General features: G+C 40.6%; 2 pseudogenes; one reads left to right on the top strand and one right to left on the bottom strand.

Annotated features, from left to right (window-relative positions):
* Gm28934 (predicted gene 28934) lies at nucleotides 9,847–10,542 on the bottom strand (annotated as a pseudogene).
* Nucleotides 18,900–19,522, top strand: Gm5370 (annotated as a pseudogene).
* Nucleotides 19,523–64,596: the final 45,074 nt, after the last annotated feature.

The following is a 64,596-nucleotide window of genomic DNA, read 5'->3' as shown; positions in this document are numbered from 1 at the left end:
TCCCTGACTCTTTTTCTTTATCCTTTTCTTATGATAGAAGTTTACTAATTTAATCAAGATGCAACCCTTCCCTGACCAAGACCTAACAGGGTAAGGCACTGTACGGCTGCGGCTGTGACTCATAGTGCGTCACTATTTAGCTGTAATTTAACTGTCTTTGGAGTCTACCAAAAGGGTAATGTTCATAGGATGGCGGGGTTTGGGATATATAGACAGTGGGCTTATATGGGAGGAATTCACACGGTGTTTATCCATTTTAGACCTAGCATAGTAGCTAATCAAGCTGAGTCCTTATGCATATGTGGACATCCTTTGCTTATTTATGAAGAAAAATGTGCAGTGGAAAGGATAGCCGATGGATTTTCTTTTTAAATCTTAAAAACTTTCTTATTAAAAACTATAACCTTTCAACTGAATAAAAAACACCACACACTAAATTAAGTAGACTCAAAGTCTAAATAGCAAACTTCTGATACAGTTACAATTGGTGTTAGGAACAGAAAACGCAGGTGCTTTGTGTTAAATTTTACACTTCCCTCTAGAATCTTAGACTGTCTCAAATACTTATTCTTTTCAAATGTTTATAAAACCCCAAAGTCTGTAAAACATGTTTTGAAAAAAAAATAACAAGCAACCTCATATTTATGTTGAGATAGCTGTAAAACTATCCATGATACAGTCAACCCTCGCATAACCTCTGACTTAGAATGAACTAGCTACATCCAAAATCATGTATATAACCTTCTGTAATGGATGATCCCTAAGGAACACAGAGGCCAGGAATAGTCAGAAGGAGTTACAAGCTAGCCAGGGATGGACCGGAAACACCAACTGGGAGTTCTGACTTCAGTATTCTTTTTAGAGCTGTTCCATCCCAGAAGACAGGATTTGAGTGTTGTGGCAGTGTGATAGGCCCATTTAACAGAAAAATTCACGTGATTTGGAAAAGGGTGAAGCTCTGACGTGTGTAGAGTTAATAATACTGTCTTAGAGTTAGGAGAGATACACAAAGGACTCCAGTCTGGCCTCTCTCAAATGCCCAGCTGCCACTCGTCACTCGTTATCTACCTAATGAGGCTCAGTTTCACGCACAGAATCTCCTGTGTCTTTAAGTGTGACAGGAAGATGAAATTGCCAAGGTCTCGGGAGCTTATCTTTCAGCACTGGCTTCTAACTGGCCTCCCATCCACACTGGTATGGAGGAGTGGTTATAAACACTACCAGGAATGTTTGTTTCCTAAGAAAAGTAACATCAGTTTTGTGAAAATTTCAGTTTAAAGATCAAAGTAGCCTTGTTAATATGTTATTTCTGGAGGTGCAGATACAAAGCTCTTTCACTAATGAAGAGGTGTAAGGACAATTTATTTTAGAGATATTTAAATGTGTGTGTGTGTGTGTGTGTGAGAGAGAGAGACAGAGAGAGAGAGAGAGACAGAGAGACAGAGACAGAGAGACAGAGAGACAGACAGAGACAGAGAGAGACAGAGAGAGACAGAGACAGAGACAGAGAGACAGAGACAATATGAATCTTGGGAAGAGGGGTGTCATAGACTAATTTAGGTCTGAATCTCAAATTGAAAGAACAAGTTTCAATATCAAAGAGTGGCATTTTGTCTTACTTAAAAATAATGCTTAATGTTTAAAATTATCATGGAAAAGTGAGAAGTTTTGCTTACCATTGAATCATAGAATTAAAAATAGCCACGAAGTAAAGCCTAGTGGAGAGAGAATGCTGGAATCAGCCATTGTTAGGCACCTGGCTCTGGAGCCTGTGTCATCTTTGGGAAACAACCCTGGTCATGTCTGCTGCTCTCCTGGTTTTCTGCTTTCTTTACCTGTGAAGAGAAGAGAATGGTAACAACAAGGTTAGGCTGTGTTAAACGTGAACTACATCGTCTGAACATGCCTGCCCACTGCCTACCACATCCCAGAAAAGGCAAGGAGAGATATTCGTGATCTTCTTTTGTAATAAGACATCTTAATGGTTAAGCATACATCCTAAGAGTAGATATTGTCTCCCAAGGATTAAAATTCCATTCAAGCCCTTCAATTATCTATGAGTGATTTCCACATTGCCTTAAGGTATTAGCTGTGTTTGATCATGATATGATTTTCATATATTCCATCAAGAAGAACACAAAGACTCTGGCACCATTGTGATAACATGTATCATCATCATATTATGGATTAAAATGAGTTGAGAGATTAATAAAACAAGAAGAGGTAAAGGCAAGCCACAGCATGAAAAGAAACTAATTGTGCAACAATCTCACCTTCAATAGGGGGCCCTGAGAGGCTCATGTTTTCTAAGAACTCTCTGACAAGCAAGGCTGAACGGCATGCCCACTAATGTGCCACACGATAAATTATTTAGGCAGGGCAAAGATGAGGAAGGATCTTTAGAGACTCCCAGATCATACTGTATAGATTGGGTAATTGTGGAACAATGGTAGTTAATTGAGCAAAATAGCAGCAGATGAGATTCATCATAGGCCAGTGGGGCACACTGAAGGCTTTCATGTGACTTACTTGTACACGTTGTACATTCTTAATTGAGTGTGATTCCCCAAAGAGAAATGAACCAACATAAATTATGGGCGCAGTGAAAGCAGCAGCCTGCCTGGCACATGAAACTCTTCAGAGCATTCTTTTCCTAACATCGATTTAGTGTGTGTGTGTGTGTGTGTGTGTGTGTGTGTGTGTGTGTGTGCCACAGTGCACATATATTATGTGGAGGTCAGAAGACAACTTTAGGAGATCACTTTTCTCTTGCTGTCACGTGAGTCATGGGAATCAAACTCAGGTTATTAGGCTTGGCAGCAAGCACCTTTTACCCAGTGAGCCAGTTCACTTGTCCTCATTTTTTTTTTATTAAAAGCATTACCTTAATTATATATTAAAATGTATTTGTGCTCAGAAAGAGCATTGCAGATATGAGTAGAACAATTCTTGGTTAAGGATAAGGTTATTCAAGAAGGGGCAAAGAATACCCAAGCAGACTCTCTTGCTCATGTAGCCTGTGTGGGGTATTGTGTTAGTATGTAAATTTTATCACTGTTCCTTAGTTTTCTATTTTTGCATCTGAGTCTTTGGCTTTGTGACTTAGTGGTTTCTCCTGCTAAACCTCGGTATGCAAATATCGGGCTAGCCACACGCCTTGTTTTATCTAATAGAATGTTACCTGTCATGACCTAAGTAGACACTCCTATGAACCTGGGTAATTTGGCTTATTATCTGTGCCATTGTCTTGAGCCTATATCTCATCTAGTAACAAGAACAGCCTGGTGGTTTGGATGAGCTTGTCCCCCATAAGTTCCGATGTTTAGATACTTCCTACTTGATAGAGTGGTTTGGGGAAGATTAGGAGGTATAGCCTTTTAGGAAGAAGGGTGTCTCTCCGGAGTGGTCTTTGAATTTTCAAAAGTCTCATGCCATTCCTAGTGTGCTCTCTGCTTGCCTTTTGTGATGTTATCTCTTAGCTGTCAAACCTTTGCTCTATGCCATGGTCTCTAACTCTTGGAAAATATATGTCCAATTAAACACTTTATTTTATAAGCTGCCTTGATTATGGTGTTTTATCACAGCAATAGAAGAGTAACTAAGACATGCAAGGAGGGTAATAAATATTCCCTGAACCCATGATCTGAGACTTGGTAGTTGGAATGACTGTTTTTTTTTTTTTTTCTTTTCATGTCAATATTTTTGAGCCACAGGGATCCCATTTGTTCAGCCAGGCATTATTCTCAATATGCCTGAGTTTGTGATATATTAACTTTTAATTGATACATTGAATAAAGCAGTTTGTCCCCCTAATGTAAATGGGACTCACCCCCAAACAGCTGAAGACCCAGCTAGAACCAAAAAGGTAGACCTCTCTACAAGTAAAAAGGGATTCCTACCTTGCTTCATAAGTGGGTGTATTGATTCTTTTCCAGTCTTTGTCCTTGAGCCTTTGTCTTTGTTGTTTTGTCTTTGTCTTTGACCTTGAGTCTTGTCTTTGGGTCTTGGAAACATACATTACCTTCTCTCTTGGGGCTCCAATATGGTGAATGGATATCTGAGTACTTCTCAGTCTTAATGATTATGTAAGCTGATCTCTCTCTCCCTCTCTCCCTCTCCCTCTCCCCCCTCTCCTCCATCTCTCTATCCCTCCATCTTTCCTACTAATACAGTGAATTTTTGTTATATAGTAATTTGCTTCTTTTAGCATTGGGGCTATATAGTTACAATATTTTTATGTTGTTCTTATACCACTTAACCCTTACAACTATTACTTGAGTTGGGATATGTCCATCTGTGTGTGTGTGTGTGTGTGTGTGTGTGTGTGTGTGTGTGTGTGTAGTGTGCACAGGGGAATACACATCTTTGTGTATGTCTGAATAGGTCAGAGAAAAATACATCAAGTATCCAGTCATTTTCCACTTATTTCCTTGAGGCATAGCCATTCACTGCATCTAAAGCTCAGCTTCCCAACCCCCAACTAAGCTGTCAGTTTCCTTCTCTCCCTTCCCCCTAGTGCCAGGGCTACAGGTTCATGAGGACATGACTAGCTTTTTATGTGTGTGCTGTGTATCTGAACTCAGATACTTATGTTCACGGGATAAGTGTTCTTAACCTGAACCATCTTCCACCCCCCAGATTGCTGTTCGTTTAGTTTTTGAGACAGGGCATTATGTAGCTCAGGCTGGCTCCAAACTCACTGTGTTGCTAAGTATCATAGTTAGCTGTCAACTTGAAGGAAATGTAGACCAGGTTGGGAAGACGGAGTACCAGCTGAAGATTTGCCTTCCTTGTATTGACCCAGAACATGTGGTGAGGATTTCCTTGTGGGGCGGATTTTCTTATTGAGGAGTATTTCTTCAAAGTCAGCACACAGAAACTGTGACGAGGAGGGGGCAAGGGTATATTCCAAGCTGACAACTACACTTTCCAATGTGCAGGAGTCACCCACACGACATTTGTTTTGAGGAGATGAACTACCCACAGAGAGCAACTTAGTCTTGACACTAGGAGAGGCTTTTGGTGAGGATGCAGCCTTGATTATAGGAGAGAGCCCAAGATTTAAGGGGTCATAGAGAAAAGCTGAGTGTGATCTTTTCTCAGAGACAAGGAAAGGCTATTGGTAAAGGTGAATCCTCAGTTGCAAGGGGAGCTCTAACATACCAGAGATGCCAGGTCTATGGGACTTCTGCCTATGACAGAAGAAGGTATGGAATAGAGCCATCCAGGGCCTATAAGCTATGCTTGCATGTGACAGAGATGGTGGAACCTGAAAAGTACAACTGATCAAGTCCTTTAGAGTCTATAGGATAATGAGTATGAGTGAGTCCCAGACACCAAGCATTGAATTATTTAACACTGTTGGCTTTGGTTTTGTTTTCCCTTAATTGTAATTATTCCCTGGGTCTCTCTTTTGTTATAGGAAGGCATATAACTTATTTCAGGGGTTTCGGGAGTCCACTGTTAAAACAACTTTGATGTTTGAAGCAACATTGAACTTTTAAAGCATTGGATTTTAAAAAGATTTTTTTTTAAATTTTAAAGTTGTTCTGTGTTTTATATTATGATATTAGCATGAGATCTTAGGGTCATACAAGAAAGGAAAGTTTATCAATTTAAAGGGATGTGTTGATGTGCCAAAATTGTTAAGAGATGGAATGTCATATTGATTTTAACTGTCAACTTGATATATGCCTAGATGGACTGGGAAGTTGGAATCTCAGTTGAGGAATTGCCTCCATCAGATAGACATGTAGGCATGTGTATAGAAGATTTACTTGATTGTTGATTAATGTAAGAGAGCCCAGCTTACTGTAAGTATATTCATGGACAGGTAGGACTGAGCTGTGTAAAAAAGGAAAACAAAAACAAAAACACTGTAGCTGAACAAGACATGGGAAGTGAGCCAATAAGAAAAACTCTTCCACGTTTCTTGCCCGTGGTCTTGCTTGAGCTCCTGCCCTGACTTCTGTGGTGATGGATTGTCACCTGGAAGACGAAGTGGTAATAATCCCTTTCTTCCTTCAAGTTAGTTTTTGTCAGAACAAGAAAAAGACATCTAGGACAACCAGATTGATCTGGAAGCCCTGTTTTTACCTGTTACGTACTAGGACTGTTGGTGTGAGCCATCACACCAGCTGGGTATGTTCCCTTTCCTATAGATGTGAAACCTTGTCTGTGAGTGCATGGTGGTGGCAAACATTAGCTATAGGATTTAAACCTTGTCCTTGTAGTTCCAAAACCCGTATTCTTTGGGTGTAAGATCACAGTTGGAAATTATAAAGTTGCCTGAGGCACAGTGGAATTGCTTTGGACCGGTATCCTATGGAGCTGAACATCATTTCTGGTGCTTCAGACACTGGCCAGCCATCTAGGTGAACAAGTGTGTCTTTCCATTGGGCTATGAGATTATAGAGATTATAGATGGGCATTCAGGGTTAATTCTCTCTTTTGTTTTTGCACTGTACATTGCTTCTCTTTGTCCATAAAATCATGTGAGTGATCAGGCAAGAAACATGGAAGAGTTTTGCTTCTATCTACAGCCAGGTGGCTGTTAGAGAGTTCCCATCAGGAGACAACGGGTGTCTGAGGTTACTCGGTGTAATCTAGTCAACTTACATTCAGCGCCAAGAAGGAAAATACTAAGCAATTACAAAGCAATCCTGGGATCTTGCTTCTGCCGGGTTAGCACTGTATTTTACTCCAGTCTAATTACAGTTAGTGTCTGCATAAGTATATGGCTCTCAGAGCATGAAACAGCCAATTTGCTTACTTTGTCGATGTACTTTGATTACATTTGACCTAACAAATTAGGTTACCTAATTCTAGACCTAATAAGTCCTCCTCTGTCTCAGCTCAAGACTATTCTATTTGGTAGAAACTTTTTTGTAATAGTTGAGGGCTACAATGCTGCCAGCAACTTGTGTCAAAGCATAAAATTAAGCCTAAAGTCACAGTTCAGGCATTTGATGATGAAACTGATTAAAGGCCAGTCCTGGGCTGTAGCTGGCCAGGATATCTCTCCTGACACTTGCCTTTTCTCCTATTGGATTTCCCCCTGACCAGGTATAATTTTCTATCAAGTTTAAGTATGAAAAGACCTAGAAGAAGAAGGAGAACAGACCACCTTCTATAGGTGCATACCTGTGAATGTCTCCTCATCATTTATAACTCAAGCAGGTTGCTTTTTTTGGGGTGGGGTCCTGGGCATGGAATGGGTCCTGCTATGCAGCCCAGGCTGTCTCTGACTTAATGTTTTTCCTTGTCTTAGGTCTTAGCCACCTCAATGCTGAAATTAGTGGTGTGCACTGTGGAATTTTTTTGTTTGTTTTGTTTTGTTTTGTTTTGTTCATTTTATTCTCCTGAGACAGCATCTTGCTGTATCATGCAGACTAACCTCACACTTTCAGTCCTCCTGCCTTATGCTTTTTAGTGCTGGGAGTACAACCACAAGCCACCATGCCCAACTTTAAACATGCAAACCCTTACTAGTGACTCAAATTCCTGAGCAACTTTACTCTTCTCTGTGTCTCATGCTTTTCTTCCCTGGCCCACTGAATGCTCCTCAATGTTTTTCTTGCATTAACTCCAGCAATTATTCTCAGTCTGTAGCCCTTCTGCTTCAACCTCCCTGCACACATTCACTTATCACATGAGAAACTTCTCATGGATCAGAGCTGAGCTATAGCCCAACCTCTTCAGTTTAGCCCTTCTGACGTGTCCTGCTCAGATGGCCTTTGTTTTTACCCCCAAAGTTGAAAGCACTTGAATGTCCTGTAGTCCTTCTTTCAGATGATACACTTCTCAGAATACCTACTAGGTTCCATGTCCCTTGGGGCAAGAACAAGTTCCTCTCATCACATTAGAAGTATGCAGAACACAGCCTTCTCTGCATTTTGAGATCATGAAGTACTTTTTGTATGCCATGTGTTTAGATGAAGACTTCAAATATAATTCTTCTCAAAACAGGAAGTCTGATGGTGTGGAAATTATGAGAAAGAATAAGAATTCATGCTTTCTATCTTAAGTCATGTACAGCATAGGGCGTGCATGAGATGCAGTGTGGCAAGTATGGATTAGAGCTGTTATTTATTTTTAGCTTTCCTTTGATCTTTAAAAACAACTGCTTCTTATATACTCTTTACAATACTCATAATTTTCTGACAAGCAAGAACATGCAGAGTTAGTGTGACCATAAATAACTAGCCATGTAGAGGGGACATAAAGCCAACAATCATACCCTAAGACTGGGGTGCAATTGGAAATCCGTGAAGAGGTATTCTGTTTCTAGAGGTACCCAAGTAGACTCTTCTATAATACCCTCCCTCCACACACACACACACACACACACACACACACACACACACACACACGCGCACGCACGCAAGCACGCACACACACACACACATACATACACACACACACACACACACACACATGCACACACGCTCGCACGCACACACACACACATACATACACACACACACACACACACACATGCACACACGCTCGCACGCACACACACACACATACATACACACACACACACACACGCACACACGCACGTGCACACGCACACACACACTTTGCTACAGATGCTCTTCCAAATGGATTGCTTTCCTTAAAAGGAAATGTGTGGTTCCGTGTTCACAGTATTATGTGCATTTGTCTCACCCATGATTTGCTTCTTTAAGGACAACCAGTCTCCAGGGTGAGATGAAGTCTCCAGCCAAGCTTATCATGAGTCTAGTTATGTTTCCTGCTCTGTGGTGGATGGAGCAGAGAAGCAGGAGGTTGATTTTCTGTTTGCAGGAATGGACTCTGCAGTTGCTTCAGCAGACACAGTCTTAATTCCTGTGTTAGTTAATGTTATGTTAACTTATCACAAGGTAGGGTCATTTCCGAAGAGGGACTTTTACTTGAGAAAAATGCTTCCTGTAGATTGACTTATAGGCAAACCTGTCAGACATGTTCTTGATTCATGATTTTTATGGGAGGGTCAAGCTCACTGTGGGTTGTGCCATGCCTAGGAAAGTGGTCCTGAGATGTGTAAGAAACCAGGTTGAGCAAGCCATGGGAGCAAGCTAGTACTCTACATGTCCTCTGCTTCAGTTCCTGCTTCCAGGTTCCTATCTTGAATTCCTGCCCTGACTTTCTTTGAAGATGGACTGTAAAGTGGAATTGTAAGCTAAAATAAACCCTTTCCCCCTCAAACTGCTTTTGATAACGGTGTTTTATCTACGACATCTCCCCAAAATCTGGACCTTGTGTTTAACCAAGGCAATTCAAGTTCCAGACTCATGACCAACATTAGCCATCTCATGTGTACCATTCACAGGAACAGTAAATAATTACATAGTAAAATACAAGGATTTTATCTTTTGAGACAAGATTTCTCTGAGCAGCCCTGGATATCCTGGAACTCTATAGACCAGGGTGGCTTCCAACTCAGAGATCCACCTATATCTGCCTTCCAAATGCTGGGATTCAAGGTATGTACCACACCACCTGGCTGCAGAATACAGTTTTAAGATGAGAAATACAGTTACATGTATTCAAAAAATTTGCTGCTGGATAGAAAGGTAAAAATATGTTTTTAAATAATAATTGTGATGTTTTGGAGACATGTTGAAACAAAATCTTTAATTTTATAAGGCATTTATTATTAACATTGAAGTTGTGATTAACTATTAATGATCAATGCATTCCTGTAAGTAAGCACTCAGGATATCTTTTTTTCAACAGTACAGTGATAAAATGCCCCTCTCATGTTTTTCCCAATTATCTAACCCCTTCCCCCCAATGAGAATATAATATTTTCTATGATGTTTTATGAGATATTTATCCTTTTTTAAAGGGTGAAAACACACAATTTATTTTAGAAATGGTATTTTTACATCTTATAAGGAACAATGAATAGAAAATACACCCAAGTATCTATCATCTGAAATATTAAAATAAAAATTTCCTTCCATTTTCTTTGTATTTTCCAAATGTAGAAATGGCACAGATAATATAATAAAATCAAACCATTTAAACATATACAACTTAACAGATTTTAGGTACTGAAATGCCAACTTATTTTTATTTGGTCAGGAAATTTACCTACATAAAAAAGGTAAGGTTTCCTTGACGTCATAGTTACTTTCCAAAGATTCGATAGTAGAAGCAACAAAACGCTGCCACAGCACAGAATAAGCTGCCGTTTATGCAAACATTGTGAATGTAGTTGTTGGTGTCTGCATCCCAGAAACAGTGAGCAGTCGTGCTTTTAGCTTATCTCTAATCATTTCTGATAGATGTTTTGTGAGTTGAATCATTTTATCTGAAGAATATTCAGTGCTTGCCAATTCTTCCTTGAGCACAGCATGGATGCAGTCTTTAACCACAGAGAGTTTAAACTTTTGCTGGACAATGAGCCTCAGAATATAGGTGTTCTCAGGCTCCTCTGAGTTCTTGTCCACCTCGCACAAGCCCTAAGGTCTGGCCACGGAAGGACACAGCCATATCCCTGCATCTGGATCCAGCAGATCTCTAGAAGGAGGGATATTTATCTTATTTTAGCAAGCAAATGTTAGTATATATTTTCTACTTCTGTTGGGTAAATAGTATCATAGTATGTGCTTTATTTTTTACTAAGCTGTGGGGTACTTTCAAAATGGCATGACATCAGCGTCTCAGTCTTTGTTACATCTTTATTTATTTTTGCATGCTTTTGTATATGGGTACGTGCCATAGTAAATGTGAGGAGGTCAAAGGACATCTGACAGGAGTTGATTCTCTTCTACCATATGAGTTCCAGAAACTGAACTTTGTTCTTCAGTACCTTACCTACTGAGTTAACCTGCTGGCTCTCAGTCTTTATATTGGCTTCTCTCAGATTTATATGATACTTCTGAACATAGCTTGTCTGTATATTTCTCTCTTTTTGCCTGAGGCTAAATCATTTTCACACATTTCAGAATTATTCCTACTTCTTCCTCCAGGATTTGTAGTTTCATTAAGTTTGTCTAATATAAAATTTTTATGTGTAGTTCTGTAATGTATGTTAGGATGGTATTGATGCATGTGTACATATGTGTTTACAATTATGTGGATACACATGTATGTACAGGTGTGTGTGTGTGTGTGTGTGTGTGTGTGTGTGTGTGTGTGTGTGTGTGTAGTTGACCTTGGATGTCTTCTTCAGTTGCTTTCTACCTTCTACATTGAGGCAGGGTCTCTCATTCTTGGGATTTTCTATCTGTCTTCCACATGCTAAGATTATACGCTGTTTTATAGCATTTTCATAGGGCTAACAGTAGCAATGAAGTTTGCCCATAAGACAAAAATACTTTAAATAAATATAATGGATGTAGTACAACATTTTTCTTATAAAAACCCAATTTTATGGTTTATTTCACATGCCTGTATCAACTCAAGTAGCCATCTATAAATCCTGAGTAGAAAGACCCTGTGTTAACCACACTGCACAATTTCTCACAACAGAAAGGATTTCCATAGCATTAGATAGTGTTCAATGGTTTATAGGTATGGCTTCCATCTTTGCCAGCCAGCGCAGCTAGTAGGTAAAGTTAGATTTTTTTTTTCTGAGTCACTCTCTTGCATTTGTCCCATTTTTCCCAATAGTATATTATAGGAGAATAAGATGACTATAAGGAATCTAGTCAATAATCCATCCATGAATATATCCAATTATCTATTACAGAACTCTGTTATCTAATTTTGAAGGGGAGGGGAGATCAGTGTTATTGCTTAGCAATGTGCTTTTAAAATGCACATATATTCATAGTATAATTAATTAATTATAGGTCACATCATCTTGCCACTCCCTCATGTGAAGGAGGAACATAGTCAGGGAAAACTTCCAGCTCATCCAACAGAAAAAGTGATGTCACGTGAGCATGGGCAAAGGAATTAAACAAAAAGAACCTTAGTCTGTAGTGAAGCTCAGAGAAAGAACCTTTTCCTCTGCAGGGTTGGCCAAAGATGATGCCTGTGGTATGTGGAGAGGGCCTCTACATCCTCCTGTGCTCAGCCATTGGCCTAAATCTTGTGGTAGATCAGAGGGTGTCTCTTGCTGTCAACTACCTACACTTCTTGCTATAACTTCTCTTGTAAAGAGAAAGCTTTACCCTGTGTTGACCATAGCAATTGTGATATAACAAATGTACTCATAGAGAATGGAGCCTTTGAAATGAGAGTAGCTATGCTATATGCATACTGGGTTCCTCAGCCATAAGTATAAATATGAACCTATCATTTTTAGCAAAGTAGATGGAACCAGAGAGCACCTATTAAGTGAAATAAGCCAGACACAGGAAGATAAACACAAAACTTCTCATATGTAAAAGGTAGATGGACTTGAGTGTAGCATATTGTACTAGAGCAGTGGTTCTCGACCTTCCTAATGCTGAGACCCTTTAATACAGCTCCTCATGTTGCAGTGACTCTCAACTATTCATTTTTTTGTTACTGCTTCATAACTGTAATTTTGCTACTGTTATGGATTATATTGTAAATATTCGATATGCAGGATACATGATTTGCTACTCCTGTGAAGAGGTCCTTTGACTCCCAAAGTGTTGCTGCCTGAAGCTTGGGAACCATTGTATGAGACGCTGGGAGGACTAGAGGGGGACTGAGCAAGGGCATAAGGGCAGTTAGATAATGAATACCAAAGTGACCACACAGAAGCAACAACCTCTGGTGTTTTCATAGCAAATTCCCAATAATTTATTCTTAAGGAAGTCCTGCAAGAGAGGAGCTGAAACTGAACATAAAGGACAGAGAGGGCCAACTGCAAACTAGCCTGATATGATCAGTGCATCTGATTTATATGTGTAGTTACTATGGCCATAAAAAAATTGAAGACGACAAATACTTTAAAACGTCAACTTTTCTTCAGTTTTTTTTTTTTTTTTGAGACAATATTTCTCTGTGTAGCCTTGCTGTCCTAGAACTTGCTCTGTAGATCAGGCTGGTCTTGAACTTAGAGATCCATCTGCTTCTGCCTCCCAAGTAGTGGGATTAAATTCTTCAGTATTTTTTTATTGATGTTTCAGCTCTACTCCATTTACTGATGACCATATGTCTTGGTGAATTGAAGAAACTTCCTCTATTCCTGGTACTATGACAAAGTATCACAGACTGTGTAATTTATAAAGAACAGAAATTTCTTTCACACAGTTCTGGCTCTGCTAGTTCTCAGTTGAGTCTACCCACAGATTTGGTGTCTTGTGTGCCATGGATGGTGTTTTCCTCATATGCCCAAAAGGATTGCAGCTTGGTGGGTAGCTCTCTGAGCCTCATTCAGTTGTAATTGTACAGCTCTCCTCATTTGAATTCTTCTCAGTTAGCCCATTGCCCTGAGTCTAAGTTTTGACACTGATGTTGGAGGGACACATACATTCAAATCATAGCAGCATTGCTCAAAATCAGGAAACAAGCATGAGCTACAACTCCGCATATCCCCCAGTATTCCAAGTGCTATGAAGTTTGCTTGCAAACGTTGACTATGAATGAGTTAATAACTTTTTTCATATGGGTGTATGACTGGGACCTCTGATTCAAGATAACACACTCTGTGATCCCAAAGCTATTAATAACAGCTCTTTTTGCTGTCGAGTACTGTGCAACCTCTGTTTACACTGGGCACAGAAGCGTCATCTAGCTCTTACCCTATAAAGCAGTGTGGTTCTCTAGATCTTCGCAGCCAATGAGCTAAATCCCAGTAGGAGGAAAACTCATGTCAGGTCGTACATGGAGCATGTTACAGGACTTATAATGGCACCTAGGTCCTTGTACTCCATCCTGTGATTCCAACATTGGTGAGAGAAGACATAATATTTCCCACAGCACTGTGTGTGTGTGCGCGTGCGCGAGTGTTCGAGCATGTGTGTGCATACAGAAAGTGAATATACCTTAAGTTGTAGCACCTACATATATTTATATAGTATAAAGGCCTGAAATTGGGTGGTAGGGAGGTGGTGGTGAGTCTTGAAGAAGTTGGGTGGTAGGGGAATGACTATGATTAAAATACATTGTATGGAATTCTTTAAGAATAAATACAGCATTTCTTTAAGGAAAATAAAGGAGAGGATGAGACAGCTTAATTTTATTTGGACCTTTTCATCAACATATCATTTTAAATATTCTAAAGTTGAAAGTGTCAGGGTTTTAAATTTGTAGCACACCTACCTAGAGGACATTAGCAAGCTTTTATTACATATCATGCTAATTAGATAATGAACATACAAAGAAAATGAGTGCATACTATAAAGTTTTACAAAAAGAATTAGCTTAGATTTTTTTCCCCCTCCAGTGGATTTAACACTTTGGCTAGCTAGCTCTTCCTTTAGCACTTTCTGCCCACTAAGTTATTAAATTAGTATACACAGAAGACTTTTCTAAGAATCTACAGTGTAAAGCGTTAAGCAGAAATTATATGTAATGAAAATGAAAGCTGATGTACAGAGTGTATTAGCTGGAAGTTGTTACACTTGTGTATGCATGTTTGTGTGGCAGTGTTTATGTGTGTGTACCTGTGGCATCCAGTGGTCCTCCTGGGGTGTTGTTAGCAGGGTACTATCTAGCTTGTTTGTTGAGACAGAATCTCTCACCTGGTTCAGGACTCAACTCAACATCAATCTCTCTCTCTTCTCCTTGTCCCCAGTGCTCGGATTACAAAGCCTGTGTGAACACACCTGGATTCTTTTCTTTTAATGTGTGTTCTGGGGTTGATCTCAGGTCCTCAAGATTGCCAGGCAAACCTTTGATGGATTGGCCCGTCTCCCACGCCCCACTTTTCCGTTTAAGAGTGTTTCCAAGAAGTGTTAGTTTGTATCAGACAGTTACTTCTGGGATGCAGGCAGTTTAAGTTACATTGTAGTCGTACTAGATTCTCAATGATTTTCATTTGTAAGAATTTAAGCCATAACCTGCTGGTACATGGAACAGTAGATGGAACTTCTAGTACCTTCCATGATGCTTTTCCAATTTTGTACTTTGCTCTTCGATTGATAACTTCATCCTGTGAAGAGAATTTTGCTTCTCCACATACAGAGGCAGAGATCCATGTAGCCACAAGTCCATGTTCCCTGAGCTTGTTCCAGCTTGCCTTCGATACCATCTCCTTCTCCACTTCTAAGCCTGCACATTGCATGGTGTCTCACTTCCTCATCAGCTCCTGACTTTGCTTGGTCCTCTCTTTTGTGTCCTGCGTGGGTTCACACAACTAAGCATTAAGGTGATTGGTATGGATACTCTCCATGTAAATAATAGCTTTGTCTGCAGATGTTCACAGTGTAAGATTCAAATGTGATAAATGGATAAACATGCCTCCTGAAAAAGCTGATTTCTCAGCCTGTGGCCTTGGAGAGCAGACCCCACACTGGATTTCAGAGACACCTTTGCTGAGGTTTTGAGTCATTGTCACATGTTCGTTTTAAGGATGTTTCCTTAGAAAATGAGTCATGGTGGTGGGAACTTTATAGCTTGTTGAAGGTGTGGTGGGTGTCAATGTTCTCTGCACTGCCTGTGCTCCGCAGTACAGATGTTACAGCCCATACTTTTGTGAGACTATAGCTTTTGCTACACTGATGGAGTGGCTTTGGGGAATCACAGAGGTCAGTTTCTCTGGTGTGGAAGCCGGCAGAGAGTTGCTTGATTTCTCAGAAGGGCTCTTTTCACTGCTCAACACTCCCCGCAAGCTAGTTTCTGAAGTTCAAACAAGCCTCACATCGATCCAGGGAATTTACTGGATAATAAATTAACCTAGATTACAGGGTTTACCCCTGCAGACCAGGAACCATGGGTTTAGGGAGGGTTTGAGAATGTGCCTTTCAAACTTGGTGCCACAGATGCCTCTCGTTCAAGAGACCACACTTTGGCCACCACTGCTCCAAGCCAGCTGGCAGCTTCTCAGGCCTAAAACTTAGCTGTACAGCACTCACTGCTAGCTATTGTCCTGTTTCCTGGCCTCCGTTCTCTCCACATTCACCTATTAAAGATCTATGTTCTCTCCTTTGCATAGTTTATGTCAGATCTCCCTCATCCACAAAGTTCCCCAAATAGCTTCTAACCACCTAGCCTGCATCCTTCCCTCAGCACCCATTACCGCTCTGACAACAAAGGATGGAATCTTAATCTTTTCTCTTTAATCTTTGTTTTAAAGTGGTTGGCAAGGAGCTTATAGTAGACTTCGTCCATGGGATCCAAGTGCAGACTCACATTCATGCTCCTGCCTGTCTTTCATCTCCCTCGTTTCTATAAATCTAATAGCAACGCTGCTGGGACCAAGTGTGTACATTTCTCAGGCTTTCAGGACGGTCACCCCGGCTCAAAGCCTGTCTACGGGAGCGAGAAGGCTCTGCGTATTCACTGGCTTGTCTTGCCAGGCTCTCTTCTCTAGCATTGTGTTTTATTAATCTTTCATAAGGCAATTTGTGACAGGAAAGAGGATCAGTTTTAAATAATCCAAATTTAATTAAGGGCTGTGTATTAAATTTCAATTTCTTTCTTTCTTTCTTTCTTTCTTTCTTTCTTTCTTTCTTTCTTTCTTTCTTTCTTTCTTTCCTGACAGTAGCCCCATCCCATTTCTTCTGCATAGTTTTGCCCTCTTCTCACCCCAGGCCCCCTTTTGGCCATTTTTCTCTGTCGACGATTAAATCCAAGGGCTGAATTCCCAGAGACTTCATTGCTCATGGTAGCATGTGGCTCTGGGCAGTTAGACAGACATCCAATTATCAAAGCAGCCTAATGAGCTAATGACTGCCCAGGGCATTCTCTTGGGAGGGGCCCAGGGACTCCTCTGGAAGTGGTTTCTGTCTGTCACCTGCTCAGACATGGGATGAGCCTTGCAATCACACATTCTCTCAAGAAGGGTAAACAGAGAGGGGTTTCCTAGGCAATGCTGTTTCCCAGCAGTTGAACACTTGCCTTTCCCACCCTTGTTCAGGGTGGCTAGTTGCCAGGATGGTGTGCCCAGGGTTAGCGTCTTGATTATCTGGTAAGAAAAAAAAATGTGCCTAGCCTGTTATGGTGGGAAATATCAGAAACAATAGTTTTCAAACTGCTTAAAATTCTGTCATCTATAGTTTTGTTCACTTCTTTGTGGCTAGTGAAGTGGCTTGCTATTTGAGAGGTGTCATACTTAATGCTTTTATAATTTCTTTGTAGAAAATTAAGAATCTTCATTTCTTTATTTTTTGGCTAATTCTTCCTTCCACAGTCACAGAAACCAATAAAGCACTCCAATCAACACTTCCCCCCTTTTAATATATATATAAGCACGAATTGTTCACTGCATATCAAGCCTTTGAACGAGGGCAGTGACTTTATTAAACTTTACTGGAGTGTGTAAGTCCAGTTTTGGAGACTTGGATGCAATGTCTATATGGTAATTTCTATCTATGTTTGAGCTCAATAGCTTTCAACCTCAGACTCAATAGTTAGAAATTGCATTCAAAAATAGAATCACATTCTAAAACGATTTAAAGTGTTACTCCATATTATTATATTACTTGTTTACACAGGCATAATGAAAAATACCTACACATGAAAGAAAAAAGGAGTGACTTAGATGGAAGAAAGGAGTCTCAGGATACAGAGCTTCACAGAGAGGATATATCACAGACCTTCACAGACAGGATAGCCATCTGTCTGATTTCTCAGGTACATAATTCCAAGGTGGTGCTTAGAAGAAGATGTAAAGCACAATTGGTCTGGAAGACCCAGGATAGAGGCTAATGGAAGATTTGAATAAAACCCACACACTTCCCCAACCATCCGTGAGTTAGAGGTAATTTTATCCAATAGAAGAAAGGGTCATCATTTAGTTGTGGAGGTCCATGCCTAGATTCTTAGTCACATAGACTATGTGATATGGCTGGTGGGTAGGCTATGGGAGATGGTGGGGGCTGTGGACACATATGGAAGGTGATTTAATCTCTAAATGGGATATTTAGTGTGTGTGTTTGTGTGTGCGTGTATGTGTATGAATGTGTATGTATGTATGCATGTATGTACGTATGTATCTATCCTAGAACAGTCTTCCCCTCCTTCTCTCTCTCCCTTTCTTCCTTCTTTTCCGTTTCAAGCTGGTGTACACCAACACTCTGTTTAACTAGATGGCTGTGACTCTCCAGGGAGGCTGTCTGACCAAAGCGAGCTGCTGAGGTCTTCTGGATTCCTTCCTTTGATGAGGTCACTCCAAGGTTCTATCAGCTGTTTACTCATCGGCTTGTAATAAAAACTGGATCTCCCGGAGGCTATGTAAACAGAAATTAAGTGGGAGACATTCCACATCCTAGAGAGCAGATTAACCATTAGCTGTTGCTGCTGCTGTACAAATTAAAGGCACAGGGACAGTTCAGCTGCAAATAGTTTGATTGAGATAGATATAATTTCCTCAGTTTTGCAGTGTTCTCTGTTTTTTTATTTGTCCTTTACATCCACTAAAGGAATAGAATACATTCTCACATAAGGTCCCCTTAACTCCCGTTCTGTAAACTCTTTAGTAGATGTCTGTCATTAAACTTTAGGTAATCTGGGATGAACTTTTATTACCAGAGGAAGCATGGATATGAATCGAGATTTGTTTGTTTGTTTTGTAGTGCTGTGGGTAAAACCTAAGCTCTGGTGCTACAAGGAGAGTTTTAGTTTCTTTAAAAACCCAGCTTTGTTATATGAATATGTTTTTGTTTGAATCGCTGGCATGGAGGAGTGAGAGGCTGCTTCACAGCAGGGGATTATGACTTGCGTCTTGGACTAGCAGGGGCTTGATCTTTGCAAGCTGCAGAGAGTGTCATTCTTGGAGACTCTGGAGAAAATATAAATGCCAGAGCCCTGAGAGGGGTGGAAGGAGTTCAGAAGAAGGAGAAGAAAGAGGAGGAGGAGGAAGAGGAAGAGGCAACACCCCTGCAGCAAGACCTCCTCCTTTCCCAGGTGGAGGGGCAGGTTCTAGTATTGGATGGCCATTGCAGCCAATCAGGTACCGCTGGGCTGGACGGTGGTGGTTGTACGCTGTGAGGGCATCAACATTTCTGGAAATTTCTACAGAAACAAGTTAAAGTATCTGGCCTTTCTCTGAAAGTGGATGAATTCCAACCCCTCTCCAGGCTCCTATCACTTCCCCCAGCCTCATTTTTTGGCGCTCTGTGCGCTGCATGCCGCCCCCGACCGAGAGAGGCCAGGCTGCCCTGGAACGCCCCAAGGTGTTGGATGGGATCCTCCACCCAATGACAAGAAAAAGCAGATGGTGGTTCCTGCTGCCCTCAAGGTTGTACTGCTGAAGCCTACCAGAAAGTTAACTTACCTGGGGCGTCTGGCTCATGAGGTTGGGTGGAAGTACCAGGCAGTGACTACTGCTCTGGAGGGGAAACCAAAGGAAAAGGCCACGATCCACGATTGGAAGAAGAAGCATCTCTTGAGGCGTTAGAAACAGGCAGGGGCAGAAAAGAGTGTGGAGAAGAAAATCTTCAAGTTCCCAGAGGTCCTCAAGACCAATGGACTCCAGGAGTGAATCCGAAAGAACTGTGCCTCAGACCAGCCTGGCCTGCCCTTTCTCTGCCTCCAACCAGGGAAGTGGGGACCAAAGATTTCTTTAGGCACTGCTCCTGTGGGTAGAGGATACATTTAGGCAGAGCACCACCTGCTTGAGTTTTATTAAAGTGAAAACCATAGAATGATTTGAGCTTCAGTGTTGAAAATGAGTAGCAGGGCTACCCCACCCACCTGATTCAATACCATATTCTGCAGCTATGAAAATGAGGGCTACATCCTGGGCTGGGATTTAGAAGTGCACACTGAAGATACTGACCAAGTACAAGCTCTATATTTGCTCCTTCCCAACAGACCACAAAGCAATATTTTTCTGGATGGTACTATGTGCTAATAAATTATTTGACTTAAGGAAAAAAAAAAGAGGAGGAGGAAGAGGAGGAGGAGGAGCCTGTTGATGCTGATGTTGCAGATTTTCAAGTGTTCCTGAGCAAAGAGAAATTGAAGATATCCTGACAACAAAAATTGAACTTGGTCTGACACCCATAATCAGCAGGAAGTAGCCTAAAGATGTTTATGTCCACTTACCCCTCTAACCTTCCTTCTCTCCTACCTAGTGTTGGGGGGAGGGGGGGTTGGAAGGGATTAGAGTGGGATAAGGGTAGATATAGATATAAGAACCTAATAAAATAGACCAAAAATCATGCCAGCATGGTGCTTTCAATATAAGTGATGTATTTCCAAAGCTAAACCCTCTGCTCTTGAACTTGGAGGAGCATCATATGGTGGAAAAACATGGACTAATAAAGTTAGGCACCTATGGATTGAAACGAGTTTTGTCCTTGAGACCTGTGTGACCTTAGGCAAGGTGACCAACTTTGTTGTCTTCACAGTCCTCAATTGTAATTGCTTCTGCTTTGAGGAGAACTTTCAGTGAACGATAGCCTACTTTTAACTCAGTGCCTGATTTCTGACAGCCTGCCATCAAAATGAGCTTCCTGTACTTATGGTCGTTTCATTGGCAAAAGAGAAAGTATTAAAATTGTCTTCCATCTTTATCCACTAGAAACTCTTAATTAGTTGTTCTATAAACATATATTTACATGCACACACACACACACACACACACATCATTCTCTTTCTATTATTCTGGATATTTTTTTTAATTTCTTTTTCCTTCTTTTCTTTCCCTTTCTCTTTCTTCATTTTTCTTCAGCACATATTCTTGCTTTCTGATGGTAGAAGATGCTTCCGTTCAGTTCCTGCAGAAGTCCATGAGTCTGCCATTTTTCCAGAAAGCCTTTGACACTACAAACTAAGATTTGAGTAGTGGGTATGATCACATGTGTTATACTAGTAATAATAGTTATTAACATTGGTTATTATTTACAGCAACTTTAGCTGCATAACAAAATCAAGCAGACGTTACAGAGATAGGCCAAAGATTTTTGCCTATCCTGTTATATTTTTATGGTATAATTATTCTAATCAATGAACCAGCAGACACACTTTAAACTAAATTCTCTACTTTATTCTGATTTCTTTAGGATTCCATCCAGAATAGCACATTGCATTTGATCGTATCTTCTTAGGTTTTATTTTTCGGCTGTGACAATTTTTTATGCTTTATAATTTTTGATTAATGTAATGATTTTGAGGAATACTAGTTCGGCATTTCCAGGGTGCCCCTCTCTTGGGACTTCTCTGTTGTATTCTCCTGGTCGAACTACACCTATGGATTTTGGAGACTATCCAGAGGAGAAGTACCACTCCTGTCATACTGTATCGGGGCCTACATTGCCAACGTGATTCATGACTGTTCACATTGACCTTGATATCTGACTAAGGTAGTGTCTGTCAGCTTTCTCTGCTAGAAAGTCATACTCTTTTCTCTCCTTACATGAAATACATTTTAAAAAGAATTCAGTATGCACACTCCATAGTTCTCTTTGAGAATATTTGCAAGTGTTAATTGCAAAATCTTACATGGAGACTTTAGACAAGGTTTTTGGTATGATTTTTCTATGATAGAAACATACTATCCATGTATAATGTTAATATTTTTGTATTTAAAGGTGTTTGTATTAAGCAGACTGGATGCTTCCTAAATTGTAGGTATTTATGCTAATTCATAATAGAAATGCATATTTGTAATCTAATGTTATCCACTCTTTAGTTATTATATCTTTGGTAATTTACTAAACCTTGTTCTGTTTCTCCTGCTTGAACATTATTCCCCGAAACAGAAACAGCAACACTAGTTAAAAGTTACTTTTCGTTCTTACAATATCTCCTAATTTGTACATGATGAAACACTGCTAATCTTTTTGATAGTTGACCAGGAAAAATGGAAGCCTTATCTTGTTTTAAAGAAAAATTGGCCGTTAAACACACGAGACAAACCATCCGTAACATAAAGAGCACATTGGCCATGAGAATTACCAGTTTATTTCTCACATGGACAGGCTGCACAGCCTCACATTATGTATGAGAATGCATAGAAGCAATGAGAAGTTTAAGGCTAAATGGGAAACAAAATACTCCCTCCAGTTTTAATCACTAATTACTGGTCTCCTCTCCTCTCCTCTCCTCTCCTCTCCTCTCCTCTCCTCTCCTCTCCTCTCCTCTCCTCTCCTCTCCTCTCCTCTCCTCTCCTCTCCCCCCTTCTTTTCTTTTCTGTTTTTGGATTCAGAGGCGATTCATGTATCCTGGATATGATTTAGTTTGGCATATGGGCTTGCCAGGTTTTCACCACCTTCCCTTCGTGAACTGCTTGAAATGACTGGAGAGGTCAGACGTGAAAACAGGTGGTGAAAATATTCAGGGGGCACAAAGCACACGGAGGAGTCATCTGCTGTTGCCAGCAGTTCTATTTCGTGACCTGAAGAAGCTGACCCAACTTTATATTTAGATCCTGCAAGATGGCAGAGCAGAACACGCTGTTTCCAGGCTTGTACCTTTAAGTAATGGTTGGATTTTCATTGAAAGGGTTATCCTAGTTTGTTGCAGCACCCAGTCCTTGAACTGAAAAGGAAGACCTCAGAGGTTGGTAGGAAGTCCCCGCTGAAAAGATTTTACAACCTGGAAGGGAGAATGGCTGTTTTCTCTTTTAGAATGAAGATTTGTATACATTTCAAAGTCAGCAACAAGACTTTAATACATTTGTTCTAACAAGCATTCCCTGAGAAAAGGGATTTAAAAAAGAAATTCAATTTGCATAAGCTGAAAAATCCTTGTGTACTTACAGCTCTTACCCACTTTCTTTGTTTTATATATCATTACTTGTACAACTTAGGTGTATGTCTATTTTGAAGGCCGTGTTACATTTCTGAATATTTTCTACTTCTTATCATTTGAAGGAAAATGAACGCTCAGATTCTTGCTATGTTACCCATATTGGTAGAGCTTCTGCCAGACATAATTAGGTTGCTTTCAAGCCATTTCCAAGGAATCAGAAAAATCTTCACATCTTATACATCAAAGAGAGGGATAGTTGGATGGCTACGAATTAAGCGTTCCACCGCAGTTGAAATTAAGAGTCCCTTACTCCATAGGGTTCAATATTTCCCTTTAGGCCTTCAGCGGTTTACCTATATGAGCTCACAGGAGTAGAACGTGGACCAGAGCCTCAACATTGAGAAGTCTAAGTCACAGGATTTATGACAGACTAAATGCTTGAAATTTCTCTCTCTCTTTCTCTCTCATTCATTCTTCCTTCCTTTGTTTTTCCTCCCTCTTTTCTTTTCTTCATTTCTTCCTCCCTCCCTATTCTTTCCTTTTTTCTTTGTTTTTTGTTTCTTCCTCCTTCCTTTCTTTTTTCCCTCCCTCCCTCCTTTCCTTCTTTCCTTCCTTCCTTCCTTTCTCCCTCTCTCCCTCCCTCCCTCCTTCCCTCCCTCTCTTCCTCCTTTCCTTCCTCCGTTCCCCCTTCCTTCTCTTCCTTTAATTGAAAACAGATTATTCTTCTCATACATCCTGACCACAGTTTTTCCTCCCTCCATTCCTCCCAGCTCCCCTCCACTGCTTCTCTCCCCCATATTTCAACCCAGAATTTATTTGACCAGAACCTCAGATTAAGATTCTGAGCACTGATTTTTGATTGATACATATAGTGTCTCACCCTGTAGCTTAGGCTTACCTGGAACTTACTATGCACCAGAGGCTCACCTGGAACTCATGGCAGTCTTCCTGCCTCCGCCTCTCCAGTGCTGAGATTTCAGGCCTGAGCCACCAGGACCACATCTCTGAGAACCTTAGAATAAAAAAAAAAAAAAAGAAAGAAATCAGAGCGATGGTGTCCCAAAGACTCACTTTGTACCTTTCTTGATTATCCCCAGCATGCTATGCACACTCCTCCATAAAGAGAGAATGAAGAATCTTTCAAGCAAATCCTAGTTTATTAACTCAGTAGTTAGGGAAATGGTGAGATTCATTAGTCTCTCCGAGGGGGAAGTGTCTCAGTACTATCTTTGAAGGGGAATTGTCTCAGGATGGGTCTTAGTGAGTAGTTTTATTTTGAGTGTTTAAATCTGGAAACAGGCTGGGCTGTCAGAGATTAAGACCCAGATGCTTACCAGGCTGTTGTGGTGCACCCCTTTAATCCCAGCACTTGATAGAGAGGTGCAACTTTCATTTTGAGGCCAGCCTGGTTGACAGAGTGAGTTCCAGGACAGCCAGGGCTATAAATAGAAGCCTTGTCTTAACAATTTTTTTAAAGAAAGACTCAGATGCTTTGGGCAAATAGATATGTCACAACTATAGCACTGAGATAATGTCTATATCATCCACACAAAGGGAAATGTGATGGTCTTCAGACAGAGGTTGTGTTCAGTCCTACACACACACCAAGCTGCCAGCCTGCCCTGCTGGCTTCAGTCACACTGCCCTCAGTGACATCAACGTTTCCCCCTCTCCAGATACCGTAGTGACCTCTTCCTTGTTTAGCCGGCTTTTTCTTTTATTATTTTTGTTCTTCCTGATCCTCCTGCCTCTGCCTTCATGGTGCTGAAAGTATATGCACGTACCACCAAGGTTAACTTTTCTTTACTTTTCTGAAGTTCATGCCTACTCTATAGAATTACTATCTGATTGTCTTTCACTTACTTAAATCTTTGAAAAGTTTCATAGCCACCTGCTGAACAAATGATATCTATTACCTTTTAGCCCAAACCCATTCTAGCTTGGAGATTTATCTTGTCTAACAACTACATCTAAACACTGGATGGAACAGTATCCCTCTCACATGGAGAAGGAAAGAGAGGCATTTTCTTTTGGTTAGTTGGTCCATCCCAGCAGTCCACGGAACACTTCCTAAGTGATAAGGTTTTCCTGCCACTTGGAAACTGAGCTTCTCCAATGGGAAGTTTAATGGTTGCTTGATGGTGTGACCTAGGTTGACTTCTGAGTACTGAGTCTTTACTACATTTGCTTGGGCAGGGATGGGAGGAAAGAACAACCTCTGTGTGTCTTTAGACAGGAGGAAGAGGACCCACATGCTTGGGTCTCTCGCCCTGCTGGTCCCATCGTGCTTTCTTTTGCTAGACTAAACCTTAAATGGTAGAACAACTATTTTCTGAACTTCTTCATCCCTCTAAAGAATCAAAGGATATGCAGACAACTTGGGGCCTTTTAGACGTTCATTACAATCATTTTCACAGGAAAATGTTAAACAATTCAAAATATCCATGTAAAAATGACCAGTGTGTATTATAGTTTTCCTATATGGGGCCATCCTATACTGGATATGAAAATACTGACCAAAGTTTTTTGTCAAAAACTAATTAGACTTAAAGTGTTTCCTGCAGTTTGGTTGTTACTGGTTGAACACGTAGACAACATAGGTGCTATATGTACAACATGACCAGGACCATAATTGAAAATCTGTCAGGAGTAGATCCTTCTGAGCAGAGAAACTTAACAGCAGAACAAAAGGAAATGGTTTTTGCTAACTGTCCTGTGTTAATACATTGCTCACTAGGCCGCACGTGGCTACTTAAATTTAATTATCTTCCAGCTACACAGAATAAAAAAAATTCAAGTCTTCTGAATAAATAGGCACATTTCAAGGTTTGAAAGCCAATACTGGATACTAGGAATACAGAGTATTTCCACTACACAGAATCTTATTTCGTGTGACCACTGATCTGCATGCTTCTACTATTTGATACTAATTCCACTTCACATTTTGTTATTAACACATTTTCTTTTTTATTAGATATTTTCTTCATTTACATTTCAAATGCTATCCCCAAAGTCCCCTATTCCCTTCCCCTGCCCTGCTCCCCAACCCACCTACTCCTGCTTCCTGGCCCTGGCATTCTCCTATACTGGGGCATATAAAGTTTGCAAGACCAAGGGCCTCTCCTCCCATTGATGGCCGTCTAATCCATCCTCTGCTACATATGCAGCTAGAGACACGAGCTCTGGGGGCATTGGTTAGTTCATATTGTTGTTCCACCCATAGGATTGCAGACCCCTTTAGATCTAAAGGAAACTTTCAACTGAATGGATAAATGATAAATGTTGCCAAAAATGTGTTTTCTGATAACTCTTTTGAGAATAGGAAGATGTGACCTTGTGTAACTTGGTGGGAGTTTAAAGCTGTTTAAGCAGGGAAGACCAATAGCAGTGTCAACCCTTAGCACATTTTGATAAACATAATCTTTAGCTTAGCAATGGAAGCCAATTCCAGATTCTAGAAATGCTTGCTGTTCACCAAGGAGCATGCCAAGGGGCAGGGTGGGCTCTTTGGCCTGTCTTTCATTCTCTGGCTCCAGGAACTTATGTCCAGGGCATTCAGCCAGGTGTAGCTTACCAGTGTGCAGAGCGAAGTGGATTTCCATGTTGCTCCTTCTTCTACCATCTCTTAGGAAGGAGATCTCTATAATAGTACTCTTAGTGTTTTCACTTCAGCAATTATTAAGTGCTTACTGAATACTAAATGGGATTTAGGTTTTAGGTCCTCATAGTCTTGCATGAGTACTTGGAAAAGCAAACAGATTGTGTTGATCTAATAATGCTAAATGGTGCCAGTCTAAAAATTTGTTCATGATGCAGTCAGATGTGGAGAAACAGCTTGGCCCAGTGGTAAATGACACATGGCCACTGAAGGCCAGAGCCCCAATTTCTGGGTACAGAGGCAGGTACTAAGTGACAAGAAAGGTAATAAGGGTGCAATGGTGGACGCTGGTGCTGAAGCTGAGGAGGTGGGATTGCCAGAAATCACATTAAAGGCAAGTGCTAGTGTCCAAATGGAAGCTGATGAGGCTCCTGTTGATGAATGTGTTCTCTGGCATTTCTCTCATCCTAGTCTCCTGGTTTTGACTTTGTCACTTGAGCTTGTAAACATCATCTCTCACACAAACTACTCTAAGCCCATCTGCTGCCCAGAGTGTATAAGATGATAACAGAAGGCCACTGCCACCTTTCTTCTCATCAAAGTCACTGGTTACTATTGTACAAGGAGTCACAATAGTGGTGAGAGTGAACTCAGACTACAGAGAACCTGAGAGCAAGGTAATGAGGAAGGAAAATGCACCTCGATGAGCCTTTTGGTCTGTTTAGCACCCAGTAGGGTAGTCATTAGAACTCATCACAGATACAAGGGTAGAATTTTTCTAAAATAGCATTTTACAATTAATATATAATACAATGCTGTGACTTTACCTCTCACAAAACTGCTTTTCAAATGCTCTTAGAATAGCTTTAAAATAGCAGCATAATGTAGGAAGCACAGAGAGATAGAGAAAGTAGACTATTGACAAACTCATTAGAGCTCTTGGATGTAATCATGCTTGAAGCTTCCCACTGCTGTAGCTGGGCTTGAAGTTGAGTGAATTGAGTTATCTATTTTGCTCGAGTCAGAGTAAGTTAGGTTTCTGTAATCTGCACATTGCGAGTAGTACAAAACTCTCTTTCTCAAGGCTAACTAAAAACATTTCTGTTTTCATTGAACACATATGCGACTCCCCTCTCCAACAGAGGATGAACACACACTATGATTGTGGGAGAAGGTAAAAAGATCCAGTAGAGAGAAAGGCAGACAAGTGGTACCTGGTGAAATATGACCTTTGGGAGGAGGCAAGTGGATGGACCTAATAGCTCAGTGCTATAACTGTCATGCATATCTTCTATAACATGCCAATATGAAAATTTAAAGCTACACAGAATAACTGGAGAGTCCTGGGGAGCAATTGCATATCTGCTGTGTAAAATCCACTGTTTTCATTTAGCCACATCCTACTTTGCCTGTGTCACACGTTTCCTATATCCATCCTATGTACTTCCAGTGGGTCAGCTTATGTTTCATAATATGTTTCAAAATAGGTGGCAGAAGCAGGTCTATTTTACTCCTATACATTGAAGCACATATATTACTAACTTGCTATCTAAGTTTATCTTCAGTTGAGATAAGTCTTGATATGTAGCCCAAGCAGGTCATAAATTTGTCATCCTACTGCCTCAGCCTCCTGAGTACTAGGGTACTGGTGTGTACAATCACATATTGCTTCCAAGTTTCTTTTCCATTGGAAGGTCCTATTGTGTTGAAAGTTCTGTCTATAACAGCTCTACTACTCTAACGATATGTCTGTCTTACTTATATTTTAAACTCCAAGCAACTAACATTTTATACTGTTATTGTAATGTTAAACATCTTCAATGATTCTTTCATATTATAAAGCATGACTGTTAGAAAAATTTGGAAAAATACAAACCGAGCTTAAGCAAGTTGGCTTTTTGATGAGTTAACTTCTAGAGAAGTTAGAATTGTCACCTAGAAGGCATGAAGTTTGACATGTCTATATACCAATTACTACAGTAGTCTTCAACATCCATTAAATTCCAGGTAGCTCTTGTAAAGATGCATGGCCAATAGCATTGCAGAAGCCACTAAGCCTTGTGTCAGTTATGCTTTCCCTGGTCGAATGTTGACCTGGAAGGCATTAAGAATCTAGGCTCAGTAAGAACTTTGACTGCTTTTATTGATAATATGTTATAGGTGTCTTGTAATTTTTATCTATTTATTGTTGTATGTTTATTTATGTGTTTACTCTTTTATATTTGTGTGCATGTGTATGTATTTATGTGTGTGTATGTGTTGTGTATGTGTGTGCATGTGTGGTGTCTTTGTCAAAGATCAAGTGTTTGTAAGTGTGTCTTTTTATTTCTGGGTGTTCAATTCTATTCCATTGATCAACATGTCTGTCTCTGTACCAATACCATGCAGTTTTTATGACTATTGCTCTGTAGTACAGCTTGAGGTCAGGGGTGGTGATTCCTCCAGCTGTTCTTTTATTGTTAAGAATTGTTTTTGCTATTCTGTTTTTTTGTTTTGTTTTGTTTTGTTTTGTTTTTTGTTTTTGCCTTTCCAAATGTATTTGAGAATTGACCTTTCCATGACCTTGAAGAATTGTGTTGGGATTTTGATGGGGATTGCATTGAATCTATAGATTGATTCCCTTTGGTAGAATGGCTGTTTTTACTATATTGATTCTGCCAATCCATGAGCATGGGAGATCTCTCCATTTTCTGAGATATTCTTTGATTAATTTCTTGAGAGACTTGAAGTTATTATCATACAGGTCTTTCACTTGTTTGGCTAGCATTACCCCAAGATATTTTATATTATTTTTGGCTACTGTGAAGGGAGCTGTTTTCATTCTCAGCCTGTTTATCATTTGTATAAAGGAAGGCTACTGATTTATTCGAGTTAATTTTATATCCAGCCACTTTTCTAAAGTTTCTTATCACCTGGAGAAGTTCTCTGGTAGAATTTTTGGGGTTGCTTATGTATACTATCATATAATCTGCAAATAGTGATACCTTTATATTTTCTTTACCAATTATTATCCCCCTGATCTTTTGTTGTTGTTGCTGTCTTATTGTTCTAGCTAACACTTTGAGTACTACATTGAACAGATATGGGGAGAGTGGGCATCCTTGTCTTGTCCTTGATTTCAGTGGGATTGCTTCAAGGATGTCTCCATTTAATTTGATATTGGCTGTTGGTTTGCAGTAAATTGCTTTTATTATGTTTAGGTTTGGGCTTTGAATTCCTGATCGCTCCAATACTTTTAACATGAAGGGCTGTTGTATTTTGACAAATGCTTTTTCTGCATCTAAGGAAATGATCATGTGATTTTTTTCTTTGAGTTTGTTTATATAGTGGATTATGTTGATGGATTTTTCCTATATTAAACCAACCTTAAATTCCTGTGATGAAGCCTACTTGATTGTGGTGAACGATGGTTTTGATGTGTTCATGGATTCGGTTTACAAGAATTTTATATGCATACGTGAGATTGGTCTGAAGTCTTCTTTTTTGGTTGGATCCTTGTATGGTTTAGGTATCAGAATAACTGTGGCTTCATAGAACAAGTTAGGTCGTGTTAGATGAAATGCCAGACAGTAGGGAGAACGAACTTATAGAGCCCACCTCCGGCAGGAAGGCAGGACATCAAGTGAGGAATGGGGTTGCAATACCACAATCTCAACTCTGATCTATAATAGTTCCTGTCTGAAAGAATTACAGGGATGGAAATGGAGATGAGCCTGAGGAAAAGAAGATCCAGCGACAGGCCCAAAGTGGGATACAGCTCAAGGGGAGGTCCCAAGGGGAGGTCATCGAGCACTCACAAAAAGGGACCTAGCATGACCGCACTCTGGAAGACCCAGCAAACGGCTGAAAGAGTCAGATGCAGATATTTGCACCCAACCAAAGGACAGAAGCAGCTGACCCCTGTTGTTGATTTAGGGAAATAAGCTGAGGAGAAGGGCAAGCCTGTAGGAACACCACCAGTCTCAATTAATCTGAACTCCTGAAATTTCTCACTCAACCACCAAACATATCAGCGTACACCAGCTGATATGAGGCCCCCAACACACATACATTAGAGGACTGTCGGGTCTGTGTTCATTCAGAGATGATGCACCTAACCCTCAAGTGACTGGAGGCCCCAGAGAGTTTAGAGGTCTGGTGGTGTTGAGGGCAGGGACATCCATGGGGGTGGGGAGGAGGTATGGGATGTGGAACAGTCAGAGGGTGGACAGGGCAGGGAAATAAAATATGGAGTGTAAAAAAGTAAACTAATTAATGAAAAATAGGGCTAGAGAGATGGCTTAATGGTGAAGATCTATGTTCTTCCAAAGGACCCACATCAAATTCTTAACACTCACATGCATTTTATAACTACCTGTCACTCCAGTTCCAGGGGATCTTATGTCCTCACACAGATATACATGCACGCAAAACACTAATGCACAAAAACAAAATGGACAAAACCAACCAACCAACCAACCAACCAACCAACCAACCAACCAAACAAACAAACAAAAAACTAAACTCGTCTGGTTTCTCCATCCTAGGGAAGGGCACAAGGACACAAGTGTCAATTGAGACCAGATTTGTGTGTGCTCTGTGGTGAGAATGGCACCTCAGCATTGGCACTCACCAGGGACACGGGCCACTCATGCCATTTGGCCTCCACAGGACACTGTTGTGTGTGTGCATGGATGTACAGCTGTATCATCTTAGACTATCCCTTTACTGACAAGGCAGTTATAATTGCATTTATTGTTGCCATCTCATTAGTTTCTTCATTCATTCATTTATTCATTCACTTATTGTTTGCTTGTTTGGTAGCGGTGAGACTGGAAACATGGATTTTTAACTTGCAGTTTGATTACTTGCTTGCCCAGCCTGTATGGTAGGCAAGTTATTACAAGTGTTCTCCCTATAGAGTCTTTTGTTAATGGGTCCCAGATAAACCACAGCTTTAGACCATTGTGCACATATATTTCATTACAGGCCCAGTATTCAGGATTGAAAAGGTGAAGGGTAGCTCTTTAAATGTTTTCCACACTAGCATGTGGGAATCTTTCTTACAACACAATAGCCTTTCACAGTTCCCCTCATTCTTTTTGAGTAACCACGAGTGAGTTTTTAAACTCTCAGAGCTACACACCCCTGCCCTTTCATTCTTTGCTTTTTCCTGCAGTCAGTTATGTTACCAGTGCAGACAAGAAGGAAGCCAAAGAAAGGCGTCCAAGAAGAGGCTGCTGAGGGAGAGATCCCTGCAAGGGTTCTCCCCAACTAAAGCCTTCACATAGATTTGGAGCATGGACAGGATTTAATGGTGACAGCGGTGTGCCTGCTGCTTACCAAATGTTGAATTCTGTGTTGAGAATGATAATTACTGACTCTGAAGAAGAAACACCATCATCCCTGTCCTGATTACTAATTAATCAGGGACTAACCGATGGCACTTCAGCCAGCGACTCCGCTTCAGCAACCCAAGTCATGCTTAAGAGCTGAGAGGACTCTGGATGCCCTCTCCTGCCTGCTTAAAATCTCCTTGTTAGTTTTCTTTGGTGACTTGCTTCATTTTTTGGTCCTTTGTTCTGTTTTCAGAGAAGTGGCATTTGGTGAGCAGAGTCTGCCTTTCAGAAGGCTCGAAGAAGAAATCCTGGGGCAAGGCACTGAATATTCCTCCAGTATACACATTCCCTCCTCCACACTGACAAGTCAGATTTGTCCTCATGGACACTTCATTGTGTGTAAATCAACCAGGTTATATCTATAGCTAATACCTGTTCACTAGCAAAACAATTAGAAAACAGAAAATAAATAAAAAATTAATCATGATGTTACTTTCATAATATCTTTCTTTTACATGTGTGTTATTCATTGACTGATTTATTAAATCATGCAGTAGCATCTTTTCTAACGATTGAAATTTTATAATCTTTTCTTTGGCATTAAATCTGTTTTGACTTACAACTTGTTACTGTTTTGGGAGTGGAGGAAGCCTTGTGGCCACTGTGTGTTGTTCAACATGTTAATCTCAAGGCTTTAAGGCCCATGGAAATGCCAATGCCTTCTCCTTAGCATGAAGCTTGGAAAGATGACAAAGCCTTCCATTGGCTTGAGTGCGAATGTTGCCAGTATGTGCAGACACTAGCAAACATAGCTTCCAGTTCCTAGATGAGTGCAGTCTGTGGTTTCACACCTACAGGGGCCTCCTCCTGCGTCTAGCTCATTTCCCCTTGTGCTTGTGGTGTCCATAAGGAAAGCCTCGAGATTCTATCATTGCTTGCTGCAGTAGTTGGTGCTGCCCTTCCAGAGAGAGCACAACCCATTGGATCCCAACTTTTCTGTATGTGTGTCTGCTTCTTTTTTTATTCCCCTTCTTCCCCAATCAGCTTTCAAGGATCAAGTTGAACTAGTTCAGAATTACTGGGTCATCCTTAACTGAACACAGACACAGAAATGTATTTATTTCAACCCTCCAAGTGAACATTTAGCTCGATTCTTCTTCATTCTTGTATCACAGTAAGGACAGTTCTACTTTAAGGTTTTTGACATATTGGTACACTGATGTTCCGAAGCTGCACTTATTGGTATGAATGCAGCAGTGCATAAATGACACGTTTGTCCAGCCCTCCATAGTCCTGAACAGTAACCTTTTAAACATTTCATCACTGGGTAAATGTAGATCTTATTGCCTCAACTTGCATTTCTTTCCTTTCAAGTTAGAATGAGTGCTTACAAAAAATTCTTATGGATTAAAATATATGCCAATTAGAACTACCAAGATGGCTTAGCTTGTAAGAGCACTTGCCTACAAGCCCGGTGAGGAGAGATCAGTCCTCTGGACAGACACAGTGGAAGGAGAGAATCTCCTTTTCCAAGGGTCCTCAGAATGCACCAGGACAAGCACAAGACCCCCCCCCCCGAATAAATTTAAATGAATAAAACAAATGTAATTATAAACTTGCCAATTTCTCTTCATTCAGGCTATTTGACTTTTTCATCAATTGGCCAGGGATTCTTTATATATTCGTCTTTGTCTTATATCACAAAATAATTTTAGTTTGTCACTCACCAAAGAAGAACTTTGCCTCATTCAGTTTTGTTTTGAGTGAAGATTGACTTTCAGTTATAACATTTTAATGCATAATCCAGAAAGAGGACCTTAATTTTTCTTAGACTAAAGTTGCTTCATCTGATCCTTGTCTGTGGAGTGTATGTTGGGAAAGGAGAAAGGATGACTCAAAGGGAGAAGCTGTAGAGCCTGGATGAAGTGCTCTGCGATAGCTCTTCCAGTTCTAAAGAGAGATTTTGTCACTCCCCGCATTTACACTAATATCTGCATATAATTCAAGCTACTGCTTTGGCTTCTATACATTAGGAGCAAGAATTACTGTTTTTATTTACTTACAAGGCTACAAATTCGGGGCTATTTTTCTTTCAATAAAGAAACTTCTGATCTTGGTTCCGGGACTCAGCAGAACTTAGGAAATTAGTCTGAACAGGTTAGAGGGTGCGCCAGAGAACCGGACAGCTTCTGGGACGGGCGGAAGCACAGAGCCGCTGAGGCAGCAGCCTGGGCGGGCCGCAAACAACCGGCCACCATCCGGACCAGAGGACAGGTGTCCGCCTGGCTTGGGAGGCGGCCTCAGCCTCAGCAGCAGTGGTCACCATCTGGGTTCCTGGACTCCGCGGGACCTAGGAAATTAGTCTGAACAGGTTAGAGGGTGCGCCAGAGAACCGGACAGCTTCTGGGATGGGCAGAAGCACAGAGCCGCTGAGGTAGCAGCCTGGGCGGGCCTTAGACAACCGGGCACCATCCGGACCAGAGGACAGGTGTCCGCCTGGCTCGGGAGACGGCCTCGGCCTCAGGAGCAGCAGTCACCATCTTGGTTCCAGGACTCCCTGGAACTTAGGATTTTAGTCTGCACAGGTGAGAGTCTGCACCACAGAAGCTGACAGCTTCTGGGAACTGCCAAAGCAACACAGCTTCTGAGAGAGGCCCTGTTTTGGGCCTTCTTCTTCGACCAGGAGGAGGTCCAAAAACAAGATATCTGCGCACCTTCCCTGTAAGAGAGCTTGCCAGCAGAGAGTGCTCTGAGCACTGAAACTCAGAGGAGAGAATCTGTCTCCCAGGTCTGCTGAGAGACGGTAACAGAATCACCAGAAGAACAATCTCTAAACAGAGTCAACTATAACTACTAACTCCAGAGATTACCAGATGGCGAAAGGTAAACGTAGGAATCCTACTAACAGGAACCAAGACCACTCACCATCATCAGAACCCAGCACTCCCACTTCGCCCAGTCCAGGGCACCCCAACACACCCGAAAACCTAGACCTAGATTTAAAAGCATATCTCATGATGATGGTAGAGGACATCAAGAAGGACTTTAATAAATCACTTAAAGAAATACAGGAGAACACTGCTAAAGAGTTACAAGTCCTTAAAGAAAAACAGGAAAACACAATCAAACAGGTAGAAGTCCTTACAGAAAAAGAGGAAAAAACATACAAACAGGTGATGGAAATGAACAAAACCATACTAGAACAAAACCATACTAGAAGGGAAGTAGAAACAATAAAGAAAACTCAAAGTGAGGCAACACTGGAGATAGAAACCCTAGGAAAGAAATCTGGAACCATAGATTTGAGCATCAGCAACAGAATACAAGAGATGGAAGAGAGAATCTCAGGTGCAGAAGATTCCATAGAGAACATCGGCACAACAATCAAAGAAAATGGAAAATGCAAAAAGATCCTAACTCAAAATATCCAGGAAATCCAGGACACAATGAGAAGACCAAACCTACGGATAATAGGAGTGGATGAGAATGAAGATTTTCAACTCAAAGGACCAGCAAACATCTTCAACAAAATTATTGAAGAAAACTTCCCAAATATAAAGAAAGAGATACCTATGAACATACAAGAAGCCTACAGAACTCCAAATAGACTGGACCAGAAAAGAAATTCCTCCCGACACATAATAATCAGAACAACAAATGCACTAAATAAAGATAGAATACTAAAAGCGGTAAGGGAAAAAGGTTAAGTAACATACAAAGGCAAGCCTATCAGAATTACACCAGATTTTTCACCAGAGACTATGAAAGCCAGAAGAGCCTGGACAGATGTTATACAGACACTAAGAGAACACAAATTCCAGCCCAGGCTACTATACCCAGCCAAACTCTCAATTACCATAGATGGAGAAACCAAAGTATTCCACGACAAAACCAAATTCTCACATTATCTCTCCATGAATCCAGCCCTTCAAAGAGTAATAACAGAAAAAAACCAATACAAGAACGGGAACAATGCCCTAGAAAAAACAAGAAGGTAATCCCTCAACAAACCTAAAAGAAGACAGCCACAAGAACAGAATGCCAACTTTAACAACAAAAATAACAGGAAGCAACAATTACTTTTCCTTAATATCTCTTAACATCAATGGTCTCAACTCCCCAATAAAAAGACATAGACTAACAAACTGGCTACACAAACAAGACCCAACATTTTGCTGTTTACAGGAGACACATCTCAGAGAAAAAGATAGACACTACCTCAGAATAAAAGGCTGGAAAACACTTTTCCAAGCAAATGGTATGAAGAAACAAGCTGGAGTAGCCATCCTAATATCTGATAAGATTGACTTCCAACCCAAAGTCATCAAAAAAGACAAGGAGGGGCACTTTGTTCTCATCAAAGGTAAAATCCTCCAAGAGGAACTCTCAATTCTGAATATCTATGCGCCAAATACAAGGGCAGCCACATTCATTAAAGAAACTTTAGTAAAGCTCAAAGCACACATTGCACCTCACACAATAATAGTGGGAGACTTCAACACACCACTTTCACCAATGGACAGATCATGGAAACAGAAACTAAACAGGGACACACTGAAACTAACAGAAGTGATGAAACAAATGGATCTGACAGATATCTACAGAACATTTTATCCTAAAACAAAAGGATATACCTTCTTCTCAGCACCTCATGGTACCTTCTCCAAAATTGACCACATAATAGGTCACAAAACAGGCCTCAACAGATTCAAAAATATTGAAATTGTCCCATGTATCCTATCAGATCACCATGCACTAAGGCTGATCTTCAATAACAAAAAAAATAACAGAAAACCAACACTCACGTGGAAACTGAACAACACTCTTCTCAATGATACCTTGGTCAAGGAAGGAATAAAGAAAGAAATTAAAGACTTTTTAGAGTTTAATGAAAATGAAGCCACAACGTACCCAAACCTATGGGACACAATGAAAGCATTTCTAAGAGGGAAACTCATAGCTCTGAGTGCCTCCATGAAGAAACGGGAGAGAGCACATACTAGCAGCTTGACAACACATCTAAAAGCTCTAGAAAAAAAGGAAGCAAATTCACCCAAGAGGAGTAGACGGCAGGAAATAATCAAACTCAGGGGTGAAATCAACCAAGTGGAAACAAGAAGAACTATTCAAAGAATTAACAAAACGAGGAGTTGGTTCTTTGAGAAAATCAACAAGATAGATAAACCCTTAGCTAGACTCACTAGAGGGCACAGAGACAAAATCCTAATTAACAAAATCAGAACTGAAAAGGGAGACATAACAACAGATCCTGAAGAAATCCAAAACACCATCAGATCCTTCTACAAAAGGCTATACTCAAAAAAACTGGAAAACCTGGACGAAATGGACAAATTTCTGGACAGATACCAGGTACCAAAGTTGAATCAGGATCAAGTTGACCTTCTAAACAGTCCCATATCCCCTAAAGAAATAGAAGCAGTTATAAATAGTCTCCCAGCCAAAAAAAGCCCAGGACCAGACGGGTTTAGTGCAGAGTTCTATCAGACCTTCAAAGAAGATCTAATTCCAGTTCTGCACAAACTTTTTCACAAGATAGAAGTAGAAAGTACTCTACCCAACTCATTTTATGAAGCCACTATTACTCTGATACCTAAACCACAGAAAGATCCAACAAAGATAGAGAACTTCAGACCAATTTCTCTTATGAATATCGATGCAAAAATCCTCAATAAAATTCTCGCTAACCGAATCCAAGAACACATTAAAGCAATCATCCATCCTGACCAAGTAGGTTTTATTCCAGGAATGCAGGGATGGTTTAATATACGAAAATCCATCAATGTAATCCACTATATAAACAAACTCAAAGACAAAAACCACATGATCATCTCGTTGGATGCAGAAAAAGCATTTGACAAGATCCAACACCCATTCATGATAAAAGTTCTGGAAAGATCAGGAATTCAAGGCCCATACCTAAACATGATAAAAGCAATCTACAGCAAACCAGTAGCCAACATCAAAGTAAATGGAGAGAAGCTGGAAGCAATCCCACTAAAATCAGGGACTAGACAAGGCTGCCCACTTTCTCCCTACCTTTTCAACGTAGTACTTGAAGTATTAGCCAGAGCAATTCGACAACAAAAGGAGATCAAGGGGATACAAATTGGAAAGGAGGAAGTCAAAATATCACTTTTTGCAGATGATATGATAGTATATATAAGTGACCCTAAAAATTCCACCAGAGAACTCCTAAACCTGATAAACAGCTTCGGTGAAGTAGCTGGATATAAAATTAACTCAAACAAGTCAATGGCCTTTCTCTACACAAAGAATAAACAGGCTGAGAAAGAAATTAGGGAAACAACACCCTTCTCAATAGTCACAAATAATATAAAATATCTCGGCGTGACTCTAACTAAGGAAGTGAAAGATCTGTATGATAAAAACTTCAAGTCTCTGAAGAAAGAAATTAAAGAAGATCTCAGAAGATGGAAAGATCTCCCATGCTCATGGATTGGCAGGATCAATATTGTAAAAATGGCTATCTTGCCAAAAGCAATCTACAGATTCAATGCAATCCCCATCAAAATTCCAACTCAATTCTTCAACGAATTAGAAGGAGCAATTTGCAAATTCATCTGGAATAACAATAAACCTAGGATAGCAAAAACTCTTCTCAAGGATAAAAGAACCTCTGGTGGAATCACCATGCCGGACCTAAAGCTTTACTACAGAGCAATTGTGGTAAAAACTGCATGGTACTGGTATAGAGACAGACAAGTAGACCAATGGAATAGAATTGAAGACCCAGAAATGAACCCACACACCTATGGTCACTTGATCTTTGACAAGGGAGCTAAAACCATCCAGTGGAAGAAAGACAGCATTTTCAACAAATGGTGCTGGCACAACTGGTTGTTATCATGTAGAAGAATGCGAATCGATCCATACTTATCTCCTTGTACTAAGGTCAAATCTAAATGGATCAAAGAACTTCACATAAAACCAGAGACACTGAAACTTATAGAGGAGAAAGTGGGGAAAAGCCTTGAAGATATGGGCACAGGGGAAAAATTCCTGAACAGAACAGCAATGGCTTGTGCTGTAAGATCGAGAATTGACAAATGGGACCTAATGAAACTCCAAAGTTTCTGCAAGGCAAAAGACACCGTCAATAAGACAAAGAGACCACCAACAGATTGGGAAAGGATCTTTACCTATCCTAAATCAGATAGGGGACTAATATCCAACATATATAAAGAACTCAAGAAGGTGGACTTCAGAAAATCAAACAACCCCATTAAAAAATGGGGCTCAGAACTGAACAAAGAATTCTCACCTGAGGAATACCGAATGGCAGAGAAGCACCTGAAAAAATGTTCAACATCCTTAATCATCAGGGAAATGCAAGTCAAAACAACCCTGAGATTCCACCTCACACCAGTCAGAATGTATAAGATCAAAAATTCAGGTGACAGCAGATGCTGGCGAGGATGTGGAGAAAGAGGAACACTCCTCCTTTGTTGGTGGGATTGCAGGCTTGTACAACCACTCTGGAAATCCGTCTGGCGGTTCCTCAGAAAATTGGACATAGTACTACCAGAGGATCCAGCAATACCTCTCCTGGGCATATATCCAGAAGATGCCCCAATGGGTAAGAAGGACACATGCTCCACTATGTTCATAGCAGCCTTATTTATAATAGCCAGAAGCTGGAAAGAACCCAGATGCCCCTCAAGAGAGGAATGGATACAGAAAATGTGGTACATCTACACAATGGAGTACTACTCAGCTATTAAAAAGAATGAATTTATGAAATTCCTATCCAAATGGATGGACCTGGAGGGCATCATCCTGAGTGAGGTAACACATTCACAAAGGAACTCACACAATATGTACTCACTGATAAGTGGATATTAGCCCAAAACCTAGGATACCCAAGATATAAGATACAATTTCCTAAACACATGAAACTCAAGAAAAATGAAGACTGAAGTGTGGACACTATGCCCCTCCTTAGAAGTGGGAACAAAACACCCTTGGAAGGAGTTACAGAGACAAAGTTTGGAGCTGAGATGAAAGGGTGGACCATGTAGAGACTGCCTTATCCAGGGATCCACCCCATAATCAGCATCCAAACGCTGACACCATTGCATACACTAGCAAGATTTTATCGAAAGGACCCAGATGTAGCTGTCTCTTGTGAGACTATGCCGGGGCCTAGCAAACACAGAAGTGGATGCCCACAGTCAGCTAATGGATGGATCACAGGGCTCCCAATGGAGGAGCTAGAGAAAGTACCCAAGGAGCTAAACGGATCTGCAACCCTATAGGTGGATCAACATTATGAACTAACCAGTACCCCGGAGCTCTTGACTCTAGCTGCATATGTATCAAAAGATGGCCTAGTCGGCCATCACTGGAAAGAGAGGCCCATTGGACACACAAACTTTATATGCCCCAGAACAGGGGAATGCCAGGGCCAAAAAGGGGGAGTGGGCGGGTAGGGGAGTGGGGGTGGGTGGGTATGGGGGACTTTTGGTATAGCATTGGAAATGTAAATGAGCTAAATACCTAATAAAAAATGGAAAAAAAAAAAAAAAAAGAAACTTCTACATTCTCCCAGAGCCCCCAAGCATTTTTCTTCTGTCCAACCGCAATGGACCAGTTCCACTTCGAAAATACCAATAGCTTTAATGAGTTAGGCCTGCCCCTTCCACTGAATGGCTGCAGCCGACTGACCTTGCAGCCAGAGAAGGGCAGCAAACTTAGGTATGGCAAAGGATCCTTCCTGATTCTGAGCCAGTGTTAAGGTTTTATCATCCAATAGACATACACAGCCTGTGAAATATAGGGTAATGTAGTGTAATGGTATTGTTAATACAAGAAGCCCTGCAGTTTACATCTGGAACAGAATCTGATGTCTGCTTGGTAGATGATGCACTGTGTGAGCACATGCTTCCCAGAGAGAGTTAGAGCCAGTCCTTTGGAGGTCTGTATTACTAGAGTTGTGCATTCTGTGGATAAGACTATTGATTTTTCAGTAGAGTGTCATGGGAACCTCTCTCAACCTTCAGAGCACTGGGCTTTGCTCCCATGTATTGACACAGTGTGAAGAAGGAGGATCTTGAGCTAGTGTGTGTGTGTGTGTGTGTGTGTGTGTGTGTGTGTGTGTGTGTGTGTGTGTGTATGTGTATGTGTGTGTGTATGTGTGTGTATGTGTGTGTATGTGTGTGTGTTACCTTGGTCAAGTATTTATTGATCCCGAGTTCTGTAAATTGGCATTTCCTCCAGAAAACATTTGTGAGGTGTCCTGGCCTCAGTCCATGCTCACTAGGCTTCTGTACTTCTTGATTTGTTCAGTTTTGATCAGTCCATGCTATGTCTGATTTTCCCCAGGCAAGCTTCCTATGGAAGCTTGGATGAAAGCTTAGTTTCCAACTGTAGGAGAATGTGAGCTTCTCCTTGAGAAGGTCATGCCTTGAGCCAAGTGCTAGATTCCTGCCCTTCTCTGCTCCAGCCTTCCCAATGAACTTCTACTACTGATATAATCTAGATGTTCTCACAACAGGGAGAGGTGTGAGATGTGTCCAAGGCTCTTTCTCTAAACACCTTCCTATAGTAACAATAACAATAGTGACAAATACTTATATTTGCCAGACTCTTAGAATACTTAAAATACACCTCAGACCACTGAGTTGTAGGTGACATTGGAATTATTTTTTTCCAGTTTACAGATGAAGATCCCCAACCCTAGACATATTGCATAGCTTTCTTGAGGTTACAGATGAAGAGGAGCGATCCAAAAGCAGGCAATTTGTTTTCATAACCTGTTAGGTTGACTACTGCTAACGACAAGGAGCCATGGTGGTCCACAGCAAGAGAGCACTGCAGACCTCTGATTGGATAAAATAATAGAGACATGATTGGCTGTCCCATTTGACAGTATGTGGGAGTTAATAAGGAACACCTTCATATTCTAAACTAGTTTGTCCATTGTCTAAGGGCTTGTCAGTCTCTGCTATTTATTTACTATCTGCTCAGGGAACCCCTAAATAAATTCTTTATTTTATAACTAGTCCTGGTCATAGTGTTTTTATCATAGCAATAAAAAAGTAACAGAAACAATCTCTAGTCCTGTTAAATATATACTTGAAGTCTTATCTAGAGCAATAACACAAGAAAAGTAGATATCAAGGGTTCATGCAATTTATCCTATAACGGGAGCAGTGATTCTCCCAACAAACAAAGCCTCGTATCAGGTAAAAGTTACCACTTTTAGAGCTATTGGTCACTGTGCTCTAATACACCTCAAACACATGATAGGGTGCTGCTATGGTCTTGCTCACCCTCTAGAACTTTGTGACAAGAACTTATCGCTGCAGGCACCACACACTTGAGTCATAAGATGTGAGAAATCAAGTTGATATTGACCCAGAAGCTTCATTTCCAATGGCTAACTTTCCTAGTACTGGAAGCTTTTGTGCATACCGGCTGGAAAGAAAAGTAGCCAGCAGTCTTCCTCAGCTGTCACCTCTGTGAACTATAATAACAACTTTCTTAGCAAGATATGACCACCTGTGCAATGGTGGCACAAATGCTATGGAAATAGCAAACTCCTTTCTGATCAGATTTAATGACTACTCCACAAGAGAAAAACTCATGCCTAGTACTCTTACTGAACCAAGAACCCCCGTGGCTGGCTGCCTCCTAGACGCTAAAGAAGAGTCTACTACTATTTTTCTACTAAATTAATATGCACTAAGTACCCAGGTCCTTACCTTTATACCCATAGATTAGTACATCTCTCACTCCTCATCTTAGAAGCTTCTTTTTGCAATATATGATAACAATTATAACTAATAAACTAGTCAATGTGTATAGAAAAAGAGCCTGTGGAATGCATATTCCCAAATGGGGCATTTCTATCACACTTCTTTCCCATAAAGCTCAAAGATGATGCCCTCCAGGTCCAACCATTTGCCTAGGAATTTCATAAATTCATTCCTTTTAATCGCTGAGTAGTACTCCATTGTGTAAATGTACCACATTTTTTGTATCAATTCCTCTGTTGAGGGGCATCTGGGTTCTTTCCAGCTTCTGGCTATTATAAATAAGGCTGCTATGAACATATTGGAGCATGTGTCCTTCTTACCAGTTGGAATATCTTCTGGATATATGCCCAGAAGAGGTATTGTGGGATCCTCCGGTAGTACCATGTCCAGTTTTCTGAGGAACCGCCAGACTGATTTCCAGAGTGGTTGTACAAGCTTGCAATCCCACCAAAAATGGAGGAGTGTTCCTCTTTCTCCACATCCTCGCCAGCATCCTGAGTGAGGTAACATAATCACAAAAGAACTCAAATGGTATGTACTCACTGATAAGTGGATATTAGCCCAGAAACTTAGTATACCCGAGATATAAGATACAATTTGCAAAACACATGAAACTGAAGAAGAACGAAGACCAAAGTGTGGACACTTTTCCCCTTCTTAGAATTGGGAACAATCACCCATGGAAAGAGTTACAGAGACAAAGTTTGGAGCTGGGACAAAAGGATGGACCATCTAGAGACTGCCATATCCAGGGACCCATCCCATAATCAGCCTCCAAACGATGACACCATTGCATACACTAGCAAGATTTTGCTGAAAGGATGGTGATATAGCTGTCCCTTGTGAGACTAGGCTGGGGGCCTAGCAAACGCATAAGTGGATGCTCACAGTCAGCTATTGGATGGATCACAGGGCCCCCAATGGAGGAGCTAGAGAAAGTATCCAAAGAGCTAAAGAGATTTGCAACCCTGTAGGTGCAAAAACAATATGAACTAACCAGTACCCCGGAGCTCTTGACTCTAGCTGCATCTGTATCAAAAGATGACCTAGTCAGCCATCACTGGAAAGAGAGGCCCATTGGACATGCAAACTTTATATGCCCCAGTACAGGGGAACGCCAGGGCCAAAAAGTGGGAATGGGTGGGTAGGAGAGTGGGGGTGGTATGGGGGACTTTTGGGATAGCATTGGAAATATAATTGAAGAAAATACGTAATAAAAAATATTTTTAAAAAAAGCTCAAAGATGATCGTAGAAGAGGAAATGGAAGGATCAGAAGAGCCACATGTAGTGGATGACTGCTACTAGTCATCATTTATGGTCAGGACATGCCTGCTGCTCATATGAACTCACAGCAGCTGTGACTGCATGTTCAAGACCTGCACAAGAGCAGACCTGCCAAAATCCCAGAGTGGATGGAGGACCATAAATTCTCATCTTTAGTTGAGGAGCTACTGGCAAGTCATGTCTGTTGCGGGAGGGTAAGAGTCAGTTTCTTGAAGGATGTTGTTGTCTCTGAGAGACTATTCATGCTCCATGTTTACTGACAGCATTAAGTGGACTCAGTGGATTGAAAAAACAAACAGATGAAGTTGGGAAGCAAAAGCAGTGGAGGGAGTAGGAGAGGAGTTATAGGGGAAGGAACAAGGGTGGGTTTGATCAAAACATATTATATGCACCTATGAAATGTTCAATTAAAATAGATTTTTTTTACAATGTGTAAGTATAGTCCACACAATTACATAAATAAGGCAAAACAGTAAGTAGTTTTAATCAGTGACTGCTGCTTAATGCTCTGGACTTGTAGGCTGGCCTCTTGTTTATATAATCAGCAACTGCCTAAAAGGTGTTAAAGACCTAACTGGCAAGTCTCTTAAACTTTCTCCTTGATGTAAACAGCTTCCCAGAGGACCAATGAGAAAGCCACAGTGTAACTCAGTGTCCATGTGCTACAGAGTCCAATTGCCCACTTCAAACCACTTCATTGATGGGTTTTGATGGAGAGGATGTGCCAAGCAACAGAGCATACACATGCTTCCTTCATATCACAGCCAGATTGCTTCACCCAGCCAGGGGACTAGAGCACAGCTGGAATTACCCTTATGGTCAAAGGCTTTGGAATAAGCTAGGACCCTGTGCATCCACTGGAACAAAGCCATGTGGTACTTACTCTTCCCGTTCCTTTCCAACTAGCACCAGATGGACTGCGCTGCCTCTACCCCATCTGAAATTTATCTTTATTTTGATGAAAGCTTGAAAAGAAGGGGGTAAAGCACAACTCCTATAGTCTATCTCTTGAGGCAGAAATCAGAACACAGTTTGTCAAATGGAATGTTAATTGGCCTTGAAAGGCAGGCTGTTGATATTTGGTACTGCTATGTCTGGCACTGATGAACTCTGGGAAATATTAATTTTCTATGGAGTCTGTAACAAATTATGACAAACCCTTCGGTTTAATACAGCAAACACTGTCACAGCTCTCAAGGCCAAATCTAAAATAACGTCACTGGGTTAAAATCCTCAGGGTCTTTTCTTGCATCTTCAGGTTCTACACCGTCCATGCTAGTTTTGTGTCAATTTGACCCAAGCTAGAGTCAATTGAAAGGAAGGAACCTTAATTGAGAGAATATATTTATAAGCTCTGAATATAGGTCATTTTCTTAATTAGTGATTAATTGGGAAGAGCCAAGCCCATTGTTGGTGGTGCTATTCCTAGGTTGGTGGTCTTGGGTTCTTATAAGAAAGCAGGCTGAGCAAGCCATGGTGAGTCCATCAGTAAGCAGCATTTCTCCGTGGCTTCTGCATCAGCTCCTGTCTCCAAGTTCCTGTCCTGTTTGAGATTCTGTTCATACTTTCCTTAGTGGTGAACTACCATGTGAAAGTGTAAGCAAAATAATTCCTTTCCTTCCCAACATACTTTAGGTCATGTGAGAGGGGTCCCTGTGGGTACGGTACAGGGAGTCAAACCCCAAGAAGAGATAAGAATGAAAACCAGTGCAGATTGACTTCATCAACCTTGATGAGAGACTTCAGGGAGTTCAATGCCAGGTAGTTCATTGTAAGCAGATTTAAAACACAGTACAGTTTGGGAAGCAGTTTTTAGGCAACAATCAGTCCAATTCCAGGTACACAATAAAACTTGAGATGTGACTACATAGAACTCCCCTTCACGGTACATGTGACCATGAGGGTAGGTTCCATAGCTAAAGGATGTAGACTCTGCTGTGGTCTCCGACCAATAACATAGAGAGGTCAGCAGCCCATAAAGTACTTGTGGCATCTATCCTAAGACAGGGTAATTGGTCTAGGGTGGGAAGAGTCTGGAATGATCATTCTGAGGCATTTCGATGAGGTTTGTCCCTTCAGATAGCAGAAAGGTCACCAGGTTCCTAGCAACCTCCATTCTCAGCTTTCTGGATGGAATGCAGGTATTTGATTTTATCTCCTCCACTGAGGAAATATCTATACTTGATTAACATTCCTGGTTCTCTTAGTGCTTCTCTGTGTGTAAAAGGTCCTCTGTGCCCCAACTAATCATGGTAGTTCATCACAGCAGTGGTAACCCTATCTAAGATGATAACCTTGCCTTTTTCAACATTCCTAGGCTGCATGAACTTGGTACCTGCCTTGATGATTAATCCTTTCCTTTACATGTTTTCTCTTGTGCTCTATCTGTTCCTTGTGGGCAGATTTAACAAACTACAGTCCATTTTAGGCTTAAAACACACTCTTCCTCCCATTTTGCAGGTCAGAATGTCTCAGTACTAGTAAGTTCAATGTCTGGTAAGAGCTTCCTGGTGCACAGGAAGTTGTCTTTTCAATGTGCCAACATTTGACTCACCGAAAGGACATCTTTGCTTCTCTTGCTAAAGCTACTATGGTTGGTCATTCTAATCTTATGGACCCAATTGTTCCTGAAGACCAGATTCTCAGGTACAATTCCCCTTGGGGTTATGAGTTTAGTATATGAATTCGGGTGGTAAACCATAAGATACCAACCATTAAATTTATGTTTCATCTAGATAACCAAAGATGGTCTTTTCTTAAACTCTAGCTTAATTTGGACATTGTTCACAAATTTCCAGATCCAGGCTACTCAGATATTGGTATATGGTTGAGAGTCCATTGTTCAGCCTAACACAGAGACAGGAACAGAGGACACCTTGGCAGAAAGTGTTGTGAAGAGGCCTCCATGAGTGTGGTATTATTTGTCATCCATCCAACTCACTCCTGACAACTGTCTTCTGAGCTATTGTCTGCTTATCACAAATGAAATGGTGTCAGGAGTCTTAAACTTGTGTTCAGTGTGGCTTCCTGGACTTGTAAGTCTTGGGACCTTTACCAGATCCAACTGCTGGCATCCAAGTCACATATTAACAATGGGTGTACCCTCAATGCTGGGTGCATTGCAGTTACACAATATCTACATCAACTCCTGCTTTTTTGCTCAGATCCCTTTAAATGTAAGCTTCCTGTGACAGGCCACCGTGAAGACATCATTCCAGACAATGGCCTGCCTGTGACTGCATTGAGATCTTAGGTGAGTGTGGAGCCTGATAAAGCAAAACAGATGATGGCCTCACGCATTGATTATCTTCTTATTTCCCATCCAATGTGCTGCAGGGTTGATCAAGTGTTCAGAATTTCTGCTGAATCGATCAACCCCATTGATCACTTGTTTATCTTGCTTACAGGAGACAGACGCATCCAAACTGTTCACCTTCATGCACTCTCTCTGTGCTGCTCTGTAAATTATATTTAGTAGGAACTGTAATTGCTGCTAGGATGGAGCCTCCCAGGGCTCTTAGCCACATGCTGTCAACTAACTTGACTCCAATGGAAGTTTTGCAAGGGCAATGAAACGTTCTGGCAGGAATAACTGGCCTAGGATGCCTCGCTCAAGTTATAGACTTAGGAAAAGAATTAACAGTGACCTTGTGTGTCTTCCTTCAGTGCAGCTGAAACAAAAAAAAAAAAAAAAAAAAAAAAGAAAAAAAAGAAAAAGGAAATTAACAATGGAACCTCTCTCTCACCATCAGGTAAAATGAGGTTTTCAAATTGTCCATACCCTGGGCTGAGCTTGAGGAAGAAGATTGACTGAAAACTAATTCCCCACACAAAGTATCTGTGACGGTTAGAATGCCTGTCTGTTGCTTGTTTCTAAATTCTAAATACGATGCTTTTCTGAGACCTGAGGGTGGGAACTGAGAATGGTGGGCTTTCCATGACACAACATGAAGAAACAGACATTGCAGTGAGGGCGTTTAAGGACATTTGATATTTTGTTTCTAATAGAAAACTTTCCTATGGATCTATGTTTGCAGAATTCGGCCCAGTACACAGGCATAAGCAGAGTTTGAGCACCATTCACACAGAGTGGAGCCTTCAACTAGCTTTTCAGAGTAGTTGCTGTGAAAAGCTGTCTTTTCTCTCTGAGGGGCCAAGTGAGGTTATCCTCTTCCCCAGTCTCTTTCCCTCCCGCTTCTCAAGCATCAACTTCAGGCAGTCCCGTGATAGCAGACAGCTGTTCCTTTCCAGTTCCTAATGGCTTATGTCATAACTCGGCATTTATCTTGGGCACTCCACGGGATTGGGCTTATTATCTTATTGCTTTGCCACTGCAGAATTTATTGCATAAAGGGGCCTGCTGCTGGCTGGGAGCTGGGAGCCGAGAGTGCAGAATTTTGGAGTCCTCCTGAATTAGGGCACCAGATGCCTAAGTAAGATAAACCTGCTATTGCCCTAGCCCAGGGGAAGAGATGTCTCCCTCAGAATCCACCTTCTGCAAAGTTAACAATTTAGATTAAATTAGTTGAGAACACAAGAAGGCAATTTTCATTTGTAAAGGGATTAGTTTTTTCCCCCCTCTTTTTCTTCTTAGGCTAGAAAAACAATATAAACACAAAGATAAATTGAAATGGGATTTTATTTTTAAATGGCTTTCACTAATACAAGTAATAATATAAAGGGAACGCTGTTTGGGCGATGCTGAATAGTGTCTAACCGTGGCATTTAAATAACTGCAGGTAATACATTTAAGGGTTTAATTTGTTTGGGTAGCATTTATTGGCTTCAGTGAACTGAAAATGCCTGTTAGAAGTCTCTCTCCCGGCATACTCTCCAAGGTGGTGACCCACCAGCACCATCCTAGGGTGGATATTGTTCCAGAACCAAGTGGAAGTGAGCAGGAAGCAAATGGCCTTTAGCATCGAATAATTTACATTCATAATGCAATGTAATCTAAAAAGCACTCGGCTGAACATTTTGTACTGGGAAAACTCAAATTCACTATAAAATATAATCAAATGCATTTCATGATAATGAACTACTCAGGTTTAATGAATTTTTCCTTAAATGTGGAGTTAATGCCCCTACTTTAGAAATACGCTTGTCCAGTGAATATTTAAATGACGGATCACTCACGTAGTCAATGGAATATTTCATAGAAACAAGAAAAGTGGAGAGAAAATGTCAGTCTCATTTTCTCATTTGCGTAAAAAGTGTTATTATTAAAAGTAAGTGCAATGGGAACTTTAGCATGTCCAGATAAGTCATGCTTTTCTGTATTTCAGAGATTACTGGAGGAAATGGTGCAGGCTCTTTGTGCCACCTGCTCCTTTGGTCATAGATTAATAACATCTGACCAAGCATGAATGCATGCTGAGGCCATCTGTTGTCACGAAGTGGGATGTGGTTCAGTTTTTCCAAGCAGGAGTCTGTAAAACTAGCCGGCGCAGCTCTCGGTCCAGAACCATCCTGCTTTGATCCATGACCTATTTTGCTAACAGGAGTTCAGAGTCCATCTTGGACAGACCACATGTACTTCATTTGTTTGCTTCTAGCTTCTATGTAATTTCCTGACAACCAAAGCCTTTCTGTTCTGTTGTATAATAATGGGATGTCAACTGAGACCTGTACATTTATCTCTGTACTTTGGTACTGTTTACAAAGTTGAGAAACCTTCCAAACCCATCAACTTCTCCTGCTCCCGAATGCCTCATTTCCCTCAGTTGGCCACCCAAACCATCCCATCTGCCTTCTTCTTCAGTCACTGTAGCTGTGACTACAGCACTGTCTCCCCCACATCTCTCCATGCTCAGCCTTTCTGTTGCTAAGGAGCTGTGAGGCACTGAGAGACAAGAAAGATGCGGTAGAAGAGGAGGACCACTCCTTCTCAGCCTGTGTCCATTATCTGGTTTCTGCAAGTCTCGCCTAGCCCTTCCCAGCCTTTCTTCTCCTTTGTAGCCAGCTCCTCCACAGCTTCTGCTATTCTACAAGAAAACACTCATTTCCAGAAAGCAGTGTGTGCAGTGGAAATGGAATCAGGCCGGCAACTAAGGGACTTAATCTAACTGTAATGCCCTTGGCTACATAAGGAAGGCCATTTGAGCTTACAGCGTTGGAAACAAAAATGAGAACCCTAAAGTAGAGGGTCTCAGAACTGTTAACGAGATTTCACAGCCCCATCTCTAGCATGAGCGATACTTCCTTTCTTTTACTTGGAATGAGGCTGAGTAGCTGGTCCTGAAGCAGTGATTTTGTGACTCTGGACCAACCAGCATGTAGAGGAAAGCTGGCACAATTCATGTGAAAAACTAAGCTCTGGAGGCATCATTCAGGGGCCACCCTCCATTTTCCTTAACAACTTTACTCTCTTTGTCTCTCTCTGTCTCTGTCTCTCTGTCTCTCTGTCTCTCTCTGTCTCTCTCTGTCTCTCTGTCTCTCTGTCTCTCTGTCTCTCTGTCTCTCTCTCTCTCTCTCACACACACACACACACACACAGAGAGAGAGAGAGAGAGAGAGAGAGAGAGAGAGAGAGAGAGAGAGAGAACAACTTCATTGTAGTAAGCTGCTATTAGTGATTTTCTGTTGCAAACATCTGAATGCAGACCCGATGACTACAGCTTTAGTGTATCTAGGGCTGTTCACTGGAAAGTTCAGAGGTCAAGAACCGTGCTTAACTTTCAGTTAATAGTGTCAAGCCATTCACAGTATAAACTGTTTCTGTCAGAGATGTGGAGACTTTTATCTGTTTGCTCTACTTTGTTGAGACAAAGAAAACAGGCTCTGGCTGGCCTCAAACTCATGACCTCACCCTACTTTAACCTCCCAAGTCCTAAAATTATTGGAATGCACCATAGCATTCAGATTTTAAGGGGAACATTCTAGCATTTCCCTAGGCATTGTGTTTAGTATTTATCTTAGTTTTTTTCCCCAGCTCTTTATATAAAATACTTTGAAAACCAACAAAGCAGTTTAGGGGAGTAATGGATTATTTTAGTCCACAGAGTCAGATTTATGGTCCATCATTGTGAGGAAGGCACAGTGGTAGATACTTGAGACAGCTGGCCATAATGCATCCATAGTTGAGAATCAGAGGTCAATGAATGCATGCATGCTAATGCTCAGTTAGCTTTCCCTAATTTTTATCTAGTTCTGAATCCTGTGCCTAAGGAATGGTGCTACCCCAAGTGGGTAGGAATTACATCAATTAATATAATCAAGATAATTCCCCACAAACATTCCCAAAGGTTCATCTGCCAGAAGTTCTAGGTACTGTAAAACTGATACTTAACACTAACTGTTCTAATTTCACCTCTTGTCAATTTGACCTGAATATATAACTTTTTTCTTTTTACAGTTTCTTTTAAAAATATTTATTGTTATATATGTATTTATTTATCATTATTATTATCACATTAATTTGACATGACAGTTGCCTCACTATAAGCAAATCTACTTGTCCCTTGTTTTGTGTGCTCCTCTCTGTGTCCTAGTTGATTCCTTTAGCCTTTCCAATGGATTAAAGATCAAAATACACAGCCCAAATTGAGAAATAGATGGTGCTGGGATGAGAAAGACAAAGAAATTAAGAAGAACAAATGATACAAAATGCAACTTGAAAATGGATAGCATCTTGAAGTAGCATCTCTATTACAAAACATTATTGGCATTGGTTAGTCACATGACAACAATTTATCCCACAAAATACACTTAATATTAAATATTTTTCTGTTTTATTAAGTTTATAACATATACCATAAGCTGTTATTGACTTTGTGCTTTGATATTCCACAATTTCTATAGGTATCTGTTCATCTATAGAAAGAATAGATTGACTCTCACAAGTTTCATTCTTTTATTGCCTCGGTGTCCTTTAATTCCATTTTCTACATTACATTTATATTTTTCATTTTTTAAAATTTTTAATATTTTTTATTATGTATTTTCCTCAATTACATTTCCAATGCTATCCCAAAAGTCCCTCATACCCTCCCCCCACTTCCCTACCCACCCATTCCCATTTTATTGACCCTGGCGTTCCCCTGTACTGGGGCATATAAAGTTTGCGTGTCCAATGGGCCTCTCTTTCCAGTGATGGCCGACTAGGCCATCTTTTGATACATATGCAGCTAGAGTCAAGAGTTCCGGGGTACTGGTTAGTTCATAATGTTGTTCCACCTATAGAGTTGCAGATCCCTTTAGCTCCTTGGGTACTTTCTCTATAACTTTTAAGCTATGATCTTTCAAACCTTGTTCCTATAGGATGGCTCATGGCCATCTTAGCATTCAATCCAAAATAACCAGTTCTAACATAAGCCCAAAGTCTCTTAACTGTGAGCATCTATCAAAACAAAACAAAACAAAGCAAAACAAGACAAAAGCAAGTTACTTACATTCAATGTATTACGTCACAGAACTCCTATTTCAAAATGGAATAATCTGGACATCACAGGAAATGGTCTAACCAAAACAAACCTCAAAGCTGGCAGGCAGGGAAACCATAAAATCTACAGCTACATGTCTGTCATCTGGAGTTTGTGATAGAACTATAATGGACTCCAAAAGAGTTTGGGTAGGCATAGCTGTCAATCTCCTCCATCTTAGCATATACACCATCTTACCTCATACCTACAGCTTTACTCTCCAGTTATCCTGTGACCCTGTCATTTCCAATATCCTGGGATGTCTACCACTACCTAGGCTTCTTTGTGTTCTAAGTTTCAAACAACAGCTTTTCATGGTCTCCCTAAAAGAACTCTGATGCTATCCCACATTGCCTGGCATCAACATCTCTCCAGACATGTGCAGCAAGACTCCATAGCTCCTTTAATTTTGTACCTTCCATGACTCTAAAACCAGTACTACAGGGATGATATTCGGCTTCCAGCTAGAGATGGGGCCTCCAACAAGTTGGATTTTAGCCCATGGTATCAGGCTAGTGTCCTTTGTTTTAGGGAAGTCACAGCAGCAGGAGATTGAAATAGCTGGTCATGTTGCACCCATATTCAAGAATCAAAGAATGCTGAATACCTGCGTGTGCCCACTGCTCCCCTCCTCTGACTGCATATGATGTGATACCTACTTCAAACTCCAGATGCTTTGAGTTGCAGGATATGCTGATCTATAGCCTGGAACTGTGTTACTAAACTAAACCATTTCTTCTTTAAATTGCCTTTACAGAATATTTGATCACAAGAAGAAAGAAACTATGATGCTATCTATTCTTCTATAAATGTCTTCAGATGATAAATGTGAGTATAAAGTTTATAACATACTCTCTTCTTGTGAAAAGCTGTTTGTGCATCAAAATGTCAAGTATGAAGAAGAAATCACTTTATATGGATAACTAATTGTAATAATTTTCAAATAAAAAACAGAATTATATCTGTATTGAAGTAACTCATTTTTTGCTAATTTTATGATGAACATTCATTTCATTTTGCCTCTATTAAAACAAATATAGCTATTGATTGCAAATGTGAATGACTGGAAATTTTAACTTTGGAATGAAACTTGGATGTGAATTTAATCTACCAGGGAAGTTGATTCAATAAGTAAATATTTGACCTTTTAAAAACTTGATTGATTGAAACAGTCTAGCCTTTTATATATTCATATCTAGATAAAAAAAACAGTGGCTTACTAAGATAAATTGAAATGCAACTTTAGTTTTCAAGTTAATATCAAAAGCCCTTGCATTAAGATTACAGCTTGAAATTTGAAAATGTTAAAGACACATTTGGTTGAAAGATGTAATGAAAACATGTTACCTAGGTTACATGAATTTATGATCAAAAATATAAAACGGATCCTTCATAAACCCATCTTATATTATACCTCCCTCCTATTTAGATGTTTGCAAAATCTCTTACTGCTTGATGATTTTGCTTTGTAATATCACTCATATTTTAAAAAAACAACAAATAGAAAATAACTTTCCCAAAGGACTAATAGGCCTGTTCCACAATGACATAACCATATAGTCATAATAAGCCATGGTTGTCATAGATCATTAGACAAAGAATTCTGGCTTGCTTTAGAAGAGTTCAAAATAGTACTAGAAGTCTTGGTTTGGATTTTTCAAATGAATTTATTAAATTATTATAAAATAATACTTCTGTAACAAAAGACATATTGTGAGGTCATGAAAAGAATATGGCTATCAAAGTTTCAGTTTCTGATGTGTTCAGAATCCCAGTATCTCAGTTCTCTGTGACATATGTTGCTTGGCTGATCCACAGTTTCCAGAAACTCCTGTTTTCCCCAGGTGAGGTTGGAAAGGGTAGATCTGAGCTGCCTTATCATCTTCCACTGAAAGAGGTAGCACTGACCCAGTTAGCCTAAGGGGATGCACACAAAAATTCTAGAAAGTCTCTTTCAGAAGAGAGAATGGCATGAAAAGAAACAGTTTTCTTTTTATCACTACCACATCTTTCTGTACTCGGATGAGCAATTAGAGAAAATGGCTTGTAGTCATCTTTCCACTAGAGGTGGAGGTTGAAAGATGCTTTTTAACCTAGAACCAGTGCCCCAACTTTGATGAATTACTGACTTAGTCATGGGGCATCCACAAGGCTATGGAAGTCAAGGTGCATTTGTGACTTGTCATCAAAAGCATTCCTTTCTCACTTATGACATTAATTAAAATAGGCAAAATTTGACTTCCCTAGAATCCAAAATCCTGTGTGGAATTGGTAGCACCTAGCTAAGCTTGTGGCCGTTGGTTTGTAAGTGTACATGAGATCTTCAAATCAGAGAACCAAGCAAGGGAGTCTTCAGAGGAGGCAGTCCAGAGAAGCAAAATATTGCCACTTCACACAATAAACATGTCTGACTGCAGGAATGGGTGGAGGGAGGGCAGTGACCAGAAGAGGGAATAGTGAGAAGCAGTTTTGCTTTAATAAACAAACAAGAATAGTACTTCTAGCTGACGTAGCTTATTTTGGGCAGAGGGAGTATTATAGTCATTCAGGAGTTATAAGGAAGGAGAAGGAGTGTCCTCAGCAGAGCTCTGAGACCACCCCGGGGTAAGTAATTTGACAATGGACCACTTACTCTGCTCCTTGCTGAAGCATAAGCCTGAATCCTTGAGCAAGTGTGCCCTGAGTCAGACAGCTGATCCTGGAAGACCCACTGCTCTATGCATGTCATGACCTCTACTGCCTGGCTCTTTTACGGCACATGGGGAGAACACCAGACAGGTCATTTGGGCAGAGGAACCTTGGCACACATGGTTATTTGAAAATGTCTCCTTGGGTACTTTCTCTAGCTCCTTCATTGGGGGTCCCATGTTCCATCCAATAGATGACTGTGAGCATCTACTTCTGTATTTGCCAGGTACTGGCATAAGTACCCAAGGAGCTAAAGGGGCTGCAACCCTATAGGAGGAACAACAATATGAACTAACCAGTACCCCCCTCCCCCAGAGCTTGTGTCTCTAGTTGTATATGTAGCAGAGGATGGCCTAGTCGGCCATCAATGGGAGGAGAGGCCCTTGGTCTTGTGAAGATCATATGCCCCCAGTACAGGGGAATGCCAGGGCCAGGAAGCAGGAGTGGGTAGGTTGGGGAGCAGGGCTGGGGGAAGGTATAGGGGACTTTCGGAGAGGAAATTAGGAAAGGGGGTAGCATTTGAAATGTAAATGAAGAAAATATCTAATTAAAAAAAGAAATATTAAAAAAAGAAAACACGTCTCATTTTTAGTACAGTTGGGTTATACACCAACTGTATATCATGTTTCACAGCCATTTAAGTTAAAAACTGATTAGTTTTTCAGAATAAAGTCAAGAGACAGAGAGAAAGAGAGAGAGAGAGAGAGAGAGAGAGAGAGAGAGAGATCTGTTGTGCATTGCATTGCCCATTGTCCTTTGTTCCTAATTATTCGAAATTACATTAAATAAATTAACAGCTTATTAAATAAATAAATAAATAAATAAATAAATAAATAAATAAATAAATAAATAAAGCCTTAGGGGGAAGGCCAGCTAACAAAGGGCTTTTACAACAAAAGTTAGGGCATTTGGATTTCATCCTGCAGGCATTTGAAGGATTTTTAATTAGCCAAATTCATGGGCAAATTAGCACTTGGAAGGCAAACTCCTGGCTCTGTGTAGAGAAAGACAAAGAAAGAAGCATGGCTCAAGATGGAGAGCTCCCTGGAGGCTGCCTCCACTGCATGGGGAACATATGATGTGCTTGGACTGGGAAGTGGGGAAGGAACATGGAAGGAGGGCCCGGGAGAGCTGAGGTGCATTGTGCATACTGTCTGCAGGCAGGGAGAGCAGTAACTTCTGGAAGCAGCAATAGAATCTATTAATTGTGGGCTGGAGATTTATTCTGGTTTTTGACGAGGATTTGTGTGCTTCTGATGCTATTGGCTTGGGTATTACACTTTAAGAACAACTGACCCTGGTAACTTGCTGCCTTCTTCCTATGGTATATGAAGATTTGAAAGTCTTCCAAGAACCTTAGAAGCTGAGGGAAGTAGTGGGTTGACAACACATCATACTGACAGCTTATACATTGTATGAAGTGAAGAGACAGAAACTTTACTACACAGAGTCTCAACTTTTTAGTTTACACTCAATACCAAGTGTCTTTGCCACACATGTCAGTGTACTTGAGGTAGTAGAAGGCAAAGGGATCATGCTAACTTAGACTTACATGACTAGGATCATGGAAAAACCTGATCTGGAGAAGTGGACCAATAAAGTTTCTTTGTAATGCTGCTTGTAGGAACAAAAAAGAGAATCATGTAGCAGACTGTAGAAAACTTTTCCGTAAAGGAAATACACAGCATTTCTATTTTCTAAGAAGAGAATCATATGGGTAAAGTTTCACAGAAAGATACCACATAAGCCTGTTATTTCTTGAACTTTTTACAGATTTCCTCTTTCTTCTGATTCCTTTTGGCTGGGGTTCAGTCCAGGCATTGTGGGCATATTTGGCTGTCTGGTGGCCCAGCTGTGGCTAAAGAGAGCAGAGCCTGACAAACGCCATCCTAGGACCTTGACCAAAGATGGACTCTGGTAGTCTGTCAGGAGACACAGCTGTGGTTTCCTATTGATATCACACCCTAAGCTTGAGAATCATTATCACAGACTGTGTGAAAGACCTATGACAGCAAGGGGAATGTGTGTGTGGTGTGTGTGTGTGTGTGTGTGTGTGTGTGTGTAAAACACTCATACACATTAAAAAAAAGTCTAAAAAATAGAAAAAAAAGAGGAGAAATGGACCTTAGCTTTAGTATACCATGGAGAACATATCAATCTTAGAAATTTCATGGTCTCTTTCCAGAATAACTTAATGAGAAACACAAAGTACATATAAATACAAGGGAATTTTTTTTTTACTAAATTTCTATTATTTATTGACTATTAAAAATCTGTTTTTGATTCTAAGAAATAAACTTGTTTAGGAGAGAGAGATACAGAGAGAAAAAGAAAGAGATACACAGAGAGATACATACACAGAGATACAGAGGGAGAGAGAGAGAGAGAGAGAGAGAGAGAGAGAGAGAGAGAGAGAGAAGAGAGAAGAGAGAGAGAAGAGAGAGAAGAGAGAGAGAGGAGAGAGAGGAGAGAGAGAGGAAAGAGAAGAGAGAGAGGAGAGAGAGAAGAGAGAGAGAGAGAGAGAGAGAGAGAGAGAGAGAGAGAGAGAGAGAGAGAGAGAAGAGAACAAGACAAGGACTGCAGGGTCGAAGGAGACACTCCCATCAATCATGCAACTTCTCCTAATCTTTCGCCGCGTCTCAATAGGCCATCAAATTATAAATCCTCAGTGGGCTCATGTTGTACTCACTTCCTAAATGTCCAACCTCTGAAAATGCTGTGCTGCAGACCTGAACACATTTGAAGACTATTTCAGACTCAAGATATAGTAGCAGCTCCTGGGAAAAGCTTGCCTAGTGGCAAGCAGGCTCCTGGGAGCGTGTGTCTGGCTTGGGACTCATATATATATATATATATATATATATATATATATATATATATATATATATATATATATATGAATGAAACCTGCAGCAGAGCAGAATCCACAGCCAGTGAAAGTGAGGTTCTATAACATAAATCTCTGTGATTCTTAGCAAGGTACAAAGTATTCTCATTTATTGTTTCATACAAGGACTTCTCAAATTATTCTGATGTTCAAACAAAATGATCTTAAACACTTTAAAATCTCCAGTAGATAATTCTCTTGCCTGAAACATACTTTTAGTACAGTATCAGGATGCAGAACTAACACATATATTCAGTATACTTTCTGTATACAGAAACAAATGTGCTGATAAAGAAATAATTATAGGAGGTTGGTATGGTGCTGCTTGTATTCACATTCTAAATTCTGTACTTGAGGACTTGGTTACCTGCCTATGTTGTGCAAACAGTGCCACCCCCCCCAAGTTATTAATGATTGGTTACTAAAGATGCCTACAGCCGGGGCTGGGTAGCAGAGAAAGGGAGAAGCAAAGGTTCCTAGGTTTGAAATCTCAGGCAGAGATTGCAAGGAAAGGGAAGCCACCATGGGACGGGGGATCATGAGAACCTGGCCATGAAGGATTGCCTCATCCACTCTGGTATGACCCTGTGACAGGCCCAAAAGCTTGGATGCAGTCCCAAGGTGAAAAGTTCACGGAAACTTAGGCTCCTGGAACCGTGGCACCCTGTAATAATGATGCTCCAAATCTGTCCTTGCTTTAGCGGGTGAACGGATCTGTGTGCTTTCCCTCAATATTGCTTTATTATAAGAGCCTCTAAGAATTGATTTGACATATAGCTAAGTTAGATAAGCCTTCACCAGTGTTCCAATGTTCTAGGCAGTCCTTGAGCCGACCCTGGGCATAGGTAGCTGAGTCACTGCCACACATAGGAATTTAAAATGATCTAGGAAGAAGGAAGTACTAAGAGTCCTTCTTAGTACTCTAAGAAAGAACTAGAGTAAATACTTAGAACTATAGATACCTGAGTTACACTCATACACAGGAATTTACAATGGCCTAGGGGGAAGGTGGACTATACAATAGACTAGAATTGGAACTATGGCAAGGGCATAAAGCCCCTTCCCTTGGCTTCTAAGATTAAGTGGACCTTAGGTGGGGCTGCTTTTGATCCCAGTTGTTAACATTGATTTTATCCCAGTTGGTTCCTGTTAGCTTTTAGTATGCATTCTTCTGTTTTGTTGTAAAAGTAATTTTGCATTAGATAACTTCAATGTACCTTGGATGGCCTTAATGTATCACTTAACTTCTTTTTTTCTCGGTATTATATAAGACTGATGCTCACTTTGACAAAATACATTCAGATACACACTCTTACTATGTCCCTGTCTGTTTGTCACCCATCTGTGCCAACTTCTTGCTCACATGTTACTGGAACCCCAAGTTTTCCTGAGGATCAAGGACCCAACTGAGGTCCGTCTGCACCACAGGATGGCTTTTTGGAGTAGGAGTGGTCCAAGAGAAACACAGGAAGTGATATAGCAGGATTTTTGACAGAGAAGAAGACAAAATAGTACAGAGGGTTGATAACTGTCCAGCTCTAATTCTTTAAGGGTTACATCTAAAGGTTTTCTGTCTTTTATTTGGGAGCTATATGGTCTAAGTGGAATAACCCCCCCCCCAAATTTACCCCACATTTTAGAAAATCAATATAGAGCAAGAACTTACTTATAATCCAAATTGAAATTTCAGATTCCCAGATAAAAGGCATGTTGTCCCTTTAAGGTGGAAGCCATGATAGCAGCTAGGAAGGCAGGAGAAATGGTTCTTTAGCAATGATGTTTTTTTTTCACCCAGGTCAGAACTTTCCCAGAATCCTTTCTGTCTCACCTCCCGTTTCCTGCTTAAGTTATAGCCATCAAATTTATTATTGACAGAGCAGACACAAGATATTCTGTCTACAACTGGAGGTTAGGGAAGGGAGGTAGAAAGCACTTTCACAATAACTTTAAAAATACTTGGGATAAATCTAACTAAGGATGCAAAAAATTTCTCCAGTGAAAACTATAGAATACCAAGGAAAGAAATCAAAGGTTCCAGAGGCCCACATTCATGAATTATCAGAATTAATACCGTGAACATGGCCGTGTTACCAAAGAAATATGAAAATTTATTGCAATCTGTATCAAGATTCTAGTGACATAAATTGAAAAATAAAACATTCTAAAATTCATATACAAACATGAGAAGACTCTGAATAGCCAAAGTTATTCTGAGTAAAATGAGCTGTGTTAAAGTTGATCTCAAGGTAGACTACAGGGAAACAGTAACCACAATAGCATAGTGTTGGTCAAACACAGATATAGATATCATAGAGCAAACCCAAGGACCTGAACTTAAACCCAACACAGCTAAGGACATCTGATTCTTAACAAAAGGATCTAAATCACATGTTGGAGCAAAAGCAGCAGCATCAACAAATGGTACCAGGGGAAGTCGACCCAGGGAAAGTGGACCTTATATGTAAAAGAATGAAACTAGGTCCCTATCATTTACCATGTTAAAAAAATCAAAACAAATCCTGAAGCTTTGAAACTGCTGGAGGAACACACAGGTAAAACACTTCAAGATACAGGTACAGCTATTATTTTTGAAGAGCACTCCTATAGCATGAGACCTAATTCTGGGCATTGACAAGTGGTATCACATCCAATTAAAAATCTTCTGCTACAAAAGTTAGAATCAACAGCATGAAGAAACAGCTGCAGAATGGAAGAAAGTCCTTACAGGATATTCATTTGGCAGGGGATTAACAACCCAAATCTATATAGAACTGAAAAAAATAAACACCAAAGGGACAATTAGTCCAATCAATATATGGACAAATGAACTTCATAGACCATTCTCCGGAGAAGGGGTACAAAGATCCAAAGAGCACAGGACAAAAATGGTCAATGTCCTTAGCTATCAGGGAATTGCAAATAAAAAACCCATACTGAGATTCCCCTCTATCCCCAGTGAGATAGGCTATCATAGAGAAAAGAGAAAACTGATGCTAGTTGGGGTGCAGGAAAGATGAAGCTTTGTCCTCTGTTGATGGGAATGGGAACTGGTATGGCTATTATAGAAAGCCATAGAGAAGGTCCTTAAAACAACAAAGAGAGCCACCATATGTCCCATCCATACCACTCATGTGTGTGCCCCTGGGGATCTAAGTCAGCTCAGCACAGAGATACTTGCAAATCCATGTTTATTGTAGACCCATTCACAGCAGCCCAGATGTGGAACTAGCCTCGATGTCCAATGACAAATAAATTGACAAAGAAGAGTTTCTTTTATTTAGAAAGAATAATGGAATTTTGATCTTCTGAGGAAGTGGATAAAAACTTAAGACCATCAGGCTAAGCAAAGTAAGCCAGACTTAAAAGACAAATATTGCACATTTGTGGAGATTTTTCTTTTAATAAGTGAAGGTGGGAGGAAGATTAATTTGGGAAGGAAAGGGTCCCAGTAGGAGTAGGGTTGAAAACGAGGGCAGGCGATGGGGGAGGGGAACGTATATAATCAAAGATCATTATATACATGCTTGAAAATGTCATAATGAAGCCCACTCTTGTTCAATTTGTGGATGCTAGAAAAACATTTTTAAAAAAATGGTTACTCACTAAACTCTATGCTGTAGATTTCTGTAATTAAAATTTGAAAATTTAAATTTCACAATTTAAATCTTACAAACTTATACAAACCCTCCAAATTTATAGAAAGTATTTCCACTGACTAGTTTGAATGAGTAATTTGGAAGTAGTCAAGGTAAGACAGTGACACAGGCCAAGGGACTATGCACTGACCTACAAATTATAAATAAATTATAGACCTGGGGGAAGATTGTTGAATACCCATTAGTTTTGGATTCTCCTAACATTTTATACTCCTTGTTTGTTCATTGTATCCAGGCTTTTTATTATGAGCATTGTGTTTATATGTCAGATGTCATGTTCTTCTTCTTGCAGTGCATCCAGGGCCATGTTTACCAGTAGCTCTGTATGAGTCAGCTGAGATCAGCTAGATACTTCTGTGAGATGAATTTTATATTTGAAATTAGAAATAGTCTGTGTGTCTTTTTTGAAGCTTCCTAACACATCCATGCACACATACAAACAAGAAAGGAAGAGAGAGAGAATGAAGTTACCATGGAACAATGCAACAATGTCCCTCGTAGAACCTAGAAGCAAACAAATATACCAGTGCCAACAGTGATTACTTACTTCTGGATTGTCTGAAGAAGGAGATCCCATAGACCCCCCCAGACATTGTAGGTTATTGCCATTTCTCTTGCTTACCTGTAAGATCCTTTTAGCGATGATACTACACATGTGCCATAGAACACAATGAAATCGAGTTGAAACTAATCTGAAAAGTTTTCTCCCTACAGGCTAGACTTCATAGTATGGAAGGTAGCATACCAGATACCAAAGAAGAAGAGTCACCATCGATTACACTCAGTTCTGAACTCTTCAAGTTACAGCAGTCACTGGCTTTGTAAAACATACTCACTGATGCCGTAGTGTCATGGGAGTAGTCAACCATTTTCTGATTGGATTTAAATCTAGCTCCACAAGATAAAACTCATACCTGGCACCATTGCTGAGCAAAGTACTCATGGCTACACAAGCCATGGCCTCTACAGGAAATTATATTACTATTATGCTGCTAGATGTAGATATTATTAAACTGACTTCTAATGACTTACTGGTAAAACCATAGAGACATACATCTCTCAACGCTCACCTAAGAAGCTTCTGTTTTGGAGATTAACTCAGACATCCCAAACTAGGCACAGTGCAGAAAATAAAAGACTGAAGAATGCTCAGTATTTCTATATATTTACCATCCCATCACTTGAGACTCAGGAGTAATTTCAGAGTGTGGTGGGACATCAGAAAAGGCGTGGTGGTAGACGGGTACAAGGAAACATCTTCTGGACACAGAGAGACAGCTACACATACGAACTCCCAGTAACTGCGATACCATGCACAAAATCTGTACAAGCTCATGTCAGATCAAATCCCCACCACAGAGAAAGGATCTGGGTACCCAGTCTCGCCCCTACCTCAGGAGCTATTTGCCATTGTTAGCTGCTGGGAAGGATATCCATCTTATTTACGAGCATAGTCCCTGGTAAGTCCACCACAATTCAGTAGGCAATCACATATCCAAGAATATTTGGCACAGCACAAATTTCTCTTGAAGGGTTTTCTGAAAAACAAGATACAAAGTTGGGCAGTTATCGAAGAGGGAAAGAGCTGGGGTAGGGGAGGTGAATATCTTCAAAACACATTTTAGAAAACTCTCAAAGAACTAATAAAATATAAGATAAATACAATCTTAAGAAATTAAAATAGGTCTAAATCGTGTGAGAAGACATACTTGACTCAAAAAGCCCATTTTATATAAGACTCTAGGACTTGGCTGCATCTTGTATTGAACAAACTTAAACAGAAATTGTCTTCAGCAGCCATTTATATAGGTCTTACCATGTGCCAGACATTTTTGAAAATGGGTTACAAACTTTAACTCTTTTAGCTTCATGAAAATTGGTGTGCCTTTCTCTCTCCTTGCAGAGGAGGAAAATCAAGCAAGGAGAGGCCTTGGCACTTTTTTTGTGGACCACAATGGGGGTAGTGGAAAAGCTAAGGCAGTTGAAGAGCTGGGACTGGAGAGCTGGCTGGTTGGCTAGTGTTTCTCAATGCATGGAGACTAAAGAATTCCATAAGTAGTCTGTCTGTGTCTGCATCTGTGTCTGCATCTCTGTCTCCTGTGTCTCTGTCTGTGTCTCTGTCTCCTGTGTCTGTGTTTGTGTCTCTGTCTCTGCCTCCTGTGTCTGTGTCTGTGTCTGTGTGTGTGTCTGTGTCTGTGTGTGTGTCTGTGTGTGTGTGTGTGTGTGTGTCTGTGTCTGTGTCTGTGTCTGTGTCTTGTCTGTGTCTGTGTCTGTGTCTGTGTCTGTGTCTGTGTCTGTGTCTGTGTCTGTGTCTGTGTCTGTGTCTGTGTCTGTGTCTGTGTCTGTGTCTGTGTCTGTCTGTGTCTGTGTCTGTGTGTGTGTGTGTGTGTGTGTGTCTGTGTCTGTGTGTGTGTGTGTGTGTGTGTGTGTGTCTGTGTCTGTGTCTGTGTCTGTGTCTGTGTCTCTGTCTGTCCCTGTCTCTGTATATCTGCCTGTCTCTACCTGTCTGTCCCTCCTTCCTTCTCTCCCTCCAGCTCTCATTTCCCTTGTAATTTCTTCAGTCAGGTCAACAACTGGGCATTGTCAAAGCAACTCCATGTGTGTGTAACCATACAGCATTCCACAACCCAAAATGACGTACCCAAGGAGGGCCTGGTACACTGCCCTGCAGAACCCAGAAGCACAATTAGAGATGGAAACTCTTGTGGCTTTGCTAACAGCCTTCTCTAGTCTACAGAGGCTGCTGTGGTAGCCAGGGTGGCCCAGAGAGAAGTCAAGAGTTCCTCAGGAAGACATCATGGGCTAGAACTTGCTCTTTGTACATTGCAGAGTTTGTGAATTCCTCCTGGGGAGAGTGCTGAGTACGGAGGATAAGGTCTATGTCCTTGAATAACTTCTCTCGTTTAAGATTTGAACAAAGTACAAAAGTGTTTAAGTTGCCATTTAGGCTTCCAGAGAACAGAGCGGTGACGAGAACAAGTTGCCATAAAAGGAGAAGTGCTCATTTCCAAACCCATTGCCGAAGTGATTGCTTTACTCAAATTCCAGATTTCCCCCGTAAGATACAATACTAGCCAGAGACTCTTGGTTCTGACTGAGCTTGCTGTATCTTAATGACATGTGGGAATTCAACAGTAGGAAACTGGGGAGACATTATACCTTGAATCAAGTCCAGAGCTGGCATTTGTGGCTAGTGGAAAATAGACTG

The sequence above is a fragment of the Mus musculus genome, chromosome 9 (genome assembly GCF_000001635.26).
Source record: "Mus musculus strain C57BL/6J chromosome 9, GRCm38.p6 C57BL/6J".
Classification (NCBI taxonomy): domain Eukaryota; kingdom Metazoa; phylum Chordata; class Mammalia; order Rodentia; family Muridae; genus Mus; species Mus musculus.
Note: the sequence above shows the minus strand (reverse complement) of the source record. Positions and strands in the feature narration are given on the sequence as shown.